Source organism: Microtus oregoni, unplaced genomic scaffold (genome assembly GCF_018167655.1).
Source record: "Microtus oregoni isolate MIOR12 unplaced genomic scaffold, Mior012 000035F_ref0000213, whole genome shotgun sequence".
NCBI classification, from domain to species: Eukaryota; Metazoa; Chordata; class Mammalia; order Rodentia; family Cricetidae; genus Microtus; species Microtus oregoni.
In genome coordinates, this window is record NW_024543094.1 from 12,679,624 (window position 1) to 12,751,712 (window position 72,089).

The following is a 72,089-nucleotide window of genomic DNA, read 5'->3' on the forward strand; positions in this document are numbered from 1 at the left end:
TAACAGATTGTGTGATGGCCGCTCTTGTCAACTTGACCATATGTGGAATAAACTACAATACAGAAATGGAAGGCACAACTCTGAGAGATTTTCTGCTTGGTTTTAAGTGGGTGACTCCATTTCTTTTTTTTTTTAATTTTTATTGAAAAAAAATTTCTGCCTCCTCCCAGCCTCCCATTTCCCTCCCCCTCCTCCCGCCCCTCTCCCCCTCCCCCCACTCCTCTCCCTCTTCCTCTCCAGTCTGAAGAGCAGTCAGGGTTCCCTGCCCTGTGGAAAGTCCAAGGTCCTCCCCCCTCCATCCAGTTCTAGGAAGGTGAACATCCAAACTGGCTAGGCTCCCACAAAACCAGAACATGAAGTAGGAACAAAATCCCATGCCATTGTCCTTGGTGACTCCATTTCTAGTCCAGACTTCTGATGTAGGAGGACACAGACCTTTAATCTGGATCTTGAGGTAACAAAAACATTTCTTCAAAATGGTCCACACGTTCTCTGGGCTTTTCATTCACAGCTAGCTGTTGCTGGATTAGCTAGACTGTAGCCTGTAAGCCTGTAAGTAATTCCAATAAACTCCTTCTCTCTCTCTCTCTCTCTCTCTCTCTCTCTCTCTCTCTCTCTCATCCTGACTAATAGACTGTTAACTATTATTTATAGTCAATTCTTTATGTCTTGAAGAGTATTCTAATGTTGAAACACATCTATCTGAAATCTTGTAGAATACCTAAAGTGTGTGCAGGTTCCCTGAGAGGCCAGAAGAGGTTGTCAGATCCCTTGGAGCTGGACTTATAAATGCATGTTAGATGCTCTTTGTTACCCCAGCAGACGCCATCCACCAGACTCCTTCCTAGAACTTTGTAGCAAAACAATAGCTATAGCCTTGCTTTTCCCATCCAGATCTCCTGTGTATCCCATACAATGGGTGTTTCTTTGTGTTATTTCTTGGCTTATGATTGTCAAGATACCTTTCCCTTCACCCTTCAGAACTGTAACACATTAGCGAAACATTTCCCCTCTGCGCCGCAACACCTCCATTGGGGAAATCTTCCTCCTAAGAGCTGCAACACATCTAATGGGGAAGTCTTTCCCTCCTCAGAGTTGTGACACTAATTCTGAACCTGAATTCTGAACCCGATAGAAGGGAAATGGTTAATAGCTTTGAATGCACTGTCACAGGAGACAACTTTCTGAACGAAATACTAGTAGCACAGGCATTAAGATCAACAATTAATAAAAAGGACCTCGGGAAACTGAGAAGCTTCTGCATGGCAAACGACACCATTACTTTGACAAAGCAGCAATCTAGAGATTGGGAAAAGAATTTTTTTTTTACCAACTTCACATCCAGTAGAGGACTAATATCCAAAATATGTAAAGAAAATTAGACATCTAAAACCCCCAAATAATTAAATTAAAAACAGGGTACAGATCAAAACAGAGAATTCTCAGTAGAAAAAAATGCAAATGGTTGTTAAACAGTTAAGGTTGTTAAACAGTTCAACATCCTCAGCCATCAGAGAAATAAAAGTCAATCAAAGCTACTGGGAGATAGCAATAACACAAGTGACAGTTCATGCTGGCGAGGATATAGATAAAGGGAAATACTTCTCCATTGCTGGAGGGAGTGCAAACTTGTACAGTTGCTATGGAAGTCAATATGCAGGTTTTTCCAAAAATTAGGAGTCACTCCACTACAAGACCCAGCATATACCCCAAGGACACTATATCCTACCGCAAAGACACTTGCTCAATTATGTTCATTGTGATTTTATTCATAATAGCTGAAACTGGAAACAATCTGGATGTCCCTGGATAAAGAGAGAATTTAAAAATGTGTTACATTTATACAGTGGAGTATTACTCAGTTGTTAATAAAAAGACATCATGAAATTTGTAGGCAAATGAATTTAACTAGAAAAAAAATCATCCTGAGTGTGGTAAGTCAGACCCAGAAAGACAAATATTGTATGTATTCACTTGTAAATGATTACTAGCAGTTAAATAAATAATAACCCAGCTACAATCTGAAGACCCAGAGAGGTTAGGTACAGAGGGGGGCTCTAGGGGCGAATACATGGATCTCCCTGGGAAAGGGAAATAGGATAAAATTTTCTGGTGGACTGGGGGCCAATGGGAATAAGAACAGGAGTGATTGGGTGTGCAGAGGAGATGGGTTGGAGGTAGCAAATGTGAGGAGAGAAAGGCGGATGTTTTTCTCTGCATATGTATGTTAGAATCATTCAGTCACACTAATGAACATATTCAGCACTTCACCGTTCCTGTTTTCCTCAAAAGAAGAACAAAAACTCTGATTCTGGGCCCACTTAGGAATTTAAGAGAGAGGAGAAAGAGGTAGTTGTGGAGGTGGGATCTAGCGTTAGGGTGAGATCTTTGGTAGTGAACTCTAAGATGAAATTACATCATTGGTCCACAGCTGTTCTTCAGCTTCTTATCTGGTGATGGAATCTCTGCATATGATTCTCCCATGCGGAGCCATCAGGCGTGTGGTCCTAATCAGAGCTGTATCCTGTCACCATCATGTCTTTCAGCCTCCCCAAACTCTAAACTAAATAAAAATAGAGAAACTCTTTTACACCGTTCTACAGAAGGTATATTTAGTACAATTGTTAACCAAAATATAAGAAGGTTCCTATGGTCTCTTATGAAATAAATTAAGATAAGTAGCAATTCAAAGAGTAGCCGGCCATTTCTGCACAGTCATAGTAACAGGAAGAATACAGAAGAACTTTTAGGGGAGGTAGGAATATTGTGTGCCTTGGTTGCGTTGCATGGCAGGTAATATGGGATACTAATTTATTAAAACAAACAAAAACCCACGAAAGCAAACGAAGGCAGGATAGTACCGCCGCAGGTATCATCGAGTCAGAACGTATTCTGAAACTCGGGTAATTGCACAGTTCCAGAAGTCCTGGTAAGAATGGCATTTGTGTGTTTGGAAGAGGTGCACGCAGTGCATGTCCGATCGTTGGGCGCAGTCTGGGGCTGGCGAGAAACTCCTCCCCGGGCCGAAGAGTGAGCGGTTGCTTTCAGACCCAAAAGACCCAGTATGGAGTCTTAGTGATGATGTCCTGCGCTGCCCACTGTGACTTAGCTACTTAGCTCCCATATGTCCTTGTCACCGGCCGCCTCTCCTAGATCAGACTTTCTCCGCAACTCTCAAAGACCCCGATGGGACTGATCGACTCGCAGAACCCAAACTGTATCAAAAGTGTCAAATTCCTAACAGAGAGCTCTCCCTAAGTGAGTGACCGAGTTAAACCCTACTTAGTTGCGAGCTACCTAGAAAGCTGACTGCAGCTTTCTTGAGCAGATTATGATTCCCCTCCCCACTGCGCTACCTCCCCACCCCCGCCGTGCCACTTTCTCCGCTAAGAGGGTGGCATTTAGGAAACCTACCACTGTTCGTCCTCAATGGAACTTGCGGCGCCAGAAGGGGCTAGGGAGAATCTAGATGATGCTTAGCTGCTGGGAATTTGACATCAGAATCCCCTTGGTCGCCCCTTGATTGCGTGACTGGGCTATATGTGCGCCGCCTCGTGGCGCTACCGGAGCAACCAGCAGCAAGGGTAAAGTTGCCGGGCCTACAGTACCTATGAAAGTGTGAAACTGAACTCTATGATCCGGCTACAAAATTCACATATTCTAAATATTAATCTTCTTAGAGCATCAGCAATAGTTATCGAAATATTTCCCAAAAATCCTATTTTAATTTTTACAGGATATACTTTTATGAACAAATACTTGAACCATTTGTGTGTGTGTGTGTGTGTGTGTGTGTGTGTGTGTGTTATTTTGGTTTGATTCCTATGAAATCGGTTCCTATGAAACTCAGATGGCGAGTTATGAAGTCCAGCCTAGCACCAAATTTTATAGTTCATCCTGTCTATGCCGCCTGACTATCGGGATTTCAGTGTGTGTCACACCCAGCTTATTTCTGCTTTGTTTTGGGTTTTGTGTGTATTGAGATAGTCTCTCCTGTAACTCACAGACTGCCCTTGAACATGCCATGTAGCTGAGGATGACTTTTAACTCCTGATCTTCCACTCTCTGCCTTCCAAGTGCTAGAAATACGGGTGAGTGACACCAAGCCTGGACTGCTGTTATTGTAATGAGATTCTTCTTGACTGTTCTCCAAACTTCATGAGTATCATGACCTTTTCTATATAGGAAACGCAAAAATATCTTTATTACCTTTGAAAAATTAATATTAGAGTATTTTATGCTGAGTAGATGTTTAATTATGCTATAACATTAATTAATATGAGAAACAGTTATCTATATATACACCTATGTTTACCTAAATTGTTCTAATATAATAAAAACTCGGGAGGCAGAAATTCAGATAAAGATCTGTCTGATATCAAGGCACATCAGAGAGTCAATTGGCTGACCCTCTATTTGTTTTTTTTTTTTTCCATCTACGAGCTCCAGAAATTCCCAATTTTCTTTCCCCATCCCTCGCTATCAGGCCTCCTAATTCCTCCAATGACTCTATGGCTCATCCCAGTCAGCCAATTTCAGACTCTGTCCTTTAATTCAAGGTGGCTTTATTGGCAGTGTGGAATGACCGAGAGAATAATTCTTCTGCAAAATACATGTGTCATTTTCAATTGGAAATCAAATATTCATAGTCACAGTAGGATGTATCTGGTGTGGTGGGTTACCCTCCAGAGAAGACCATTCAGATAATTTATAGCCATTTGAAAGTCTCTGTTCAAGCCACTCAAGTACTCTAGACCCAAGTATAATGCAGAGCATTTAGAGTAAGGGAATTTTAAAGACAAAAACTATATCCTATTCTTTTGCTTGGCAGCTTCAGGGGGAGGCTTGCACAAGCAGACGGTTTAACAGAAGCCAAGATAAGTTAGCCATGGCATTAACTTTGGCTGCCCAGAATGGATCTGGATAATTTTCCACAGGACTTCCCATTAAGATCGAAATCTAGTTTAACCTAAAATGGTCTCAGCAAGAACTCAAGATGGAGAAACCTCTGCTCTATTTCCATGGCACACTGCTATCTCTAGTTTTGAATGACATATTTAATTTTCGTTGTACACATGTCTACATGTATGTGGGTGTGTGGAAGGCAGAGCATGGCCTTGGTTGTTATTTTAAGATACCATTCGTTTTTCTGTTTTTCATTTTGTTTTGCTTTGTTTTCCTTGACATGATCTCTCACCAGTCTGGAACCTGCCAAGTGGGCTAGGAGGGCATGGATACACCTGTCTTTGCCTCCCCAACACTAAATTTACAAGTGTGTGTGTTACCATAGCTGTCTTTTTAAGTGTGGGTTTTGGGGTCAAACTCAGGTCTTCATGCTTTCAAGGACAGCACTGGTCTGGCTGAGCCATCACTCCAGTCCTAATTTATTTTATTTCTGTATTTTCTTTATAAGTCAACTTCTTCATAATTCCTTCTGTTTAAGAGTAACTTTATTTTGTCTTATCAGTATGTCATATAAAGTTTATAACCACCTAATAAACTTGCACAAAAGAATAAGTCTACAAATTCATTTGCTATTGCCTTGGAATATTTGGTTGGTTTAGAACTGATTCAGTGACCCTATTGACACTGAGACTATGATCATGATATAAATGTCTAGGTTATTTTTGTTCTTGTTGTCTATTTGTTTCTGTGTTAAGAGATGTAAATTAAATAATAATGAGATGATAATATTAGTAGTACAGGAAAATTTCAGAAAACTGACAACAGTGAATGCTGGAAGACTCTGCAATGGATGTCCTCATTCATTTCTAGTGGGGGTGCATAATGGTACAGCCACCTTGGAAGATAATTTGATGATTTCATTTTTTAACTTAACTCTTTATTGATTCTTTTGGAATTTCACATCATGCACCCCAATCCTGCTCATGTACCAGTCCCTCCATACCTGCCCCAACCCTGCAGTAAGCCCCCAAGAAACCCCCTAAAAATTAATTAAAACAAAATAAACAACAACCCTACCTTGGTCCTCTGTCTTTGCAACACCTCTTCATTTGATCTAGTGGTATTGAGTGATGCAGTGTGTCAAACACTATACCCTTTTTTTTCTGACCAATACCACTCACAAAATGTTCATTGTGATGAGCCAGTGGTCTGGTTCAGGGCCTCTGGCACATCATCCTCACTGGATCCTCACTGAAACTCCTCTCAGGTCGGATGCTGTTGCTGTGAGTCATAAAGATCCTACGTTACTGTTCCTGAGGACAAGGCCCTTCACAAACTCCAGTAGGTCATAGATTGGGAAGATGTTAATATGGGCCAACCAAAGGCCCAGAATTCATGTCTTGGTTGGACTGGGCCTCTGGGACTTCCCCTGTCAGGTGAGGGACAGAGCCAGCTCTCTTAGGCCAATGCCCTAGGGACCAGCTCTCCTATGTGGGGCAAGAGCAGCTCTTTGCTGCAGTGTCCAACTAGGGGCACAGCCAGCTATCTCAGGGCAAGTGAGGGTGGTCCGGCTCAGCACAGCCTTCAGAATTCAACACACATATTTCATATGAACCTGTGAAGTAACACAGGCCACAGGCGTCGTCACAGACACCAGTGGCAACAGGACCACAGATGCAGACATGGCTATTTTCAACAGGTTGGGTCCAGACATCCTCATGGCCCCAGTAGGTCCACAGGCCACCCTGATTGGTATGACCCATCAAGACCCTCAGACATCAAAATGGCCTCAGGCTGCTGTCCAGACTCCAGACATCAGCACAGCCCCTGGTGGCAGCGGGAGCCACAGACCCAGACATGACCAGCAATAGCATCCTGGCCCAGATAACACCCTGTTGTCGCGTGGCAGTGCAGGCCACCCAGACCAGCATGACCCTAGCGGCAAGACAGACCTTAGACACTAACATGGCCACAGACAGTCCCTGGCCATCTATGTGACCTTTGGTGACACCATGGGCCACAACATCAATGCAAACCCTGGCTGTGGGAGGTCAATAAAATGTCTAGTTTTTATATGTTATTTAATTTCTTTAAAGAAATTTCACATTCCCCATTATAATATATATTTTCATTTATTAATAAGATTATAACAGTTTATTTTAACAACACATTTCATAGGATTTTACTTTGTTATCAATTCATATTTTGTTAGATTTATTAATAGATAAGTAGCTATAAGTGATTTATAGCTTTTTGATAATTTTTCCCTTTTCTTTAACAGACTTCAAATATATAGGTATAGTGGCATGCCTTTTATCTCAGCTTTCTAGAGGAATGAGGGGTGAGCATGGTGTATTTAATGAGAAACTATCTCAAAAAATTCTTAATTGAGATATTTATTAACGAAATATATAACTTCAGCTGTTTCCTTGGAACTCAGTAGATAATTTTTTTTTAATTTACCTTCACATTCTTCTGGACCGTCTCTGAACACAGCACACTTTTCTCTCTGATTTCGTTAACATATTCTTTGGGCAAAAGATATTGCCCACACTTAACAATTCTTAAAACACTGTGCTGGTCAAATACAATATTTCAAATAATTTTTGAAAATTTATAGAATTTGTCTCATCATTGCTATAGATTTTAACATAAATTTGATAACACAATTTAAAATCTTAGAGATATTTTATATTTAATGAGTCTTACTTGTTTACCTATAAACACATACAATCATGTTTCACAGATCAATTTTTAAAACTAAGAAAATTTGCTGAGTATTGAGTTTATACTGATGTGAATTAATATTTCTTGCCGTAGCTCGATAAGGCAACTGCTGAAACCCTTGAACGTCTAGATCTCTATCTTGGATAAAATACATAGAATTCCCTTTTACCTAGCATAAAATGATCAAAAACAAATGACATATTTCCCAAGCAAAGACATGTTTGGCTTTCTTCTGTCTTCATGTCTGTGTCATGATGACTCCTTTAGATGAGTTCCCTTCTTACCCACCTTCCAACCTCCCAATCTTCCCACATGGAAATCTTATCTCCATGCTCTTGGAGCCCTGGTTCCTGGGCTGGTGAAGGAAGCCCTGGGACTCTTGGTCACCCTTGCCAGATGTGCCTCACCTCCAAACTAAGAGCGGGATAATTGCAGAGTACTTTCTTCTTTCTCAAAGAATTTGAGGAATATTGGCTTATCAATAATTTATCACTGTTAATTCCCCAAATGTTAAAATTTCTTCTGACGCCTACCCAAAAATGTCTACTAAGTGATAGTCATCATCTCATGCCTTCAGTGAAAATCTTCTAGACAAATCGGGGTGGTATCAGTAGGAGTCAGAAGGAAATAAACCATTGAAGTCACAGAAATAGAAGCCGGCAAGAATCTTTAGGGCAAGACTTGGTGAACTGGCAAAGTGTTTAAAGGCTTGCTGCTCTTAGACTCAGATTTGGCTTTCAACACCAACATGGTGACTCACAACCATTGGTAACTCCAGTTCCAGGTGATCTGTTGCCCTCAGTGAACAAGAATATTCATGAGGAACACATACATGTAGGATACTCATATGTAAAATAAAAATAAATGAATCTTTCAAAATGTAAGAGTCATTGGGATAAACATCTTGATGCTGTCTTTCAGACTTCTCACACAGCTCTGCGGACTTAGCTCTAGCTTACTGTGAATTGACAAGACAAGAATGTTTGATAAGAAATGATGTGTTCAATAACCAGTATCCAAGACTTGTCTCATATCATGATACATAAACGGATCTTCCGGTGGAAATTGGACAAGGGTCTCCATGTTAATATTCATCAGTAAATGGATGATTGGGATGTCCATTAAAACTGCAATTAGAAAAAAAAGAATGCCTAATATAAGAAATTGATTCTTCCTAGTTTTAAAGAAAGATAAATTCAAATGTTGGTCAGTAATAAAGGTTAGTTTAAGTTGTACTATTTACTGCTAACAAGTTCATTTTCTTTTTACTATCAAACACAGTGTTGCATATTGTACTGGCTAGTTTTATGTCAACTTGACACAAGCAAGAGTCATCTGAGAGGAAAGAACCTTAACTGAGAAAATGTCTTCATAATATCCAGCTACCAGAAAATCAATAGAAAAATTTTAATTAGTGATTGATGTGGGAGATCACAGTCCATTGTGGTTGGTACCATCCCTGGGCTGGTGGTCCTGGGTTTTATAATAAAGCAGACTGAGCAAACATGTAGAGCAAGCCAGTAAGCAGCACCCATCCATGGCTGCTGCATCAGCTCCAGCCTCCAGGTTTGTGCCCTGCTTGAGTTCCTACCTCCACTGCTTTTGATAGAGAACTGTTTTATGAAAGTGTAAGTAAAATAAAAACTATCTTTCCCATGTTGCTTTTATCATGCTGTTTCTTCATAGCAGTGGTAACCCTAACACATGATTTATAAGTAAAGTTTATAAATGGAAAACATTTCAATTTTTTAGACTGGGTCTCACATATCCCAGGCTGTCCTCAAACTCACCATATAGCTGACAATGATTGGGAGCTTCTGACCCTCCTGCCGCTATCTCCCAGTGTTGTGGCTATATTTGTGTACCACCATGCCCAGATTAACAATATCAAGACCCTTATTCTAGATGCATGCTTTGTAATTTGGTAATTTGAATACTTTACTAGTGACACAAATATAATTAACAAATATCATTCTTTTATTTTTTAAGCATAAAGTACAGCAATAACACCTCTATGTTTACCATTCTCTCTATCTTTGTACTATTTCTCATAATTCTTAACTTTTTTTCTATACACAGAATAAGATTATTAACCCTGAGGTATGTGGGATCTGATGTATAAGCTCAGGTATTTAACTCAGGTAGATGGTAAAGTATATGTGCCATGACACAGCTGTAGAAAACAGAAGCCTACACAGAACTCCAGTTTGAACAAAGGCCTTGTATTATCCAGAAAGTTCTGTGGCTTGAGATGGGCAGAAGGCACACGTGAAAGTAAAGTTGACCCTGGTTCCACCATGGAACAGATCCCTAGAGACAATCTGTAAGAACTCCCCAAGCAACTCATCCCCAGCTCACGTTAGCTTTTGTCTTCTGCATATCGAGGTAACATTTAATACATTACGCTTCTACTCAACAAACTGAAGCAATATATTGATCAAAGGTACTTACTAATCTGCAGAATTGTATCTTAAATTTTTGTTCAAACCATCTAGGACTTTCATGTCCTCTGAAGTTAACTGGAATTCAAAAACCTATCACAGAAGTAGAATTTTTATTACTTTTATGTTACATATTGCAAGTCTGGGAAACCCAATTATACTCAAAAGAGTGGTACAGAGACAATATTAAAAACACAGGAGACATGTTCCAAATCTCCTGATATCATTCACAACATTTACACTATTAAGAAATAACAGGCGGAAAAGAAATAAAGCAATATTCTTACATAAGAAATTGAACCACCCAACTAGAAACCAAGGAAAACTAGGAAAGAGAGATGGTGTTATTGAGACATATCAACTTAGAATATTGAATAAAAGACTAAAAACTGAATTTTAATGCTATGGGACAATGGTCTTTCATTCTGTCACTTGTATTATTTTTAATAAAATGCTGGTTGGCCAGTAACCAGGCAGGCATTATAGGCAGGATGACCAGGAAGTAGAGGAGGGACAATGAGAATGCTGTGAAGACGGAAGTGCAGTCTGCAGTCATAACCCAGACCCAGAAGAAGCAAGATGTGACTGCTTCACCGAAAAATGTACCAAGCCACGTGGCTAACACACACAAGACTTACGGGCTAATATAAGTTATAAGAGTTAATAAGAAGCCTGAGATACTAGGCCAATCAGTTTATAATTAATGTAGACCTCTGTGTGATTTCTTTGGGCCTTAATGACTGCAGGAACCCAGCAGGACAGAAAACTCAGTCAACATTTTAACAAAAGAATTTACTAAAATGTATGGACAGAGACTCCTATATCCCATTAAAAATGAGAATAAGTTTCATATAGTTTAATTTATAAATTGTCAAATGGTGATGAAGTCATCAGCAAATAGCATAGGAACTGGCTTCCAAAGGTCTTATCTAAATTAAAGATCAAAATTTTCACCACTAGCTCCCAGTGTATTCAGAGTAATGATTTTATGAATCTATAGTACTACTGTAAAGTGTGATAGAAGACAAGAGAAAATCAGTATCTGAACAGCTGATAAAGCTCTTAAAGGTAGGGTGGACTGAGCTGATGCAGAGTAAGCCAAACAAGCCCTTTCCTCCCTCAAGTTGCTTTTGGTCACGGTTTTAAGCCAGCAAAGGAAAACTAACTAGGACATCCTGTTCACCCAGTGTCAGCTGTGTACAAGAGGGACTCTGTGCCAAAGTAAAAAGTGACGACTCACACCCAAGATTGTCCTCTGACAGCCAGACACATATCAGAGTATATCCATATGCACAACACACACACACACATGCACCTTCATGGGGGTGCATAGGGTGATAGAGAAAGATTCTTAAATGACCTTAGAGATGAAAGGAAATAAAAGAAATTTCTAGACTACTCCACCCCCACAAAAATTGTGATGTGTAATGAAGTATAGCCTAAACTAGTTACCTAAAGAATAAATAGAAAACCAATGAAGGAGAACAGTTCTGCAACAGCCCAGTCAATAGAAAACAGTCACTGTATTGCAAATGAGAAAACTCAATCCAGAGCAGCAAGATGGTACAGGAAGTAAATACCCTTGTGGCACATGCCTGAAGACCTGAATTCAGTCCCTGAAATCTATAGTGGAAAGAAAAGCTAACTACTGAAAAGCTGTCACCTGACTTCCACATATACATCATGGCACATGCATGCATGAACACACAGACACGCCGAGACATACATACATGCCTATAAATACATATATATACATATATGGATAAATATAATTTTAAAAGAGCCTAACATGCACAAAGATGTTCTGAAAGATCACAAAAGACCCACGTTAAGGATATGTGCTGACTAGTCTATGTCAACTTGCCATAAGCTAGAGTTATCTGAAAGCAGGGAACTTCAATTAAGAAAATGTCTCCATAATATCCAAATGTAATGTATTTTCTTAATTATTGATTGATGGGAGATGCCTGGCACATTGTGGTGAAGCCATCCCTGTGCCGGTGGCCCTGGATTTTATAAGAAAGCAGTTTGAACAACCACGAGGAGCAAGCCAGTAAGCACTGCCCATCCATGGCCTCAACATCAGTCATAGCTTCCAGGTTCCTCTTCTGGTTGAGTTCTTATCTCAACTTCCTTTGATGGTGAACTGTGATGTGGAAACAAAGCCAAATAAACCTTTTCCTACTCAAGTTACTTTTGGTCATGATGCTTCATGACAGCAATAGTAACCCTAACTAAGACAGGATATTTCACAAATGCTTCAAGGCCTACATCACCTGCATCATCTCTTTGATCCTCTTCTCTTTGAAACTTTTGGCCAGGGTCACAATTCCACGCTGCAACAGGTAACGAATGGCAACCAAGGCTGGTGTTTGCTTGTATTTCTTTGCCATGGTACAAAGAACTGGATCTTCTAAAAGAACTGGGCTGCTTTGGTCCACCCTGGAAGGGAAGGTAAAATGCTAAACTACAGGAGTTCAAATTATCTTAAGGATAGGAGGCCTCCAAAGCTGTTATATACTCTAAAGCATAGATATGCAATTATTCTCCTTAGGGCAGTAGAGTCAATATCACCTCAGGTCTTCCCAGAAATTTAAATGCCAACCTCTCTAAGTAGGCTGAGAGTTAGATCTAGAAAGTTGTTAAAGGACTAAATCTATTTCAACAATGATATTTGAGATTCTCTGTTGTTTTTGATACCTACCATAATGGGTCTCGTGAACTTCCCAATGTACAGTAGGCAACCAGAGCGATGTCCTTGGACTTACAATACTCCAACATTTTGCTCTGGTTGAGATAAATATGGCACTCTACCTGATAGAAAACAATCAGATTGCAAGAAACTTTACATTAACACAAAAGAAAATGATCAAAATGAAAGAACGTGAAATTTTAAAAAGTATAATGTGAAATTTGAAGCAAATAATAACATTAAGTAGCAATCAATTTAACAAAATAGATTTAATTACTCTTTCTTACAGAAAATTTTTTAAAATATGTATCTGAGAAAAAATAATTCTATGGATGAGTTCTTGGATGCTAAATAATCTGTTCCACTTCATGATGGCATGGATAAGGATTCTTGATGACATGTTTTATGACAAAAGAACCAGGTTCATAGGATCCATATGAATGTAGGAAACTCATAAGTCCATCATAATACAGAGAGAAAAAAAGGGTAAACAAATCCATTTGCTCATGCTGACTTTCACTGTGATGATTCTTTCAGAACATTGGTAGTCAAGTGCAAACTCTTAGTCTCATATAAAATTGACTTTTATCTTGATGTGTAAAACATTTTATAGAAAATATCATGTAAGAATCCTAAAAGGGGCAGGTGAAATGGTGTAATAGGTTAAAGCACTTGCCTGCAAACCTGATGACTTGATTTCAGTTCCTGTGACCCAGATGGTGCAAAATGAGAACCAAGCAATTCCTATAATCCTCAGACTTACACATATGTGCTGGCGTGTGTGTGTGTTTGTGTGTTTGTGTGTGTGTGTGTGTGTGTGTGTGTGTGTGTGTGTGTGTGTGTGTAAACAGTTGAATTGCTGTCAGAAAGCAGGAAGGAGTAGACTTCTTCTCTGATAGATGTGTGTGGTCAGCAAAAGGTCAGCTCATAGTTCTCTGCCCATAATTCCCATCATGATTTCACCATAACCAAGTAAGATATATCATGAATCTAAATGAATTTGATAGCTTCCTGATAACTTCCTTGTAGCTATGACTTGGTTACTATACCTAAAATCAGAGGTTGTCAGGACCAAGGGCACAACGATCTAATATTCATATTATCAGCATCCATATTTTACTTTTGCTCCATCATTCTTTATTGCCCACACTGTCTTTCCAGGACCTTTTATTCTGTGCACCATTCCCTCTGCAGCATCTTTCTTTTTCCAATTGCTTCTCATAGATGGAGAAGAAGTTGGTCTTCTTCTCAATGGCCACACTATAGCTCCTGTCTCCTTTGGTTGCCTTTCCTTGTTCTAATTATTATATCCTATTAGGCCTAAATTAGCCTCAATGTTCCACTGTCTTTCTCATAATTTTAAATAATATGCTCTTATGTCCTCTCAGAGAGACTGTACTTTTAAATTTTCCATCCCATGAGGTAAAAGTAATAAGGCTAACAACAAATGGATATGAGTCAGTGGTGCAGGTAGAACAAATTAAGGCATACTAGGGCAAGGAGTGGAAAGAGCTCACCTGGTTGCATACAGGCTTGTACTTGAGCCCTGGCTTGTTCAGGATTATCTCCAGCTGCCTGCGGTTAAAGTTGGACACCCCAATGGACTTGGCTAGTCCTGCATCCTTACACTTCTCCATGGCCTGTAGTGGAAGAGATAGTGAAGGATAAATTGCACAGTTCTTCAAAGAATTGGTATTAAAGAGGATGCTCCAATCAATGCTGGCTTTGACTATCTAAAGATGGAGAATTTGTAAAGAAAATAAGGAGCAGAGGAAGAGAAATTTTTTAAAAAAAAATCCTGAGTCCTTAAGAAATAGGTGACGTGAGAAGCCACGCCAGCTTCTTGAAAACAAGCATAATTCCAATCACCCCTATTCTCCTTATCAGCTTATTCCAGCCAACACCACTAGCAGAAGCCTACCAGGCCATCAGAGGCCAGGCCATCAGAGGCCAGGCCACCATCCTGAAAACCAGGTAAGCCACCAACCCAACCAACTCTCACTTATCCCACCCAGCATGATCCCAAGTGCTCCTCTTTTCCTTGTCATCTGATCTTGACCACAACTCTGGCTGAAACATTCCATTGTCCAGAGGCCAGGTCAGCATCCTGAAACCCATGTAAAACCTCCTTCCACACACCCCGGCATCCTCAACTTAACTCCAACCACCCCACCTCTCCTCATCACCACTTCCTTACCCTCACCCCTAAGCTGAAGACTTCTACTCACCAGATGACAGACAACACCCTGTGTACCAGGTAATATTGCCTCCTCCCCTACCTGTGCTCAGCCACCATAACTTTAACTGCCCCTCCTCTCCTTATCATCATATCCTGGCACACATCTCTGGTGGAAGCTTTTCATCCTATCAGAGGCCAAACCAGAATCCTGATCCCAAGAGGTAAGGCCAGCATCCTGAACCCAAAAGACCAGTCTTACTTACTACCTGAAAAAAAAAACAGGCAGAAGTCTCCTACCCTACCAGAAGCCAGGCGAGCATCTGAATCTGAGAGGACCCCTGGTTAGATCAAAAGTCACAGACATACCTAGCCAAAGCACTAGCCCCAAACTTGGGCAGCAATCCCCTGCTGGAACAGAAGCCATCCAGGACATCAAGAATTTCAGCCTCCAGTATGGGTGGAGACCCTCTAATCAACCACAGTCTATGGGATCCAGAAGACCAGAAAGGAAATAGAAACTAAGGAAGAAAACATCCATCCAACAAAGACATATTGAGAAATCATCAACTAGACCTATAATTACTCCAAATCTAGATGCCTAAAAGTGTAAGAACACAATGAACAAAAACCAGGGCAATATATTACCACCAGAGCCCAGTCATCCCACTACAGCAAGCCATGAATATTCTAACACAGTCAAAGCACAGGGAAACAATCTTAACGTCAACTAGATGTGATGATAGAAGTCCTTTAATCGTAGATGAAAAATTCCGTTAAAGAGCTCAAAGAAAAAACGACAACCAAAATGTTAGAGGAAATCAACAGATCCCTTAAAGAATGGCAAGAATACTAAGAAGAAACAAGTAGTTGGGGAAAACAATTCAAGACTCAAGACATTAAAATTGAAATACAAACAATAAAGAAAATACAGAGTGAATAGAGAAAATGAAAAATTAGGGTAAGTGATGAAAATACAGATGCAAGCATCACAACAGAATTCAAGAGATAAAAAAGAGAATGTCAGACAGTGATGATACAATAGAAGAAATAGTGTCCTTAGTCAAAGAAAATGGTAGAGCTAAAAGATTCCTAACACTAAACATCCAGGAAATCTGGGACACCATGAAAAACCCAAATGTAAGAACAATAGTAATAGAAGAAGGAAAAGAATTCCACCTCAAAACCTGGAAAATAGAAACAACATCATAAAAGAAAAAATTTCCTAACCTAAAGAAGGACGTGCTATAAAGGTACAAAAATGTTACTGAGCACCAAACAGATTGGATCAGAAAAGAAATTTCCTTTGTCACACAATAATCAAAAGTCTCAATATACAGAACCAAGAAAGAATATTAAAAACTGCAATGGAAAAAGGCCAAGTAACATATAAAGGCAGACATATAATAATTACACCTAGCTTCTTAACTGAGACTCTAAAAGCCAGAAGGGCCTGGACAGTCTTGCAGACTCAGAGAAACCAACAATGCCATCCCAGACAAATATAGCCAGCAAAGCTTTCAATTGGTATAAATTGAGAAAACAAGATATTTCATGACAAAGTTAAATTTAAACAATATCTATCCACAAATCCAGTCCTTCAAAAAGTACTAGAAGAAAAACTCCAGCCCAAAGAAATTAACTACACTCATATAAACATAAGCAACTGATGATCTCACTACAAAATACTCAAAGAAGAGAAGCGTACTACTACTACTACTACAAAGAAGAAGAAGACTAACAACAACATTATAGGAACAAACAATCAATAGTCATTAATATCTCTCAATATCAATGGACTCAATTCAACAATAAAAAGACACAGGCTAATAGAATGGATACAAACTAGAATTCATAATTCTGCATACAAGAAATACACCTCAACATCAAAGATAAACATTATCTCATAGTAAAATGTTGAAAAAATCATTCAGTCAAATGGACCTTACAAGCACTCAAGTATAGCTATCCTACTACCTAACAAAACAGACTTCAAACCAAAAAAAACTGAAAAAGCAGAAAAAGACTCGTCAAGGAAAAGGCTACCAAGATGATGACTGAATTCTGAACATCAATGCCCCAGAAGGGTATTGGAAGGGTACCCATATCTGTAAAGAAACATTACTAAAACTTAAATCACTCATAGAACCTTACACAGCAATACTGGGAGACTTCAACACTCTACTTTCACCAATGGTCAGGTCATCCTGGCAGGAACTAAACAGAGAAATTACAGTCCTAAGTAATAGGACATAAATGGACCTAACAATTATCTACAGAACATGTCACCCAAACAGATAATACTATACCTTCTTTTTAGCACTTCATAGAACCTTGTACAAAATTGACCACACACTTGATCACAAAGTCTCAACAGATACATGAAGATTAAAACAATCCTATGTATCCTATTAGAATACCATGTATTAAAATCAGATTGCAAAAGAAACAGAAACAACATAAAACCTACAGACTCATGGAAACTGAACAAGTCTTTACTGAATTAACATTTACTTTATTAAATTTACTGAATTTTTATGCAAGGAAAAAAGAAAGAAATTAAAGACTTCCTAGAATTTAATTAAAATGAATACACAATAAAACCAAACCTATGGTATACAATGAAAGTAAAACTAAGAGGAAAATTCAAAGCACTAAGTGCTTACATTAAAAAAAATTCAAGAATCCTCATACTGTTAACTTAACAACACACTTGAAAGATCTAGAACAAAAAGAAGTAGATACACCCAAAAGAAGCAGATGGCAAGAAATAAACTTAAGGCTAAAATCAATAAAATTCAAAAAATAGAACAATACGAAGAATCAATAAAACAAAGAGTTGATTCTTTGAGAAAATCAACAAGAAAGATAAATCTTTTTCCAAACTAACTAAAAGACAGAGAGAAAATCCAAATTAAAATCATAAACAAAAAAGGGGACATAATAACAAACACTGAGGAAATTCAAAGAAACAGTCATATTTCAAAAACCTGTACTACACAAAAGTGGAAAATGTAAAAGAAATGGACAATTTTCTTGGTAGATACCACTTACTAAAGTTAAATCATAAACAATTCAAATAGACCTATATTTCCCAAAAGAATACAAGCAATCTTTGAAAGTCTTCCAACAAAAAAAAAAAAAAAAAAAAAAAAAAAAAAGGCCCGGGGCCACAGGGCCAGTGGTTTTGGCACAGAATTCTACCAGACCTTCAAAGAAGAGCTAATAACAATGCTCTTCAAATAATTGCACAAAATAGAAACAAAAGGAACATTGCCAAGCTCATTTTATGAGAACACAGTCACCCTGAAACCCAAATCACAGAAAGACTCAACAAAAATGAAGTTACAGACCAATCTCACTGAAAAAATATAGAAAAATGCTCAATAAAGTGCTTACAAACATAATCCAAGGACAAATAAAAAAAATCATCAATCATGATCTAGTGGGCTTCATCCCAGATATACAGGGATGGTTCAACTTACAAAAATCTATCAGTAATCCACGATATAAACAAACAGAAAAAAAAAAAACAAGATAATCATTTCATTAGATACAGAAAAAGTCTCCAACAAAAATCAACACCCTTTCATGATAAAAGACTTGTAGAGATCTGGGATACAAGGAACATACTTAACATGATAAAAGCAAAATACAACAATTCTGTAATCAAGGCCTAATTAAATGGATAGAAACTCAGGGAAATGCCACTAGAATCAGAAACAAGACAAAGCTATCAGCTCTCTCCATATCTATTTAGTATAGTACTTGGAGTTCTAGCTACACAACTGAAGGAGATCAAGAGAATACAAATTGGAAAGTAAGAAGTCAAAGTACTATTATTTGCAGATGATATGCTAACATACAAAAGCAACAATAAGAATTCTACCAGGGAACTCATACAACTAATAAACATCTTTAGTGAAATGACTGGATGCAATATTAACTCAAAAAAAATGGTAGCACTCCAATAGACAAATGATCAATGGGTTAAAAAAGAAATCAGGAAAACAACATGCTTCACACAAACTACAAATAATATAAAATATCTTGGTGGAACTCTAACCATGTAAGTGAAAGATCTATACGACAAGAATTTCAAATCTTTGAAGAAAGAAATTGGAGAAGATATCGGAAGACGGAAAGATCTCCCATTTTCATGAATCAGTAGGGTAAACAGAAAAATGGCCAACTTATCAATAACAATCTACAAATTCCATCCTATCCCCATTAAAATTCCAACACAATTCTTTACAGACCTTGAAAGAGCAATACTCAGCTTCATCTGGAATAAGAAAAAACTCAGGAGAGCTAGAATAATCATAAACAATAAAAGAACTTCCATTTGCATGCAAATGGATGGAAATAGAAAACACTATCCTGAGTGAGGTAAGCCAGACCCAAAAAGAGGAACATGGGATGTACTCACTCATATTTGGTTTCTAGCCATAAACCAAGGACATTGAGCCTATAATTAGTGATCCTAGAGAAGCTAAATAAGGAGAACCCAAAGAAAAACATATAGGCATCCTCCTGAATATTAACCTTCAGCAAGAGAGGAAAGGAGACATAGACAGAGACCCACATTGGAGCACAGGACTGAAATCTCAAGGTCCAAATCAGGAACAGAAGGAGAGAAAGCACGAGCAAGAAACTCAGGACCGCGAGGGGTGCACCCACACACTGAGACAATGGGGATGTTCTATTGGGAATCCACCAAGACCAGCTGGCCTGGGTTTGGAAAAGCCTGGGATAAAACCGGACTCTCTGAACATAGCGGACAATGAGGACTACTGCGAACTCAAGAACAATGGCAATGGGTTTCTGATCCTACTGCACGCACTGGCTTTGTGGGAGCCTAGGCAGTTTGGATGCTCAACTTACTAGACCTGGATGGAGGTGGGGGTTCCTTGGACTTCCCACAGGACAGGGAACCCTGATTGCTTTTCGGGCTGGGGGGGGGGACTTAATTGGGGGAGGGGGAGGGAAATGGGAGGCGGTGGCGGGGAAGAGACAGAAATCTTTAATAAATAAATAAATTTAAAAAAAAACATAATTGACAAAATAAGAAAAAAAAGAACTTCCAGAGATTTACCTGATTTCAATCTCTGCTACAGGGCCATAATAATGAAATATGCATGGTACTGTCATAAAAACTGATAGGTGGATCAATGAAATCAAATTGAAGACCCTGAATATATATATATTCACACACCAATGGGCACCTGATTTTCAACAAAGAAGCCAAAATAATACAATGGAAATAGAAAACATCTTCAAACAAATGGTACTTGCATAACTGGATATTCAAATCTAAAAGTATGCAAAAAGATCAATCTATTTCACCCTGTACAAAACTCAAGTCCAAATGAAACAAAGACCTCAACATAAACCCAAATACACTGAACCTGATGTAAGAGAAAAATGGGGAATACCTTGAACACATTGCCAGAGGAAACAAGTTCCTGAATAGAACAGCAATAGAGCAAACTCTGAGATGCACAATTAATAAGTGGAATGTCATAAAACTAAAAAGCCTCTGTAAGGCAAAGGACACTGTCAATAGGACAAAACAGCAGCCTACAGAATGGGAAAAGATCTTCACCATACCAACATCTGACAGGAGACTGATTTCCAAAAAACTAGACATCAAAAAATAAATAATTCAAATTTTAAAATGTGTTATAGATCTAAACAGAGAATTCTCAACAGAAGAATCCCAAATGACTGTGAAATACTTAAGGAGATGTTCAACATCCTTAGCCATCAGAGAAATGCAGATAAAAATCACTGTGAGATTCCACCTTACACCTGTCAGCATGGCTAAGATCAAAAGCACAAGCAACATCTCATGCTGGAAAGAACATGGAGGAAAGCAAACACTCCTCTATTGCTGGTGGGAGTACAAACAGATACAGCCACTTTGGAAAGCAATATGGTTATTTCTCAGAAAATTGGGAATCAATCTACCACAAGACCCAGCATACCACCCTTGAGCATATACCCAAAGGATGCTCAATCATACTACAAGGACACTTGTTCAACTGTGTTCATAGCAGCTTTATTCACAATAGCCAGAACCTGGAACCAACCTAGATGTTCCTCAACCAAGGAATGGATAAAGAAAATGTGGTACATTTACACAACAGAGTACTACTTAAATGTTAAAATCAATGACAAAATGAAATTTGAGGGCTAATGGATGGAATTAGAAAAAAAAATCATTCTGAATGAGGTAACCTAGACCAGAAAGACAAATATAGTTTTATACTCACTTTTAAGTTGATATTATCCATAAAATAAAGGATCCATGCTACAATTCACAGACCCAGGGTGGCTAAGTAACAAGGAGGGCTCAAGGGGATACTTGGATCTCCCTGGGAAGAAGAAATCCAAGAGATTTCTTGGATGAACTGGGGACAGATAGGGATAAGAATACAAGGGATCAGGCAGAGGTTGGGGGGAAATATTAAAAGAATGAACTTAAAGGGGTCATTTCAGGGTCAGATAGAAACCTGGTGCAAGGGAAACTCCCAGGAATGTACAAAGATGACCCCAGGTAAGACTCTAGCATAAGGGGGTATAGAGCCTGAAATGACCACCTCCTATGACCAGACAAGACTACCAGTGGAGGGATTGGGACACCAACCCAGGCACATAACCGTAGACCCTAAGTCTGCTCTACCTAAGGGTTGTGCAAGAGTGACACAGACTGTGGGACTGGCAAATCAATGACAGCTTTAGTCTGAAATTCATGCCAGCAGAGTGAGAGTGAGCCACCCCTGACACTGCTTGGAACACCATGACTTAGAGGCTGAATGACCCAGATTGCTAGGATAGACCTAAACATAATAAGAGAAAAAGAAAGTCAATATAATGATGTCTAATGGTATTCTCTTATACTCATAGATTAGTGCCTAATCCAATACTCATCAGAAAGGCCTCACCCAGTAACTGGTGAGAACAGATGCAGAGACCCACAGTCAAATATTATGCTGGGCTTGGGGAATCCTGCTGAAGAGATGGAGCCAGCGGGGTCAAGGATATTATAAGAAAACCCACAGAATCAACTAACCTGGGCTCATAGGAGCTCAAAGAGACTGAACCCAGAACCAGGGAATCTGCATGGAACTGACCTACACCCTCTGCATATGCATGATAGTTGTGTAGCTTGGTTGTCTTCTGGGACTCCTAACAGTGGGAGCAAGGGGTTTCTCTGACTCTTTTGCTGGCTTTTTGGGCCCTGTTCCTCATATTGGGTAGCCTTGCCCAATCTTAATACAAGGTTGGGTGGTAAATTTTATTACAACTTGATATGTCACGTTTTACCAATGTCCACGGGAGGCCTGCCCGGATGGAGGGAATTGGAGGGGAGGTAAATGGAAGGGACTGGAAGGAGAGAAGGGAAGGGAAAATGAGGCCGAGTTGCTCAATATATATATATATATATATATATATATATATATATATATATATATATATATACATACATACATACGTAAGAAATGGGTGACATTCCAACAGTTTTTGGAAAGAGATTCCTAAACCCCTGCCCTCCATTCTTCTCCATTCTTATTATTTTCCAATAATGAATTCCTCTGCTAATTCCATCCAACCATTCTTATAAAAGCTACAAATTCCTAGACTGAGCCAGGTACATTCTATTCTCACAGGTGAAGGTAATATCTGAGTCAAACTCTCACTATATTCCCTCTGTATTCTCCTCTCTAAGAACTCACCTCCCATGTGTCACAGAGATTCACCGGGTCCACCAACAGATTTCCATGTTCATCTCTTGGAAATTGCTCATCTGAAGGCTGAAATAGAATCATCCATTTTAAAGACTTCACCACAGTCATGTTACCACATTTGGTCATACTGCCAAGTCTCTCAGAGTCTGGGTCATGAAACCTTCCCAAATAAGCAGAACATTATTTTAGATACATTCAGAGTGACAAAGGATGAAACTTTAAAGACTGGCATCCTCTAATCTTTATATTTTTTTATGCTTAAATAGTGCTCTTCTTCAAAGTCCTAATGGTGTCTTGTATTACTTTTGTTATTATTTCAGACCCTATATTTCCCTATAGGAAAATGCCTCTATCTTTTTGGTGAATCTAGTAATTATATGAACTTGATCTCTGGCAATAACGGATTATGATTTGAGCAAAACAATTCACTATCACAGTGGACAGAATATTGTATAAGGGCATGCACAATTAAACTGGGCCATCAGTCAGACTTTCTTTTCAGGATTAACATGGGTTAGAAAGCCAGAGTAACTCTCAAGTTTTACCAATCATGAATTTTGAATTGCCACGAGACCATATCTTCTACCAATAGCAATGACAATCCCCAACTAAATAGATAAGATGTAGAAATAAGGAATGGAGAAAATATGTCTGATGCTGATGCTATTCATACCTTTAAATGTAGTCATGGCATGGACATCCCAGTTATGTAACGTAATAGTCTCCATTACACAAACTAGCCTAAGTTTTCCATGTAATTTCATAGCAAGAAATCTGTACGACACTGTTATTAATGCCTAAATGCCATCTACAAAACCCCACCACCATGAAATATCAAGACAAATAATCCCCAATCGCCAACTCTCCAAGGGCAGGTAGTATAAGAACCAGATGCACTGCTTGGCTTTCTGCTGCCATTATAAACAGCTGGGAAGGAAAGGGTTTATTTAATGCCTTACACTTCCAGAACACAGTCCATCATTGAGGGCAGGGACTCGAGCAGAAACTGAAGCAGAAAACATGGAGGAATGCTGCTCCAGGGTTCACTCCCTTCCTCATTCATCAGCTAGCTTCTTTCCATAGGCCAGGTCCATCTGCAGAGGGATGGCACTTTCCACAGTGGGGTGGGCCAACTCACATCAGTCCATAGTCAAGATACTTCCTCAAAGACATGACCTCAGGCAAATCTGTTCTGAGCAATTCCTTAACTGAGACTCCCTCAGATGACTTTGGGCCCTGTCAAGTTGAGAGCTAAAACTAACCAGGACACCAACACAGACTGAGTACCACCAGATCTGCTTTCAAAGTGCAATTACGAAAGATGTTGGAACCTCGTTGTGAAGCATATGTGTGGCAGTTTTATTAATCTCCATGTAATCTGCATGTAAACACCTTCAAAAGATTAAGGGGAACTGAGGAGATGGTCCAATGGGTAAAATACTGGACTTGAAAGCCTATGGACCTGAGGTTGACATTCAGAACCGATGTGAAACAGCAAACAGAAAACAAAATTTAAAGCCAGGTGTGGTTGTACATGTTTTCGGTCCTAGGACTGGGAGGTGGAAACAGGTAGTTTTCCTGGGGCTAATTGTCCAGTCAGTCTAGACTGTTCAGAATTCTAGGCCAATGAAAGACCTTGTTTCAGATATGTTGTGAATGGCATCTAAAGAACACCAGTGACTGATTTCTGTCTTTCATATGAATAAGCACACACATGTGCACTAACAGATACGTGAACACACATGCACACACACAAAAAAAATCACAAGGACTAAAACCAGAACTATGCATTGGATATGGGTATTGGGGTTTTTTCCCCCACATTCTAATGCAGAAGACTACTAATTTATTTTCTTCCACAGGCAGGAAACACTGTTTCAAGGCTCAAAAAAACCCTATGAAATGGAACTTGGGGATTATTGTTTAGGATTTCCATCAGAATAATCCATACATCCACCCAAGAATAAAAATCATGAATTGTTACATAACTGTTAGTTATACGGGCACCACTAGTGAAATAATGGTAGGCACAGTGATTGCTCACCTGCAAAGCCATTGGGAAATGAATAATATACAGATCGACATAGTCCAACTGAGTTTTCTTCAGTGACGCTTCCAAGCAAGATCGAACCAATTCTGGTCTATGGAAAGTGCTCCAAAGCTACCAAAGTTAAAGAACGAAATTTTAAACTCAGAGTTCATTCACTTTTGCTCAATCACTTTATTTAACAAGGAGACATGTTCCTAAAGCTGGAAACACCCTCCCTGCTTTTCTTTTTCTTCATTGGTTTTTCACATACAAACTCCATTGTGTGTATAGTCCAGTGCCTGCCACTGAGCTATGTAACATGAACATCATTGCATGCTTGGCTGTTACCAGTTTATCTACTGAACATGGAATGGAATATTTAAAGAGAAAGGTTGTTTTCTCTAATAATAATGTTGAGTTTACAAAGTAACACTTAAGATTGGTCTAAATCACTCATCCGTTCAACCACACAGGAAGCGCTAGTACTCATCCAATATACATAACTGTAGGTTGTAGGAAAACCATTTTGTGGGCATGTTAGTGTGTGATGAACTTAACTGAATACACTTTAACTATGCCTTTTGTGAACAAAATCTCCCAAAAAGAAGTTGTGTCTGCAGAGACTGACTGGCCGACTGGAACTTAGGTATGTGGTGAGGCTGGAATGCTGCGGGTCCAGAGGCGAATTATCTTATCTTGGACTAGTCATCTGGAACAGTCATTGCTTGTGCATCTCTGTGTCAGAACTAAGATCTTGTGACTAATGGATAAAAACAACTGAGACTAAACTAACTTCTCAGGCTACTAACTTCCACCAATCCAAAAGCTAAGAATGTCATCAACAGCATGTTAAACCTATAAAAAAAATCTCTCTCCTCTCACTCTACCTGTCTCTCTGGTGGACCCACCAATGGATTTTAAATGTACAGTTCTTTATGATTTTCTTTGTTCTATAAAAATAAAAACACTACACGATACTACTTTCATGTTGGAAAATAGAATTTGAGGTTAGGTAAATCTGTGTTCCTAAGCCATCTTTACTCAAAATGGCTCCAAAATAAACTATCTTTTATTTACTTTAACATGAGAGCTATGGTTCTTAAGACCCTATAGCCTGAATAACATAGACTTTACTATCCTTTTGTGTAAAATCTGTCCTCATAGAACACTATTTACTAGCCTGGGACAAATGCCTCTACCAGCCCATGAAATGTTTCAAGCAAGTACCTCTTTCTTTCCCTCCTCAGCAATGAAGCTAAGTGTGCTCTGAGCTCATTGGTGATGAGAAAATGTTTTGCTTTGTTTTTCATTGGTTATCTCTCTAATTAACTGGAATCAGAGCACCACAGAATGCCAGTAAAGGCACCCCAGAGTAGCACAACTTACAGTCCCCTGGTTTTGTTGAATCTCAAGTTCTACTTCAATTCCTCAGCAATGATCACTGTTAAGTCATGGTCTAGCTCTAGCTCTGTTTCATTCTACATTTCATGATGAACCACACTGTTTTGACCTGAGGTTCAGCACAGTATACTTACATGAAAGTCATAAAGTTTAACTCAACAAAGAAATAATTATCCATTTTTATCCTATCTTTAATACATCACTGTGTGAATAAAATTTTATACCAATAAGTAACGATGTATGAAACATGTATTATCCAAAGACACATTGTTCCGTCAGTTGAGCCACTTTAAATATGTCTACAAACATCCCATGCACAAAATACCTTTGATGTATAGAATATATCTTCTCTCTTCACAGTGCCATCTGCAATCTTGCTTCTAATGGCTTGTCCTGCTTCCTCTTCTATTCCATACAAATAAGCAGAATCAAAATGCCGGAACCCAGCATCTATAGCTATTTTGGTAGCCTTGATAAGTTCATCCTTAGGAACCTAAAAGAGAAAGCAAAAATAGTATCTGTGTAACGAAAGACATCTCAAACACAAACAATGGCTTTCCAGTGAATCAACTTCTCTTTCTTGGAGTTGCTCACAATGTGTGGGGATAAGTCAATTCCAATTTTCCTGGATCTCTTCCAATCAGCCTCAGAGCAGAACATTCGCCAAATCTGCTCAGTCTAGAGCAATCAGCACAAACTGCCCTTGAAATCCTGAAAAATATCTCCTAATTCAATGATTTGATCAAAGGACTCAGAGGTTTAATTGAGGAAGCATAGAAAGATAGAAAAACTTACAGGAATGGGATACAGCCTCTCCCTTGGAGTCTGGTTGAAGCCTTTTACCAGCAGAGAATCAAGAATTCCAGCACAGTTAGCAATGTGTGCTCTGATGGCTATAATATTATAGCATTCCTTTCATATTCAAATATTTTGTATTAAATAGCAATAAGCTTGACATAGGTCCTGGCGTGTCTTTGCCTTGTAGACATTGCTTATTTTCTCAAATATTTTCTGGGCATCTCAAATAAGACTGTTAATGTTGTATACAGTAAAGATGTCCAGTTTCATGGATCCCTGTGAAATAGTTTTACTTTTACAATTATGATCCTGCCATGTGTCATTCAGAAACCACTCCATGAATTCATTTAGATATATCTTATGAATGCTTTAAAGATAATTACTTCACTTAAATGGTATATATGAAGAGTATGAAAAAGGGTGGCATTACCTTAAAAAGTCCACACCTACATTTGGGTGTATCTTTTTCTTGCGATTAATATCCTATTCTTAAATCTCTGTTTTAAGGTGTGCTTTAGGACTAGGCAAATGGCTCATTTGGTAAAATGTTTGTTACACGAGATGAGTTTCTGAGGTCAATCCCCCAAACTCATGTAAAATCATGGGGTGTAGATGAACATACTTGTAATCTCAGAGCTGAAGAAGCAAGGCAGATCTGCCACGCCAACTCAGTCTGCTTGCAGAGCTCCAGGCCAATGACAGATATTGCCTCAAAAAAAATGTCCATAGAGCACCAGAAGAACACCCAAGGTTGATCTCTGACCTCCTCGTGCGTACACCCATGTGTGTAAAAACATAGTCATATACTTGCTCACATACACACATGCACACACACATACATTCGTGTATTGTTGAAAACAAAAATCAAAGAAACTATTCTATATAAGAACTTAAGAATTTTTTCAATGAAATTACAAATGTCAAATAATGTCTTATTACCTTTTCTCTCCTCTCTCTCTCTCTCTCTCTCTCTCTCTCACTCTCTCTGTTTCTTTCTCTTTTTCTAAAGCAATTATTTTTAATTCTATAAAACCTACAAAATTCATTCTGCAATTGCACCTACATCAACAAATACAAGTGGGCAATGATATTTGATGGTTGTGGGGGCCCACAGATATGAGTCCTGTTCCACCTTGACTAAATGTCTTAGAGTTTGAGTTTATTTTTACCTTCAGTGTAGTTACAAACAAGGTGGCCTGACCTAGGATGTGGTTACTTGGTGGTTTGAACATTAAGATGGCCCATAAAGGTGAATCTGCTCCACCCTGACCTAAGGTCAGAGAATTCAAGCCTATTCCTGTTACTTCGCTTCTAAAATAGGAGGTTTGACATAAGGAGTGGCTGCCTGCAAGATACTAAGGAGTATTTGCTGCATATCCTGTCCAAAATATCAGAATGCAAATAATACTGCTATGAACATAGCAGTATTATTTGTAATAGCCAGAACCTGGAAACAACCTAGATGCCCTTCAATGGAAGAATGGATGAAGAAAGTATGGAATATATACACACTAGAGTACTACGCTGCAGTAAAAAACAATGACTTCTCGAATTTTGCATGCAAATGGATGGAAATAGAAAACACTATCCTGAGTGAGGTGTCCCAGACCCAAAAAGATGAACATGGGATGTACTCACTCATAATTGGTTTCTAGCCATAAATAAGGACCACGGAGTCTACAAGAGGTGAACCTAAAGAAGCTAAGTAAGAAGGTGAACCCAAGGAAAAACATATAGTTGTCCTCTTGGCTAAGGGAAGTAGACCAAATTTCCGGGGAGAAAATGGGATCTTGGGGATGGGGTGGGATGGGGGTAAAGGGAGATGGGGAGAGAAAAGGTAGAAGGGAAGGAGGGGGGACCTGGGAAACAGGAGAATTGGGATAAAGGAAAGGTGGATAGGGGAGCACGGAACCACAATTCTTAGTTAAGGGAGCCAGTTTAGGGTGGGCAAGAGACTTGACCCTAGAGGGGCTCCCTAGTGCCCAAGATGAGGTTCCCAGTTAGTTCCTTGGGCAGCTGAGGATTGGGAACCTGAAATGACCCTATCCTAGAGCAATACTGACGAATATCTTGCATATCATCATAGAATCTTCATCTGGTGATGGATAGAGATAGAGACAGAGACCCACACAGGAGCACTGGACTGAGCTCCCAAGGTCCCAAGGAGGAGCAGAAGGAGGGAGAACATGAGCAAAGAATTCGGGACCACGAGGCATGCATCCACCCACTGAGACAGTGGAGCTGATCTATTGGGAGCTCACCAAGGCCAGCTGGACTGTGACCAAAAAAGCATGGGATAAAACCGGACTCTCTGAACATGGCGAACAATGAGGGCTGATGAGACACCAAGGACAATGGCAGGGGGTTTTGATCCTACTTAATGTGCTGGCTTTGTGGGAGCCTAGCCAGTTTGGATGTTCACCTTCCTAGATATGGACGGAGGGGGGAGGACCTAGGACTTACCACAGGGCAGGGAACCCGGACTGCTCTGTGGACTGGAGAGGGAGGGGGGGGGGAAGGAGTGGGGGGAGGGGGAGAAGGGTGGGAGGAGGGGGAGAAGGGTGGGAGGAGCAGAAGGGAAATGGGAGGCTGGGAGGAGGTGGAAACTTGTTTTTTGTTTATGTTTTTTTTCTTCTTTTCGCAATAAAAAAATTAAAAAAAAATATCAGAATGCTTAACTTGGGAAAGGGTGACCTGATATCTCAAGAATTGAAACAAGTAACTGTTCTGCTTTTTTTATAAGGTTATATAATCATATGGCAAACAAATGTGAGTGGATATAGTATTCATTTTTCACTGAGTTGCACCCCGGTACTATTCTATGTCTCTGTATTTCTTTTGTATCTCTCTCTATTCTGCCTAACATTTCTAATCCACATGCCCCTACCGTGGAATGTACAAACTCATCAAAGCTAGACCCCAACAAATGGTAGTGCATTACATTCTATCACAAGACTCTTTCATGTAGAATAAATTCTAAGAGGACAGTGAAATAACCATAGTTGAAAAAGTACAAAATAATGAACTGCTCATAAAATATCACATATTGAAATCAACTTGATATGGATGATTAATGAAATGTCCCTTTACTAAGAAAGCCCAAACCTTTGAGTCATTGTCAACATTCTTTGTCTGCTGATTCAGAGCTAAAAAATAAATAAAGAAGAGAGAACAGCATTCTTTCAATATTTTGCTTCCACAATGTTGGACAGAGGCCATTTGGCCCTGAAATAATCATACAGAAACCATATTAATGAAATCACTGTTTGGGCCATTTATTCTAGCTTCGTATTGCCTAATTCTTACATATTACTTTAACCCATTTCCATTAATCTGTGTATTGCCATGTGACTGTGGCTTACTGGCTAAAGTTCCGGAATCTATCTCCAGCAGGGCTACATGGCCTCTTTCTGACTCCATCTTCTTTTTCCTAGCATTTTGATTATTTTTCCCCACCTAGTTCTGTTTCCTGATAGCTCTGCTATAAGCCCAAAGCAGCTTCTTTGTTAACCAATGATATTCACAACATACAGAAGGGAATCCCACATCACCTCCCCTTTTCTGTTTAAATTAAAAAGGAATGTTTTAACTTTAACATAGTAAAATTACATATAACAAAACAGGTATCAAGCAATAATTACAGTTACAATATCTATATCTACCTTACTTTTATCATAACTAAGAAAACTAACTATAAATTTTTCAACTCCATCAAAGACTACAGAAAGATATATTATTAACTAAGTAAACAGGAAGTGTATTGTAAGCAACTTCCAAAACTCTAGAAATGACAGGGACTTTTTGCTGCCTAGACAGTCACCCAAAGTCCTTCTGTACTGTTAGGGCATCCATCTTCAGCCTGTTGGCCCATAGTATTTGGCAGACTTTTCCATGAAACAGAAAATTTCAATCACAGTTCTGCCTATATTGGAAGTTTTCAGTCAATTTCTTCTGTGTCCTACAAAATGTCTGGCATACTCTTTCATGAAGCAGGAACCCTGAAGGATGGTCTCACCTTTAGGCAAGTTCAGCAGTCATTTCTCTGTGGGTCCTGCATGTCCAGTTCATCAAGCAGTCCAGGCAAGAACAGTTTCTTGCTCAAACGGCTAACCAACTCCATGAGGAGTCTCTATAATGCCCATCTTTCTCTTGAAGTAGATTGGAGCTGCCAGGAGCAGATGTTTCTAATTGTCATGATAAGTCCTCAATTCTTAAAACATTTTAAATACCATATTCTATAGTCTTTGAAAGGTTTGAAGAATGCCTATCTATCTGAACTATATCTCTGTATATCTAGACAATCTAACTAACATGACTACAATTTTGACTATTATTGATGATTATCTATTAACCTATATTTCTTAATTATACACAATATTTTTAAATGAGCTGTACAAACACAATACCATAATCAAGAGCAGAAATATACATAACACAACATTGACCTTAAATTTGTATCCATAAAGCAAGATCAATACTAATGCAAATCTCTATAGCATTTTCCTTTAAATGTAAACAAATATTTGTAGACAATATCTGGGAATATGGGCATAGTTTTTCTCCATACTGCTTTCTGCTATTTATTGGGCAAAGTAAATTTTTGAGAGGTGTTCAAAGTGACCTTTCTGGGGGTCTTGGTCCATTAAACCTCACTAGTCTGGAAGGATTCCAAAGGTTCTCACCCTCAGTGGAAACAAAAGAAGAACCTCTTTTCTGGCTACCTACCGTGGAATGTACAAACTCATTGAGGCTAGACCCCAACAAATTGTAGTGTATTAAATTCTAACCCAAGACTCTTTCATGTAGAATAAATTTCAAGAGGACCATGAAATAACCATAGTTGAACAAGTACAAAATAACAAACTGCTCATAAACTCATCATACATTGAAATCAACTTGATATTCATGATTAATGAAATGTCCCTTTACTGAGAAAGCCCAAACCTTTGAGTCATGGTCAACATTCTCTGTCTGTTGATTCAGAGCTAGAGAAAAAATAAAATAAAGGAGAGAGAACAACAGTCTGTCAATGTTTTTCTTTCACAGTCTGTTGAAAAATTATCTCATGAATGACTTGCACAAACAAGAATGTAAAAGAACCATCTTGTTTTGCTAAAAGATGCATGAAGATACATTTTCAAACTACAGTTTCATGATGAAGTGGGGTGAGCAATCATGTCCAATTTACCTTTTGCATTAGATCATTAATGGAGTCGGAAAAAATGAGATAGGTTAGAACTTGACCACAATTCTTTTACTTATCAAATTCACACAGCTTACAAAACAGGATTAGCTAGATACAGAATAATAGTATGTCATTTATTAATTTGACCTGCACATATATTTGTACAATTCATAGAAATGTTACTATATCTCATTAACACCTGAGTCTAGTCTCCCTTCACCCATGTCAGACGACTTACAACTGCCTATAACTCCAGTTCCATGGAATTCCACACCTTCTTCTGGCCTTGACGTCTCATATCTGTACCCCCACACATACATACATACATACATACATGTGTATATACATACATGAATTGAAATTAAAATAAATCTCTCAAAATACCAGAAATGATGACATTAATTTAAATGATATCATTTATGTGGAACTCAAAATGTTGTATTTAATACAAATAAAAGGAAATAATAATGCTATGAGTTATTAAAACAGACATACGAACCCCCTAATAGCACATAAAAATATCTATTTACATAAGTATTTGTTCTGGTTCTATTGTGAGAGAAAACATTCTTATGAATATAACACACATCATCTTAACTATATAAAATTGTTTATAGTATTTTTTTGTTTTCAATATGGCAGCTGGCACCATGAACTTCACCATTTTTTATTTGAAAATGAGATAAAAATTCAGTACTTTAGATATTGCTGTATAAGCACAGCTTACATATATGCATCATAATTTTTTAAAAATGACTTATAAAGAATATAATCAAAATGAGCTTGTTTTTACTGATACATGGATTTGATTCATCTTCACCAACAATAAAGATAATATGAATGAAGATAAGCTTTAAAATTTTTCTTAATTTTCTTGTTTGTGCATGTGCGTTTGTGTGTGTGTGTGTGTGTGTGTGTGTGTGTGTGTGTGTGTGTGTGTATGTGTTGGACATCTGGAGCTCTAGAAAGACATATGAAAGTCAGTTCTCTCCTTACACCATATGAATTCTAGGGATCAATCAAACTGCTGTCATCAAAGACCCCACACAATTTTCCAGGAATTGTTTTCTCTAATGTAGTTAATCTTCCTAAAATATTATAATGTTCTTCTTTGACACTTTTCCATTTAAAATGTTTTCATCTTATGTGTGTGAATGTTTTGTCTGAATGGATATCCATGCCTCACTTGTTTACTTCCAGCAAAGCAAGAAAAGGTTGTTGGATGCCCTGGAACTGGAGTTAGATAATTTTAAGTACAGTGTGGGTGCTTGGGACGCAACTCCTCTGCAAGAGTAGCCAGTGCTCTTAAACACTGAATGATTCTTCTACCTCCCAGAGTTGTCCCTTTGGGCTCTCTTAAGCCTATCCCTATCCTTCTCTAAGTTGTACTGATCTCTACAAATTTATTGAAACCACAGCTGTTGTAATATGTTTGCTCCTTACCTCTCTCTCAAGCTATGCATGTTATGAAGTAAAAATTCCTACCTAAAGAGGTAAAAATATCCCTGCCATTATGTCTTCTGCGGGAGAAAACTGCCACTCAAGCTTTAAGTGCTGTCCCTGACACTCACTGAAAAACCAGAGGATGAAACCAGAATGTAAGCATTTTCCCATGAGAACCTCCTGTGGTTTTTTGATTCAAATGTCATAAACAGGAACAAGGAACAAGAATTTAGATTTGCTTTGTTAAAGTATAGTACACCCATATAATGTTTTATTTATTTCTTTATTTGTTTGGTAAATGTTTCTAGAGTGACAGTAGAAAACAAATCTTATTTCATCACAGGTCTGGAATTTCTGCTGCGGTCCTCATTCCCTGCTGCTCAGCAAAACACAATAAGCTCATCATTTTTTCATAAGCAACATCTCTAGTAAAGTCTATCAAAATATTTTATCTGGATCATATCTATCAGAAAAGGCAATTACTTAAATCACAGAAATAATCCACGTCACTAAGCCCAATACAATCAAACTCAAAGCACAATAGGAGCACTCATAGCTGCTTTCCACTTATTGCCAAACAGGCAGAAACTTAAGGAAAAGCAGAGTCGAAAATAAACAGTACTGTCCACATAACTCTCCAAGGAACAGTAGCAACACTGCCTTCCCTATTATACGTGGATAAATCTAATCTGGAGATTCTAGAGGTCTACTTCAAACAGGAGCAAACCTGAAAGTACCTTTCAACCTCCACACATCCTTGATTATTTTTTATGAAAACCCTTATACCCAAGACACAAATGTTACCTTATCAGGCACAGTGGTTCCAAACCCCAGTATAGGAATGAAGTGACCATCATTCAGAGCCACACGCAGAGGCACAGAACTCATAGCTTGTCAATCAGGCAACTAAGCAGGTCTTGAGTCTTCTGCTTGCACAGGGTACAGTCCAGCCAAATGTGAAAGCTCCTTAAATATCTAGTGGAAAGTTAAACAGTGGCATGTAGGAGGAGCTGCTTAAAGCAATAGTCCACAGGAAAGAGAGCTAAAGGCTGCTTGCACTTGTATGAATGTGAACTCTAATAAATTACTGCAGAGTGAAAATGAAGGCATGAATTTCTTCTAGAAGAAAAGAGTCTGTTGATTATCCACACTGACTTCTTTAAATTGGAAAAATGAAACTGGTGGATAGTAACTGATCAATCACATGTTACCTACAACTGCTGCTGGGAGCTCAATTTCTCTTGAAAAGGGTATCTCTTCTTTATTTTGTAAACAGTAAGATTCTCATTGTAACTTTTCAATACAGAGACATGATATCTTGATCATACTGCCTTGTCCACAATGCCTTTTGTTCTCTCTTTGACTCCCTAAACAGCCCCCCTTCTACTCTACGTCTTTCTGAAAATCTAGACACCATCTATGGGGAACACATGAGCTATTTGCCTTCCTAAGTTGTGATTCTTATGTTTATCGAGATCATTTTCACCTAGCTTCATCCACTCTCATGCAAATAAGATATTTTCCTCCTTATAACTTAACAAAAGTCCACTTTATATGTAAGCCACATTTTCCTTATCCATTCATCCTCGGATTGGCACCTAGACTGATTCTATATATTGGTCACTTTGCAAAGTACCTTTAAAAACACAGGTCTGTAGATATTGCTATTATTCTCACTTTGATTCATTTGCATACACTTCAGGAGCAGCATATCTAGAACAAAATGAAGTTTATGTTTTAGTTTTCTAAAGCTACTCATACTGATTTCCATACTGGCTGAAGTAACTGACATTCTTACCAGCATTATAGAAGGACCCCACCACCACTCTTCCTCAACAGCGTTCATTGGTCTTTATTTTCTGGATTCAGTCATCTCATTGGTGACAGAATCTCTAGCTTGGCCTTGCATAATCTTGATTGCCATAAACAGTGAACATTTTTTATACTCTTATTAGTCATCCTAGAGCTCTTTACTTTCTTCATTGATGGTTGAATGGTTTATTATTTAGATTGTTCAGTACTTTAAATGTTCTGGATGATCACACTTTGGAAGACGAATAGCTGGTAAAGGTCCACTTGTATTCCATAGACTGTTCCTTCACTTTGATAATTGTTTCCTATTTCTACTGCTTGTATTTTTCCATATTTTCTATATGCTATGCTGAGATTTGCATAGCAGTTAGGAAGGATATCTTTTCTATTTTTTGTAAGTACCTGCTAAGTAATCAGCCTTCTCTTCGAGACTTCACTCTCTATAGAGAAGAGAAAACAAATTAAAGAAACAGTACAGAAATTTAAAAAATCAGATAGCTGAGTTTGCCTTGTTTCATCCATGTGATGATGATGACACACACAACTGAGTGGAGCACCCTCAGAGGTGATACTGGTACAGCCACCCTTCTCTTGGTGGTGTGGAATGGCAGGATTGCTTGCTACACTAGTAATTATATTGTCATTGGAACAGATGAAAAGGCAAACGCAACTAACACTGCTTAAACTAAAGGGGGGGATTCAAACATGGCCATCTTGCACTATGTAGTGTAGATTGGAGTGTCTCCTTGAGGTATGGGCTGTGCTACATGATTATAGAGGTTCCTCCCAAGCCTCCAAGAGACTAGATAATGTACTGCAACCCCTGAAAGTAACAAATACAGGATGAGATTGTAAACAAGTTATGATGTCAGCTGTGCAGCCCTTGCTCTGGGCAATAAGACAAGTAACTGAGCTAGCAGTCGATAAAAAGTAATAAGAGAGGAAGTCCAATGAAAAAAAGACAAGTGGATGCATGGGTTATCTGTATGAACAATGAAAGGTCCTGACATAATATCCTGAGTACAAATCTAAGCTGTGATAATGAAAGGAGTGATCAAAGAAGTGAGTAACATAAGACAGGATTATAGCAGCCTTTAACATATCACAGAGGTGGTTTCCAACTTGGTAAATGAGACAAAAGCTAAAGGATTCACTAGGGTCTGGAGAATATAATCACTGCTACTGGTCAGGCTTCAATAGAATCTTTGTTTCTCAAGCTATTGAAAGTCGCACCCACCCTTATTTGAGGAGCTATTGATAGCTGATGGCTGGTTAGGGAGGGAGTGTCAGTTTGCATTAAGTGTGTGGCACCTGGTAAGTGAGTCATGCTGAATATATGAGCGGCACAAACTGAACTTCTTTTGAAATTAAAAATAAAAAGAATACATGAGGTTGGTAGGGTTCATTGGATCTAGGTGGAGTTAGGGGAAGTGGAGGAGTAAAATATGATCACAATATAATAATTATTGTGACACTCCATGTATTGTGTTAAAAGAAAGAAAATTGAGCATAGTTGCTCACACCTTTAATTCAGTACTCAGGAAGTAGAAGCAGACAGAACTCTGTGAATTTGAGACCAGCCTGGTCTACAAAAGTTCTAGAACAGTTAAGACTTTGTAGAGGGGCACTGTTACAAAAATAAGAAGGAAAGAAGAAGAAAGGAAGAAAGGAAGGAAGGAGGTAGGGAGGGAGGGAGGGAGGGAAGGAAGGAAGGAAGGAAGGAAAAAGGGAAGGAGGGAAGAAAGGAAGGAAGGAAAGAAAAAAGGAAGGAGGGAAGAAAGGAAGGAAGGAAGGAAGAAAGAAAGAAAGAAAGAAAGAAAGGAAGGAAGGAAAGGAGAAAAGAAGGAAATAGCAACTAACATTCCCACTCTGCTACCATTCTTCCAACTCCTCAATTTACTTCAAATAATTGTCAAGAATATGGAATGTCAAGATTATAATCTTTCTTACAAACTAATAAACTAGTTAGATATGTTTTGTACATGGTGGCAGAAACCCTGAAACTCCTGGGTTAGGGATAAGTGAGAATTTGTTGCTCAAAAGTAAGGTCACTTTTACATCATTTACTGAATTTCTAGGTTTCAGAGCATGAAGTGAAATAATTCAATGGCACATGAACATTCAGTAGGTTGAGTAAAACGAGTAATGGGAACCCATATTATTTACAATGAACAGTAAGCTTGGCTGCCTCTTTAACAAGGAGATTAGTTGTTTACTTTATTAGACATGATTCCCATTTCCTTGCAGGGAGATGCTGTCTTTATACATCAAGATTGTTCAATATACAAACTTGTTGAATAAATATAGAATGAAGCAGAGTCAGTCCCTTCACTTGTCATGTGTAAAAACAATGTAGAAATCCTAGCAGTGGATACTCATATGTTCCTACCCCTAGGCACAGAACACATGTCAATTGTTAGTGCTAGAAGAACATGTGACAGTCTCTTCTACATGTTTATCCCTTTATTAGCTGATAACACTCCAGTGAAAGATGACACATCCAAAATTATTTTGGTAGCACAACTAATCTTAAGAGGTTTCTGGTTTGGGTGTTTGTTTGTTTTTTGCTTGGTTGTTTGATTGGTTGGTTAGTTTGTTACTTGGTTAGTTAGTTAGTTAGTTGTTTGGTTGTTTGTTTGGTCAAGTGGTGTTGGTTGGTTGGTTGGTATGGTTGTTTTTTTAGGACACTATGTTGGATGGATAGGGAAAGGAATGGATCTGGGAAGAGCTGAGGATAAATATGCATTGCCTGAGATTTCTGTCCCGCCTGGTCCTGAAACTGTTCAGTCCCAATGAAATACTCAGAGGTCTACATTAATCATAAACTGGTTGGCCTATTAGCTCAGGTCTCTTATTAACTCTTACAGCCTACATTAACCCAGAATTATTGTCTGTGTCAGCAACGTGGGGTGGTACCTTTGATGAGCAAGGCTTTCTCATGTTGCTTCTTCTGCATCTGGGTTAGGACTGCAGATCAGCCTTTTCTCTTCCAAGAATTCTGCTGTTTCTGCCTGGCTACTGGCCAATCAGCATTTTATTAAACCAGTACAACCTACAAAACTTTACAGGGTACAAGACCATTGTCCCATAGCAAGTGTGAACACAATGCACACAAAATTCTCAAAGAACTGATTTTTTTAAATTTATTTATTTATTAAGGATTTCTGCCTCCTCCCCGCAACCGCTTCCCATTTCCCTCCCCCTCCCCCAATTAAGTCCACCTCCCTCATCTGCTCGAAGAGCAATCAGGGTTCCCTGACCTGTGGGAAGCCCAAGGACTGCCCACCTCTATCCAGGTCTCTTAAGGTGAGCATCCAAACTGCCTAGGCTCCGAAGAAAGTATGGAATATATACATATTAGAGTATTACTCAGCAGTAAAAAACAAGGACTTCTTGAATTTTGCATACAAATGGATGGAAATAGAAAACACTATCCTGAGTGAGGTAAGCCAGACCCAAAAAGAGGAACACGGGATGTACTCACTCATATTTGGTTTCTAGCCATAAATAAAGGACATTGAGCTTATAATTCATGTTCCTAGAGAAGCTAAATAAGAAGGTGAATCCAAAGACAAAGGCATCCTCATGAATATTAACCTTCATCAAAGAACTGATTTTAAGAAAAAATAAAGATAAGAAACAGAATAAATAAGTGAATAGAAAACAATGAAGAAAACAGAAAAACAAAAACAAAAATAAACAAAACATCAAAAAGTAAAATTTAAAAGAAAAGTAAAAGAGATTACAAAGAATTAGTTCCCAAAAGATACTTAATTAATTTCTTTTTATCTTATTTTTGCTTTTTAATTATGTGTATGTCTTGGGGGGCAGGTAAGTGCACATAAATACGTATGCCCAAAGAGGCCAAAAGATGGACTTAGGTGTCCTGGAGGCAGAGTTACATGCAATTGTGTAGTGCCAACATGTGTGCTGTGAAGCACATCGCAAGAACAGTATACCCTCTTACCCGCTGAGCCTTCTCCAGTACACCTCCTCCCCATTCCACCCTCTCCATTTTTCATTGAATACTTTAGGTTTAATTTGTTAGTAGGCTACTCTTTCCTGTAGACTTTCATATTCAAAATGTTCTTTCTACTCTATATCTCTCTATCCCTCTTTTTCTCTCTCTCCTTCTCTCTCTCTCTCTCTCACTTCTCTTCCCCTATACCATTTATCTAAACAAAACTCCCCACTTAAAAATATTTATATGTAAACTTAGTCTAAATTTTCCTAATTTATTATAAAGCAGTACCTGGAGGAAAAACAGATATTCAACAAAATTTTGCTAGGTAATAAAAAAAAGGAATGCATGCCACTGCCAAACCTGCTTTGATAACTAAGAAATCAAGTAAGTTAGTAAGACCTATTCTTTACAACTAGAAAAGTGTTCTAAAATTCTTGAATAAAGTTTAATAATTTATAAACATTACATTTAAATGTATATTATCCATGTGTTGAAATTGATTTTAATTTTTAAAATAACAATCCAGTCATGAAATTACATAAAAGTCAAGAAAGATACATCGAATATTTCTTTTTATTTCATAAATTCTCTGTAATTTGTGTGGTTTTTTTAAGATCAGGAAAAACACTTGAGATTTTTGTAACACTTGACAAGCACCTGGAGCAAGAATCCTGCTTCTCAACCACTCCACCAAATACAGATACATATTGTCTGGAGGGAGGAGAGTCTCTGTAATGTTTAACAGCTCATGCTCAATATTCTTCTAAAAATGGATAATAAGGGTGATCCACCGCACTGGAAGAGAAAAAAAAAAACACTGGTTGTTCACGAGTCACACTTTTGATAGACAAAATGAGGACAGTTATGACTTGAGAAGCCAGAAAAACTTCTGTGGACCCTGTCTTGCTAAATGCAAGGGAATACATCAGCAATTAAGGTTGTGAATCAAGTGATTTAATTATGGAATTTTATTATTATTGTCTGTGTGCCAAGACATGATTGTGGAGGTCAAAGGACACCTTTGATGTAGCTTGGTAAAGGACTGTCCCAGAGGAAGTATCAATGAACACTGAGAGGAGGAAGCTGAAAGAGAATGATGTTTTCCCTAGGACTTATTCATATCACCTTTGAGAGTTCATCTTCCACACAGATTATTCAAAGTACATGTTATACTGCTTTAGCATGAACAAAGTTAGAATAGGTTTTAGTGGAAACAAAATTAAAATAGTCTTGATGCATAGCTGTACATTCATTATTGTTGAATTCTCTTTTATTTCTCTTGATTATAATACACATTAATGAGAAAGTATTTTCATGGGCCTCTGATATCATGAGCCATAATCTGTTCTCTGAGTATAATGGGCAGGTGAACCCTGAAGACATTTATTTTGGCCGAAGGTCATAGTGTATTCTTTAATATCAATTCACAGTGATGCAACTTTGACCATTTGGGTGGACAAGGTCACATGTATTCTGTGTTTCAGTTGAACTCACTGTGTATCAAGGATGACCTTAAACTTCTCATCCTCCTTTTTCTATCTCCCAGGGGCTGAGAATAATGGTTTAGGCTTTCATGTCTATTTTTATGTGTTGCTTAAGAAGTGATGAACCAACCAATCTACAGTCCCAGATTGGCCAGTTTTGAAATGGGGTTGTCTTGGGTCTCACTGCATATCATGAAATTCAGAAGGAATTTCTTTCTTCTGAGGTCCATAGGGATGCCTTCCTTTGTTGCAAACCTATTCTGAAAATCAGGTGAGTCTTCTGCAATGACACTATATTAAAATACTTTCGTGTGTTGTTTCAGCTCACTGAAAAGCTGGCTCTGGAAGCAGAGTTGCCACTTTCTGCATTTAAGACCCAAATTATTTTGTCTCGATGTATCCTCCAAGGCCCCTTGTCTAGGGTTGGGATCCCCCCCCTGCCCATGAAAAAACTCTGACAGGGAATGAAGAAAGCAGTGAAACAGCTAAATAGTGAAAACATCATGCTTTTGAGAACAGCGAAAGGTTTCCATAATGTAAATTGCCTGCCATTGGAAAAAGAAGCTGGAAGTTCAGCCATGGGAACTGCCTCATCTTCCCCTGTGACCTGCATATAATAATATACTGGCTTGCTGTGTGAACTCTGTTCCCATAGCACTTTGTTTACTCCCAAGAGGAGAATGCCTTCCACCTGCCAAGGAATGTCAAGGGTAAGATGTGTCTCCTCCCCTTATTAGCTGTGCAGCTTTGTGTGCTCAAAGACATTATTCAAACAACCCCCTCCAGTCAAGAGATCTCCAGTCTCTTTAGCACTTCTAGTGATAAGAAATAATCTGAATGTTTTCCATCATTTCTCTCTCCCTCCTTGGAACTCTGAGCTTTCCATAATAAAGAAAACTTCACAGAATGCCAGTAAAGACATTCTTGAGCAGCAGATCCTAGAGTCCCTGGTTCTGTTGAATCTAGTATTTGACTTCAATTCCTCACCACCAGTCACTGGTAGATCTCCATATTCCCAGGTCTCTGCTGGGTGTTATAAACACCCATTTGGATAATGTTATCTTTTTCTTTAGGGTTTGTTCTACTTGGAATCCTCCATCCTAGGGGCTCACTCTTCTCTGCTCAGGACTGTCATTAGGAACTGCCTCAACTTCCCCAGTTGGATTTTGCTGGATGTTTTTATGCATCTAGTTTAGTAATGCAACCTTTCTGCTGTCATGTGCCCTTTTACCTAGAAGCCTCACCTAAGTAGGCCCTGTTCTCTGTTCGAGGCCCTCACTATTGAGAACTTAGGCTGATTGTTTTAAAGTTGCTGTCTCAGTCAACTTCTGTATACTTTGAGTATGAAATTTAATTATGTTTCCAACCTATCTATCTATATATCTATCTATCACTACTTACTATTATGTAAGTATTATATATATACTTACATAATATATATATAATACATATATATATTTGAATGAGTGCATTCATTCAAAAGCAAATGCTTAGCTACACTGATCATTACCTGGATCCTCTAGAACATCTTCATGGTTCACCTTCATGATACAAAAAGAAAATTACCCATAAAACAGTCTAAAGGCATTACTTACAATGAAAATTTAGAATATCGAAAATTTCTGTTGAGGCCATCAATCACTTTCATGTCTTCTGGGGTTAATTCAAAATCAAACACCTAGAATGAAAGACAGATTCAGAAAAAATAAAAATAATCAATAAATAAATAAGGCATTGAAGTGTTCCTCTACCTAAAAATATAAGGGTGAGAGCAACAAGGGTGACTTTAAGAGAAGAATTTTATTCACCATTGGCCTCCAGATGGCCCAGGTCTCAGAACTTTGGGCTAAATATGGCAGGACCCTCCTTTCCCATTTCTTTCCTACTTTGATCCACTTCACAAAAGAAAGACTCATCAACCCCTAATCTTAAGAAAGGCAGAGAAAAATGACTCCCAAATTAATTTTCAAATATAGATGAAATATTAGAATTAGTCTCACCAAAATTTGTTGAAATTCTTTTCCTTTGCTACCCTGGAGTTTGATCTAGCTCTGAATAGACCCTCTCCCCAAGTCACAGAACATAATCTAACTTCTCTCCAAGACGTGACTGTGTAGAAGAATATCTTCCCCTGATTCAACCATATCACTTTACCATCTCATGTTCTCAAACATTATCATACATTATTCTTTTTATGAAAAAACTTTTCTGATATTATGTATAATTTATATTTATTTATATTATGTAAATTTATATATTTGTATAATCATCTATATCTATTAAATGTATCTGTGATGGTTAAAGTTAATAGTCAACTTGACAGAATCTAGAGCCATCAGTGAGATGCATCATAGAGCATGCCTGTGAGGAATCACCTTGGTTGTGCTAATTGATATGAGAAGACCCATCTTGATTGTGGGTAGGATCATTCCCTGAGCAGGGGATCTTGGACTGCACAAAGCAGAGAAGAAATGAGCATGCATTCAACTGTCTCTACATTTGACTGTGTAGGCAATATAACCAGCTCCCTAAAACTCCTGCCACTATAATTTCCCTGCGATGGTAGACAGAACCCTTGAGGTGTGATTCAGAATAAACCCTTTATTCCTAAATTGCTTCTGCCAGAATATTTTATCACATCAGTAGTAAAAGAAACCAAGACACTGTCCATCCATCTGTCCACCAAAGTCCTTCTGAAAAATACATTCTTTAAGTAATATGGCTGCCATATTGCAGGTGATCATGCTTACTGACACTTTGTTCCACCACTGATGTCCAGTGGTAGAAGGAGAGAAACAATTCCCACAAGTTATCCTCTGGTTACCCACTGTGTGCTGGTGAGTGTGTCCTCACACAGACATACAGAAACTAAATATAGGGTAATTGTTTAACCTTATGGGATTTTAAACAAAACAAATGAAAAACCACTGACTAGATAGTGCACATAAGAAAGCAGTTAAGGAATAACTTTAATAATTGATTTCTTCATGTAGTCAATGTCTAAATATATCTAGCTTTTTTCTTCATAGAGAAAAACCAATGATTAAAGGGGAAATGGCCATATATAACATCCCATACCTCAGAAAGCACACCAGTATATAACTAAATAATTGTAAGTTAATGGAAAACACACAGGGAACCATGGCCAGAACTATGGAAGTTTTTTTAAAAAAAAAAAAGCAAAAATGTATTGGAATGGTGCAGTGAGTTAACCAACCAACAATCATATTTGGATTTAATCTTTTTCTAAAAAAAGATTCATTTATTTATTTATATAGTATCCTGCCTGTAGGCCAGAAGAGGGCACCAGATCTCATTATGGGTGGTTGTGATCCACCACGTGGTTGCTGGGAATTGAACTCAGAACCTCTGGAAGAGCAGTCAGTGCTCTTAACTACTGAGCCATCTCTCCAGTCCTTGGATTTAATCTTGATCCAAATTGTAGTCCTTAATACAAACAGGGATTTGAAAAGCATAGAATACAAAGAATAGAAATGAAGGTATTTAAAGTTCTCTGCCTCCTGAAAGGAATCCCCCAACCAACTGAAGTAATGGAGATGCAATACAGCTTGTTAAAGAAATTGTAAAAGTCAAAACTAGTATGGAGGAAACCAGGCTTTTGCCCATGGCATTCTCTGCAGCCCTTTCAAGCTGCTGTCTGTAGCACATGGCAGCAATGCATGGGAGCAAATAAATAGAAAGTATTCCCATGTGAGGGAAATTGCTCCTCCCCCCTTCTCCTTCTGGAGAAATGGCCCTGGGTCTTTACCTCGAAGTTCTCTTTGATTCTCTTCTCATTGAAGCTCTTGGCTAAAGCTACCACACCCCTCTGTAGCTGGTAGCGCAGGGCAACCTGGCCTGGAGTTTGGCTGTGTTTCTTGGCAATGGTCTTTAAGATGGGTTCCTCCAGAAGGTATGGGCTATCACTGCTTACCCTGAAAAAAATTCAGACATAAACTCACAGAGATAACAAATCTGGAATATGTTGCCCCCTTACCTATATTCCCAGACCTTTGAGAAGTACAATATAGTATAATTAAAGCAGAATTTTGTAAGTATTCACAGAGATTTATTTTTTATTGTAGGAATAGTAAACAACTAAGTTACCCATTAATAGATGGGAAGATAAATACTGTGTACGATAGTTATACATATAATAGAATATAACAGAAATACAGATACTCCCTTTCATTCTCAGAGGGTCTGGGAATAGCACGGATCCCAATATATACTATAAATATGTATATATATGAAATGATACTTTTCCAACTTATATTTGATGAATAAGTGAGTCTTATGTTTGATGGTATACAAAGCTAGCATGAACTTCCTTTTTCTTCTTGACAATTTCAGAATAGAAGATTCATGCTTTTCATATATTTTAAAAATCTCATTGTATAAATTTTCTCTTTCATTAAGCTGAGAACTTGCCCATTATCAAATGAAGTAAGTGCCTCTTTTTGCCCTATCCAGGTTTCAAGCACTCCTATTCTCATGCTTTTGAACCTTTATTAAGTAAAATAAGGGTTCATTAAACACAAGCCCTGCCATGCTATGATGGTTGTCCTGATAAACCAAACAACAAACAAGTGACTAGCTAACATGGCATAGATTTAGTGAGAACACACTGAAAAAGCATAATCCTTGTCCCAGACAGCACGTGATTTCATCAAGTAACTTAGAATAATATGCAATTTCAAATTAAGAATTGCATATTTCTAGAATTTTTCCATTGATCGTTTCAAGCTACCATTAATTGATAACTAAAAGTATGAAAAGGAAAGAAAAAAAGAAAGGAAGGAAGGAAGAGAGAAAAAGAAAAAGACAGAAAGCCAGAAAGACAGACAGATTGAGGAGGGAGAGGAAGTAAGGAAAGAATTCAGAATTGCTATAAAATTTCATGAGCTCAGGTAATTGTGCTGACACAGGCCAAAAAAAAGCACCGACATGTGAATTCCAGACAGGCACAAGAGCAGAAGTCTGCAATCCTAGCACTTGGGAGACTGAAGCAGGAGGTCCCCATCCATAAGTTTGAAGACAGCCTGCTCTACATACCATGATCCTAATTCAATCCATTCCCCTCACCCATAAGCACAGCATTCCTACAGAACAGGCAAAACTTCTCTAGAGCAAAAAAGCGTGCAAAAATTAATAGTTTGAGAAGTGGTAAAAAAGTGTCAGAAGTAATAAGAACTTAAAGGCATACAAAAAGCTATTTATTATTATCATTGATTAACTTCTGTTTCATTTTGCTTTACTTAAGAAAATCAAGCTTTTACATTAAAGGCTACACTCTATTAAAATCTCAGGACCAGAGACAATGTCTTTGACAGTCATCAAAATGTTTTCTTTCTTATGCTCTGTCTTAGTTATGGTTTCTATTGCTATGATAAAGCATCATGACAAACACAGCCTAGGAAGAAGAGGGATTATCTCATCTTACACTTCCCCATCACAGTCTATCCTCAAAGTGGTTCACAGCAGGAGCTAAAGCAGAGGCCATGGAGGAAGGTGGCCACTGCCTTACTCAACTTGCTCTCTTATACAGCACATGACCTTAATGGTGGCCACACCCACAGTGGGCTGAGTCCTCACACATCAATTATTAATAAAGACAATACTATACAGACTTGCCAATTGGCCAATCTTATGGAGAAAATTTTTTTAGTTATGATTTCCTCCTCTTACCAAGTTAACTAAAAGAAAAAAGAAAAGAAGAAAAATAATAAAGAAAAAGAGAAAAGAAAGAAAGGAAAAAGAAAAAATCAACCACTGTGGGCAGAACTCAGAATTCAGTACTAAATGTAATACCAGTACAATTTTTCAAAGCCTAGTTATAATGTCTTCTTCCTACCAGATAAGTCTAGGCATGTGTCAAGTGTCAAGTTAACAAAAAAAGAAAGAAAGAAAGAAAGAAAGAAAGAAAGAAAGAAAGAAAGGGAAAAAATCAACCAGTGTGGGCATATGCAAATCTACTGTCTCTGAGTCTACAAACAGAACTCAGAATTCACTGATAAATGTAATAGCAGTACTATTTTCATAAGCCTATGGAATTTTTAACATATCAATGCACATACAACTATAAGTTCATGAATTCAGCTGCATATATCCCTTGAAAAATCTCTTGTAACATGTTAGATACTCTGCAAGTCAATATCACCACTTGGAAAGACATCATGTTTTCTTCTGGGAATTCTCTTTTGGGTTTCTGTATAACATTAGCTGATATTATGAGGGAAGATGGTTCTAAGTCCCTCCTAAATTAAACATTAAATATTGCAGAAATAAGGAAGTTTCTAGAAAGGATATGAATGTGGGCTTTACATTCCACCCACTTGTTAAAATGGCCTTGGGAAAATATATGTAGTCTCATCTTTATAAACTGGCCCTTAAAATCTATTTTTAGAACTATGCTTATTAGTGCTGCAAACAGGTAGAATTATAAAGCAAGAATAAAAGACCACTAGAGAACCTAAAGTTCAACCCTGGTGCATAAGAACTGCTGTGCTATTAAATTGTTTCTTCGTAGTTGAACTTTTCCACAAGGTTAAAAGTTAATGTTTGTCAACATGGAATAATTGACATAAGGAAATAAAGTCCAATGGTTTCCTTACCAGTTTGGGTCTCTGTGAGATCCCAGGGCACTGTAGGCAACTAGAACAATGTCTTTAGACTTGCAGAACTCCAGGAGTTTGCTCTGGTTGAGATATGGGTGACATTCTACCTGTAAATTTCCAAAACAAAATGGTATTAGAATGTATGAGCCAACAATGTCATGCAGTTTTGAAAAGTGCCTTAAGGGCAGATCTACTTCTATACTGACTTAAGTATAATATGTTTCAAATTTTCCCTGAAATACTTTCTTCTGTCCTTTTATTAGTATTTTAAGATTAAAATCTCCCTTTTGCCCTCTGTAGAGGGAAGAAGGGCAGCCTTGTAGAAGGACCCAGTGTTCGGGGGAACAAAGGAGGGGAGAATGATAAACAAGAGTGGCTGCACTGGATGTGGAAACGTCGTGCCTTTTATCCTTCAGGGACTCACATGACTTTGGGCTTCTGTTATCAAGGCTTTTGCTCTGATCCTCAATGTATAAGAAATTCAAAAGCAACCTACCAAACTATCACAGTGGTCAGTGACTAGTTTCCCCTATCATGTGGGGAACTTTAACAGAATAAAATGCTTGATTTCTTTCATAAACAGATCAAAGGAGAAAAGAGAGTGAGAACAGAGAACAGGGAGAAGGGAAATGGAGGAGTGAGGATGGAAAGGGGATATGAATACAAGAGAGCGATCCTCTGATTTCAAGAAAAACTTCATAGACATACCACCCAGTGGCAATGTTTGGCCATTTTACCTCCCTAATTTGAATCAATTTACTCTAAAAATCAACAAAAACTATGTATGGGGTGGGGGACTAGCAGATTAGTGGTGTGCATGCCTTTAATCGAGCACCCAGGAGAGAGAGGCAGCCAGATCTCTGTGAGTTCAAGGCCAGTCTGGACTATAGAGCAAGTTCCAAGACAGGCTCCAAAGCCACACACACACACACACACACACACACACACACACACACATCCTTGTCTTAAGTAAGCAAAGAACTCTCAACAAAGGAATCTAAAATGGTTGAAAGGCACTTAAGGAAATGCTCAACATTCTTAGCCTTTAGAGAAACACAAATCCAAATAACTCTGAGATACCATCTTATACCCATAATAATAGCCAAGACCAAAAACATTGATGACAGCTTATGCTTAAGAGGTTGTGGGGTAGAGGAAACACTCCTGAATTGGTGCGAATTCAAACTTGTACAGCTTTTTTGGAAATCAGTATGGTGATTTCTCAGAAAATTAGGAAACAACCTACCTCAAGACCCAGCAATATCACTTTTACGTATATACCCAAAAAATGCTCCATAAGGACATGTCCACAACTATGTCCATAGAAACATTATTTGTCATACCCAGACCCTGAAACAATCTAAATGTCCCTCAATCAAAGAATTAATAAAGAAAATGTGGTACATTTACATAGTGAAGTACTATACAGCAGGAAAAAAATAATGACATCTTGAAATTTGCAGGCAAATGAATGAAACTAGAAAACATCATACTGATTGAGGTAAACCCAGACCCAGAAAGACGAGTATAATATGTACTCACTCATAAGTAACTTTTAGACATAAAACAAAGAAAACCTACAATTTACAACCTCAGAGAACCTAAACAATGAGGACTGTAAGAAAAACATGCATGGGGGCTGGAGAGATGGCTCAGAGGTTAAGAGCACTAGCTATTCTTCCAGAGGTCTTGAGTTCAATTCCCAGCAACCATATGGTGGCTCACAACCATCTGTAATGAGATGTGACACCCTCTTCTGGCCTGCATGGATACATGCAGACAGAACACTGTATATATAATAAACAAATAAAGCTTTTTAAAAAAGAAAAACATACATGGATATAATCTACATTGGTAGTAGAAAAAGACAAGATCTCCTGAGTAAATTGGGAGTGTAGGGATTATTGGGAGGGCAGAAAGGGAAGTGGGAAAGAAAGGAGGGAAGCAGAGAAAATATATAGCTCAATAAAAACAATAAAAAACTTGTTTTAAACAAATAAATATCTTACAAGATATAGTAACAAACACTTAGCTACTTGAAAGAGTAAGGCAGAAAGACTAAAATCTCAAGGCCAACCAGATCATTCAGAGAGAGGCTACCTCAAAGTAATTTATTACAGACCGCAAGCTAAAACATAGTGTTGGAGCATTTGCCTACTATGAGTGAGGCCTCTGGTTCAATCCCAAGTACCACGAAAATAAAAAGACATGATTATACTTTGACACTCAAGATGTTTAGTGATACCAATCTTTGCTGAAAGTGTAGGTGTTCAAACCGTGTTCAAGCACTGTTAATTGTTTTAAACTATGTATTTTGAAAATATGGGCTAAAACTATGTGATGCCTGCCTCAATACTTCAAATAGTATGTATAAGACAAATTTGTACAGAAGAGAAATTATTGCTTGAGTGTGTTGATGAGCACAAGTGACGGAAGTTGTAGTCACACGATTCTCAGCACATCTGTGGCTCTAAATTCTGCAAAGGTTAAAAGTCTTTGAAAGTTATTAAAAAAATATTTTCATTCTATACTTAGGAAAGAAACCAATACGGATTATCTAGAGTGCCATGAGAACAGTACAGCAGCAAGACAATTTTGCTGTGCTTCAATTCAATCAGGTTTTATTAAGGATTTTATATGATTTCAGTACAGCACACATTGTATTACTGAACAGTGGTATTCCTTCTAAGAGTTGTGATTTCAATCAATCAAACAACCTTCCCCAGTCTTGTTCTTCCCTTTCTTGTCAACCTGAGCCACAACTGACATTTCCTGTCTCCGTGAAAATAGCTATAACCTAAATAGCTTGTTTGCAAAAGAGATTTGGGGAGTACCAAGTAAGAAAGAAGTTTGTGAAGAACAGAAGGTAAGGTGCAGCCCAGGTGAACTAGAGCTCACCTGATTGCAAGTGGGCTTGTATTTTAGGCCTGGTTTGTTCAGAATCAATTCCAGCTGTTTGCGGTTGAAATTGGACACCCCGATAGACTTGGTTAAACCTAAGTCTTTACACTTCTCCAATGCCTGGGGAGGAAGAAGTATGTAGTTAATCCTATTTGTACTCTGCCCTTGGAGATTCTCCTTGAGCTTATTTGAACACTTACATAATAATTTCCGTTGCTTATATAATAACTTCAGTTACTTACATAATTTTGGTTAAAATTTCAAAACAATTTTGACACTTGAATAAGCCTTGCCTAAGGCACTCACCTGCAATGAATACACATTTGTCATTCATTTACATGCCCATTGAGAACAGCAAGTACATATAAGTCTCCCCTTACCTTCCCCACCCTCGTCAGTGGCATCTGTTGTGATGCCAGGATTATAATGGTTCTTCAATAAATGTCATCATAGTCAAAGACAAAGAATTCTAGGATCTTGTGCTAGGTAAAATGTATTGTTACATTTTCCCTTTAATGTTGAAAATCTGTATACAGGATAGGTTATGTAGTGGCAAGATTCATTCTCTATCACAGCCTGCTCTGTGCTAAGGCAAATTACACTTCTCGAAAGGCGTGTTTATCTGTCCTGGAAGAGTATTATAACCGTCTTGAGTCTCTCAGTTAATAGCCTATATATGGCTTATATTGTTAGTGGGATCTAAAAGGCAAAGAAATGTCTACCTCAAATCATAGCTGAGATTAAAAATTAAACTCAGCCCCTCTCAACTCTTCCTCTATAGATGAGATTACAGAAAGACATAAAAGGGATAGTGGTGGCTGTTGCTGCTGTGGTTTATTCTTCTCTCATGTATTATTATATCTCAACCACAGCTCCCCCACCATCACCACCCTTTCCATTCCTCCTCCTCATCTCCTCTCTCCCCCATATCCACTCCTCATCTGTTTCCCTATAGAAATGTTCAGGCCTCCCAGAGATATCAGCTGAACACAGAATAGTAAGGTATTATAAGACTAGGCATTGTAATATGCCTTAGATTTGTCATATAAGGACACAGAATCCATCTCTTCTAATTCTTTATTAATTGCATCTTCTCTTACCACACAGTGCTTATTGTCTACAGCAGTACATACCTCCCATGTATCACGAATGTCCACTACATCTAAAATAATTTTTCCACTGGCATCCTTTGGCAGAAGTTCCTCTCCAGGCTAGAATGTAGAGAGAAAAAAGTTAACAAAACTTTTTCTAATAGTCAATGTCTATTGGAAAGTGAGCTTACTCATCCAACATTCACTCTGTGTGTGAGAGTGTGTGCACATACGTGTATGCACATGTGTCCTTAAGGCGGACTCTGGAGAAAGAAAAGTGAAATTATCTAATAGATTATACTGGAATATTTTCTCTTTCATTGCCAACACAACTAGGGAATAAAAATCCCAAACTGACCTTCACAGCAAACGGTGCATGAATAATGCAGAGATCTACATAATCCAGCCCAAGTTTCTTCAGTGATCTCTCCAGGCACTGACGAACCAACTCTGGTCTAAGGAAAGTCGTCCAAATCTACAGTTTTCAAACAGAATTACACACTGTGGTGAAATGATTGAGATGTCCTATGGTAGTCTCAGCAAAGCTAAGAACAACTGGGGCTAAGTTTTTTTTTGTATTTTTATTTAAATTTTTATACAATTTGTATCATGGTTTCCCCCTCATCCAACTTTTCCCGGATCCTACCCGTAACCCTACCTAATTTTGTACTGTTCATCATAGATCACATCCTCAATAGAATACTAAGATTTACTTGAGTGATGACAATGTGAGGAGAATGAGCAGAATCTAGAAAGCAACTAATTTAAGTGTTTCAAGAACTAGAAGTTTTGGTCTCAAAAGAGTCAAGAAATGATGAGTTGGATGTGGGACAAATAGAGAGAAGATATAGAAGATAAATAGCAAAACATTAAATCATGGGACTGAGCAACATCTTGTAGAAAACCCCACCTCATTTGAGGTAGCCAGATGGAATTTCCCAGTTAAAAGTCCATCCATGGCAGAGTGATGTATCCTTTTGGGTGAGGCTTCCAAGAAACTGAACAAACAGCAGTAAAGTAGACATAGGATTTACTGTTCTTAGCAAATCCAGAACCAATTCTAAGAGATCCCATCTAAAAACAAGCTGTCATGAGTGTAACATAGGTAGGAGACATCTGTAGAGACCTCAGCTCAGATGGAATCACACTGGATGACTGCCTTTCCACCTGAGGAAACATTAAAAATATCAGTCCATTTAGTGCAGATTTCAGAAAAGGATTTTCCCTTTCATGAACAATATTTTCAACCTCACTTAGGAATCTACTGAGGGCCCAGAGAGGCCAGATTATCCAACAGAACTGCATCCTTACTTTATATCTGACAATGTCTGATATTCAGAGATACTGAGTCACTGCCACATTGAATACAGTTTGAAGCAAAACAAAATTTTTCTTATTTAATCTTTTATTTATCTTTGTGTGTGTGTGTGTGTATGTGTGTATGAGAGAGAGAGAGAGAGAGAGAGAGAGAGAGAGAGAGAGAGAGACCACCAATGTGTGTGCATGGGTTCCACACATGTCAAGGTAAGACATCAAGAATCATTTCTCTTCTATTATGTACTAGCCAGGGATAAAAGATTACCAGGCATGGCAGCCTGCATCTTTTCTACTGCGTCATTCTGTTGACCCTGTGCTTCATTTGTCTATAATGTGTCTTTGCAATAAAGATAGGATTCAATCTGAAACCCAGGGGGTGCTGTCTCCTTCCCCAGTAACATATGTGAGTTGTTACTGGCTTTCAGCCATTCTGGCCACACGTGCTCACCTTGGTGGTGTAGAATAAATCCTCCCTCTTCACAGTTCCATCAGCCATCTTGTCTCTGAGGGCCTGTCCAACTTCTTCCTCATTTTGGTAGAAGTATGCAGCATCTATGTGACGGAAACCTACATCAATGGCTATTTTGGTGGCCTCATTAGCCTTGCTCTTTGGAATCTATACAAGAGTAGAAAAATTTGGAGATGTGACCAATTCAGGAAAAAAAAGACATTTATGTCTTCATCACATTTTTTTTCCGAGTTGCTGCCAGCACTATGGTTGATTGTGTTTGATGATACAGACTTGATAATAGATTTACCTGGAGATTTACCTATAGATTTATCTGGAGATACAAACTACAAAAGAATTAACTTCTAAATCATGACTGATTGAATTAGTGATGTGGAATTCTTATCAAGCATGTCAATGAAAGTTTCATTCAATAAAGATTAGTTGGAAGGAACTAGCTAGCAGGAAAGCAGCATACTGGGAGAAAAATTCTAAGTCCCTCAGTATATTAGACAGGTGTACATATACATAGGTATTTGTGAGGTGATGAATGAAAATTAGTTCCTATTTCCCATCGTTCTCAAATTTGTCCAAATAAGTTCAATCATTCCCAACAGAGGTGATTGTTATTTATCCCATGATATGAAAAGGCTACAGCATGAGGAAGGAAAAGAGGAGGAGAGGCAGCAGCAACAGCAGAAGGAGACAGTGGAGGAAGAGAAGGAGGAGGAGGAGGAGGAGGAGGAGGAGGAGGAGGAGGAGGAGGAGAAGAAGAAGAAGAAGAAGAAGAAGAAGAAGAAGAAGAAGAAGAAGAAGAAGAAAGTTGTCCCACTGGAAGCTCATCTATAGGGAGAGAGAGCTAAATAAGGAACTCGAATTTACTGCCTCAGCTTCCCCATTTAGTTCTTGCTAGATGCAGTGAACATCCAATCTGATGATATTAACTCTTTCTGCTGCTATTTGTTCAGTTACTAGGCACGCTCATCCAAAGGGATACTTCACTCTGCCCAGGATGTACTTTTAACTGGAAAATTCCATCTGATTGCCTCAATGGGGTTCCCACAGTTAGTTTCTACTAGATGTTTTTCAGCCCCTGATTTAATGTTTTGCTATCTATATTCTGCTTCTCTCTGATTGCCCCTCATAATTTATTCTTTTACATTTTTGCATATATTTAATAAATCACTCATTCAAAACCAAAAGTATAGCCATCATAGATGATACTCCAAAACAGTAAAATGTGTATTAGTCCTTTTTAGTTTAAATATTAGTTCATTGATTTTAATACTTATCCTGACAAAAATTGATCCACTAATTTTACATGCAGGAAGTTTACATGAGTCTGCCCTTGGTCTGCATCAGAACTAGGAAGACTAAGGGTAGGTAGGATGCTAAATTCATATCCATGAAAACCACAGTGAGAGTATCTAGATGTAGCAGATGCCCAGAGAGCTGAGAACTACTCTTCTGACCAGTTATTGTTACCAGGACAAGGACCACACCTTAATAAGCTGCCGCTGGGGGACAAAGTCAGGATAATAATATTTACAAAATTTCCTCAAATTTCAATCAGTGAATAATTTAATGATTTAATCAGATATCCTGTGTTTGTTTTACCCCCTGAGCACTTAGCTAGACAAACAATACCACAAAGCATAAAATGGCGCAGGCTTTTGTTCCAGCAGTGACCTCATATGGAAGTCATTTATTGACTAAGAATCACGTTCAGAATAAAAACTCCTACTAGATTGTAAAAAAAAAAAGCTTCTGTTTGTTCCTTTCTATTTCTCAATGGCATGTATTACTTTTACTTTTACAAGTAAAAGCATTATGGAAGAATGATTTCATTCTGTTCCCTAAGATACAATTCTATCTTTAACAAAAGTAATAAATGTCAGTTAAAACAAACTTGTTCTGTTCAATACTAATACTTTGTCATTCTTTCACCAACATTGAATATATTGATCCCTGTCATTTGGAGACAATCCTTCCCAAGCCACCCAATGCTTCTATTACCTGTGACTAGCATTTAACACTTTCAGTTCACTACAATGACTTATTGGATAGGTACATATTGAGTTTTATAAGAAGTGTGATCCAATTCCCATTGTTACTTTATATTTTTCAAGCCTTCAACACTAACTTATGAATGGAATTATTATGGATTCTCAGAGACATTTTTTAAAAGTTGGACTTATATTGTAAATGTTTATCTTTATGCTCATAGATTAGTGCATCTCTTAGTCTTCATCAAAGAAGCTTCTTTTTGCCATAGACAATAACTAATACCAGGATCCACAACTGTTTGTATCCAGAGAACAGGTGTCCATGATGGGCTCACCCATAAATGGGACTTCTATTGCTCGTCCTTTCTTCAAGAGGCTCAGGGAACATCATGGAAGAAGAGGGAAGAAAGAGTGTAAGAACCAGAGATTATGAAACAGAAAACTGCTGTTCAACAGTGTCTTCTGGATGGGATGGAACAGCTTGCATTCATGAGCTGATAGCAGCTGTGGTTGTCTGCAGAAACCCTCCATAATATCAGTCCAGTCAACACTGCAGCATGGACAGAGGATAGATAGACATGGCCTTGCCCCTGCCCCAGAAAAAAAAACTGCTACTGACAGTTAATGACTTCTGAGAAATAGAAAATCCACTTACTTCAAGCATGTGGCCACACGTAGGTTGGCCATGTTCTGAAGGACAGCTGCATATTCAAGTACATATAGTCAGTATTAATGATTTTAGTGAGGAAGAAGAAGAAGAAGAAGAAGAAGAAGAAGAAGAAGAAGAAGAAGAAGAAGAAGAAGAAGAAGAAGAGAAGAATGAAGTTGGGAAAGAGAAGTGAGAGTCTGAGAGTAGTTGGAGATATGGAATGATGGAATGAGTGGTGCAGAAGATCAAAACATGTTGTGTACCTGTATAGAATTTTAAAACCTATTCAAATAGTTGAAATTCGTTAATACATCTTCTTCCAAAAATCTCACAGCAAAGCTGCAGTCCACGTTCCTTCTTTATCCATTTTTCTCCTGTAACCATTGCCCATAGGAATTTCCTTTTTTTATTGATTTTATTGAGCTCTACATTTTTCTCTGCTCCCCTCCCTGCCTCTTCCCTCCCCCCATTCAACCCTCCCCAAAGGTCCTTATGCTCCCAATTTACCCAGGAGAGCTTGTCTTTTTCTAACCAAGAGTAGAAAGCAGAAGAAGCCTGAGCTTTAGATGACAAAAAATTAAAAATTAGTAAGAATACTTATATCAAGGATTTAATATACTTATAGATGTAAGGACTTAAATATATAGCAAGCATTGAGATTTGTCAGGAAACAATGTTAATAACAATAATGACACATAATCCGCCTATAAAATCTTTAACCTTCAAATCTCCAGACCTAATATCTTGGCATCTCACCAAGTACCACTACTCATCCCCATACACGAACATAAGTAAATTGTAAGCAGGGAAAGGGAAGCCCGGGTGACTCATTCATCAGGTGCAGGTCTCCTGCCTTCTGAACGCACTTCCAGGATAGCTGATATCTAATGCTTTGGTTCCCGAGAGGCCCACTTACTCCATCTGAAGCAAACGTGCCAAATCCAAGCACTGGCATTAAGTTCCCATCATTTAGCTTCACTGAACGATTATGTTTGAGATCCATGGTGTCCACAGCCCGACAATTCTGACTCTTGTCTTTCCTTCCTCAGTAACCTGAGCCGAATAAAAGGCAAGACTCCAGCACTACTTATTTCTATCAAGAAAGGCGGGGACAAAGGCTCCAAGGTTGGAGTGAGTCCATGGCACTTCTTATAATCCTTTCATGTCTCTACAACAAACACACCCAGAAAGCTTATGTATAAAAAGATGTTGGATTTTCAGCTCCTAAACAGAAAAGCTGGCTGTGACAATCTGCCCCTGATAATTACACCAGACATACTTTATAAGATGCAAAACTCTCATCAGGGTGTTCATTTCTAAACATGAATTCCGATACAGAACCTTTATTAATTTCCTCACCCTGTATTTGTTTTATAAATCTTAACAAAAATACTTTATAATTTTTCTCAAACAAAGCTTGTTATCTGCACCCAAGCACACAGACAACAAAACTCCTTTGGAATATTACTTTCAATTTAGTTACCTAATTTTCTTCTTCCATGTGTTAAGGTTTCACTTAAAATTCAGATTCTCTCTATTTTGCTTCTTTAATAAGTTCTATCCAAGAAAACCTAGATTTATATCACAGATGAATCTCGGGAATGTTGCCTTTGTTTAAACAGCTGTTTACTTCTGTAATAGCCTGTTCTCCTCCAGCTCAGTCACTACCAACCTTAGGAATTCTGCTTATTACGCTCAGCATATGTGTTTGAGTCACAGGTTCTTCTTGACTCCAACAGCCTCATTAGATAAGATTCATAGTGCTTTCCTGTGTCACCTGACATTGTTCTAATATGTATTAATGCAGCTCAATAAACGTGTTGGCAAATTACACTCTAAATTAATTCAGAAAGTCAGCTATCGTTAGAAAACCCTAAGTAGCATTTTGCTCACTATCGCGGATATCACACTTCCTCATTTGAAATACTACAACTGGTATTCCAATAGCCCTATAATTTATATTGTAATTTACAGTTCATCCTCATCTCTTCACAGGGTCAGATTTTATTTATCCTTTTATTGTATATTATCCCTCTTAAAAATATTCCCTAAAGATGGGCCTCTCCTCTGATATAAATAATCCCAATCAGACCAAATCAGACCAAATCAAAAGATATCCAGGTTTAATTGGACATCTGCACTCTAGGGTGTCCCCAAGGGGGAAAACAGAAAGCCAACAGGAACACCAAAGAGGAAGAGGGAAGACCACATATTTTTCTCTGGGGAGCAGTTTATATAACCTCTGGGAGTGATTTTAACCTTTCATAGGGAGAGGTCAAGGTTTGGACTGAGGCAGCTCTCAGGGGAGGTGACTTCCAAAGATGGATGCCAGGGGCTAGGATGAGGCCCCAACTTAACATTACAATCCCAGCATTTTATCAACTATAAATTTAATAAGTATACAACTTGGGTTTTTTTTTGTTTATTTCAACTATTAGACCAAACAGAAATAAGGCGGCTTTCTATAAAAGGATTTGGTCCTAATATATCTTTGACCATAGAGAAGTAGTGGCCAAGGAAGAAAAGACTCGCCCTAGACACAAAGAAAAACTGAGTAGTCAAGTTGGCCCATCCTAACAATTGATAGAAACAGGATTCATCTTCCTTACAGGTAATTATAATGTTCTTTCTGCGTGAACACGATGCTATCACATTAGATGGATGAAGAGTTGATGTCTACATAGCTTCTATTTTTCACTTTCAACTTGGAGGTTAGGAAAAACACTAACCAAATGAAGCAAGAAACCAGAGAAACAGAGACACTCTGCGTTTTCCTGTGAGAACTCTTGATAAATGACTAAATGGTAGGAAGGATCCCACTGAAATCACACCAATAACCAGGAGAAACTTGTCATGCTGAAGCATTGTCCTGTGCTGTTGCCTCATAGGAAAGGATCGGGTCAAAAGAGGCTTCTGCGGTACTCAGTGCCTGGAAGATGGTGACACACAACTCATAATTTTACTCAGTTATACAGCTGGGTAGAGTTTAAGAAATTACTGACTGCTGAGAAGTCTCTGACCAGGTGGTCATTCCAGGTGTTCCTTTCATGCCGCTATTTTCCTTATGATGCTTATTACTACATGAAATGTTCTTGTTTTAAGCTCATTTTAATTTATTATAAGAATTTAAACTATGCTTAATAAATATTAAAACTCAAACAAAAGTTGGGTTAAAAGTCTCAGAAAGACAAGTGTTAGGTGTTTTCTCTCACTGTGGTTCTAGATTTTTTATGCAGATATATGAAGTTGTGTACATGTATTTCTACATGTGTATTCTAAACATACAATAAATATACATACAGATGCCTAAGTAACTGAACCATAGATTTTTTTAAATCAGACTAAGAGATACAACTTTCCCTTGAGTAATCAAGTAAGTCTAGATTTTTTTTTTTTTAGAAAAGTGAATTCCTTCCATTCTATGAGCTTCCTAGAGACTCTCATGGCCAGGCATGACATTCCTGTGAAGGAAAGCTGGCAGTCCAGGCAAGCATTTTAGCCACATCTGCTAACAAACACAGAAGTTTATTGAATGATAATGTCGATGTTGAACAGGACAACTAAGCTATTCTAAGAGGGAAAGAGAGCTCTACAGAGGAATGCTAAACACTTTTTCATGTCAGAGTGAGTCAGGAGTATTCAGGAGTTTATTTACTCATGTAGTTTTACAGAAGCTAAGAAACTGTTGGATACTAATAAGATTAAAATTTTGTAGTTGATTTGAATACAACCAATAGTGCACAGGTATCTCTTTAAGGAAAGAGAAAAAAAAAAACACTACTTGGTGTCATTTAACCAAGAGCAGGCCCAAACTGGAACTCTCTGCTTTCCATTCCCTGTGCCTTTCAACCCCCTGTCCATCTGTTGTCTGAGTCTAACTCTGTGCCTGTCTGAAGGCCATCTTGTGACTCTGTCCCTGTCACGTTATCTTTGTCTGTGTCTGTGTGTCTGTCTGTGTCTATTCATCACATGGGGAAGAAATGAAGGACGACCAGAAATATTTAATGAAGTTTTAAAAAGAATTAAATCACTGACTCCCATTGCCCACAAGTGACCCAGATAATAGACAGTACTCAAACATCATTGTTTACCAAACAAAATCTACATGTTGTGCTCAATGTTTATGGTTGATATTTATTTTAGAAGATTGCTTTCAACCTGTATTTTTGTTTTCTTTCAGCAAATGAATCTCAGAACACATGAATTACTCTGTGAAAGGGGAATGTGAAAGTACAAAATTTAAGATTACAACTAAACAGTAGCTTAGGTTATAAAGTAAAAGTTGATTATCTGAGAAATACAATACAAGTAAGGTTGGTTCTCACATTAGTCTCTTAAAGACAGAATAAGCAAACAGTGTAAGTGCACAGGGCTAACAGTCATTAAGCCTTAAGAGACCTCGAGATTTATTATTAACCAAAGTTAAATAACAAATTAACCAAGTGAGGTCAAGAAAATTTCTAGTCTCTTAGATTGTAAAAAAAAAAAAAATTGTTTCAGAATATTCCATTGCTACAGTTAATAATCTCAGAGACAAATACTGAATGTTATTTTTCATTGGTGATTACATTCTATATTAAACCATTTCCATATGTGTCTGTATCTATCTGTGGAATTATATTGAAATAAAACATTCAAGAAGACAAAGGAAACTTATTAGAGAAAGAGCAATGGAAACAAGGAGAAAGGGAGTTTGAGGAAATAGTCTCAATATAAAATATGTGCATGCTGCAGAGCTTAACATAGTTAAAAATAGATTTAAACCAAATAGAAGAAGAGAAATAGCTTTCCCTTAGATAATAAAAACCCTGAGTATCCAGTTTTTTCTTTGCTCAATATGTTTACCTTGTACTGTAAGAAGTGTCTTTCACCTATATGTTCTATTTAAAGTACACCTTGCTGCCCTTCTCCTTCCTCTTTCTTTCTCCCTTCTCTGAACAAGTGCTGAATTCTCCAGTCCACTTACCCTGTTGTTTAATCTAACCCCAATAAAACCATCTTCAGATTCTCCCCTTTGAGGCCTCATAAATTCTCTCATTAATACTATCAAGAACTTACAAAACTATGCTTTATTTCCATAGTGCTAAGGATAATAGTGACAAGGGCATGTTATTGTCAGGCCCTAAAATCTCTTCAGACTCCCCAAACCACCTAAAGGTCTCTGGTCATTGACCTAAACCTGTAGTCACCTTGTATTCCATGAGTAAACACCTTTATGACAAAGAGGTAAACCCAACAACAAGTAATAGCAAGCCTCCCCCCAAATGAGGGCAGTTTTCTGTGCTGATAACTCACTGTAGATCAGGAATAGCCACAATGAACAGCATTCAACAAGTGATAACAATGATAATTCCTTCAAAAGCCTTGCTGAACCAAAACTAATGTAATAATCAAACAGCCACACTTTGATCAAAACTGCTTAAAACATCTACCTCTGACCAATTGCCCCAGCTCTTTCTCTGTTTAAACCTAAAGCTTATGTCAGTACCCAGAAGACAGATTTGGGGTCACTAGGCTGCTTTATCTATTGCTCTCCCCAGTGTCAGTATAGTTAAAAAACCTATATCCTTTGCTTTGTGCTATAATTAATCTTTCACTGATGAATTGTGGTAGACTTTTGGATATCCCACAGCCAGGGTTTGCCCTTGTCTTAGGTTCTGGGTAATAATAATGCTATGAGTAAACCATTACCCTAAAGGACGGGAGAGAGTAATAATGGAGGATGGAGATCAGACTGGGATAATCCGTTAACTAACTAGAGATAAGAAGAGAACAGACTCTCGCACACATGCCTGAATGTGTTAAAACCTTCTTTCAAATTCTATCAGGACTCATAAGTGTCAGGAAGACCCTCACAGAAATCAAGAATCCACAGGTACTTGACCCTACAAATGATCTTCATATTCTAAGTCTATTCATTTTGTCCTGTGTTCTGCAATTGTCCTACTGCCAGTTGTAGGCTGCTGCCTCTGGGGTCAACAGACAAACCTTGGCCAAGAGGTTTTTTTGTGTCCTCACTGAAACATGTGTTAAGGAACTGCTTGTTCTTAATGTGTCTCCTGGTAAGCTCTCTTTTATTCTGCCAAATTTCCAGGCCCACAGCAAATTTAAGATGCATAGAAGAAAATATTTTTATTTCCCCTGTGTCTCCAAGAAGGTTCATGTCATTCCTGGGTGTCAGGACCCTAGAACTGATCTCTGAACAGGTCCCCATTGAATAGGATGTTCTGCTGATCACAGATGCTGAAGGTGCTGTTTATCACACAGTTGTTGCTGAAAATTGTTGGTTATTTATAATTAGTACTATTTTCATTTTCTGTATGTGGGTGTTTTGTCTATATTGTATATCTGTGTGCCACATGCATGCCTGGTACCTGAGAAGACCAGAAGAGGGAATCAGACATATTGTCCTAGAGTTAGAGATGTAATATGAGGGTGCTGGGAATTGAACCAGTGTCCTCTGTAAGAGCAGCCAGGAGTGTATGCACAGGTGCTTTCTTCTCATTTTGTTTGGTTGTGTACAGAGTCTTGACACAGTAGCCAGTCTGTTCTCTAATTCATGATCCTATTGCCTCATCAGACTGAGTGCTGAAATTGTAGGTATAACAATACCATAACCATTATAACAATGTATTTATATTTAATTTGTTTTATCCTTTCTTTCTAGAAAAATCTTCAGAAAGAAAAAGGGATGATTTCCTACAATGATGATAAGTATTTTTAACCTCCTATGCTGTCTATGAAGCAAAGATGACATGCTCAAATGGGCCCTTGAATATGTTATCTAGAAAGCAGTGAGAAAATTGCTACAATGGGACAGAATCCAAACTCACAAACAAGTACTGTACTAGTAACTTTTCCCGTGTTTAAATTATGGTTGATTTCACCTTACTTTGAGAGTTGTTCAGAAAAATCAGATTCATAGGTCAAGCAAAAAGAACTTTGTCAGGTATAATCCCAGAAGTCATGGATTGAAGGAGGACCATCCCACAAGCTTCAATCTTGGCCTCTCTTGTCTCAAAACAACAAAAGAAACAGGAAGGAAGGGAGGGAGGGAGGGAGGGAGGGAGGGAGGGAGGGAGGGAGGGAGGGAGAAAGGAAGGAAGGAAGGAAGGAAGGAAGGAAGGAAGGAAGACGGGGAAGGGAAGGGAAAGGAAGGGAGAGAGGGAAAAAGGAAGGGAAAGAAAGTCAGACTGAATAGAACTCATCAGTTAAGAGTATTGTTGCACAATCATGAGGACCAGAGTCTAGATCCCAGCACTCCTAAAACTAGTCACGTGTCCTGTGCACACCTACCTGTAAATCAATGTCCATAGGGGGCAGAGACAGAGTTTCTAGAGCTCTCTGTCTTCCAGATTAGCAGAAGGGGATGTGGAGAAAAACTGGAAGGAATAGAGGGAAGGAAAATAATAACCAGGATATTTTGTATAAAAAACATCTATCTTAATTAAGAAAAAAAAATTACAGGGCCTGGCATGATGGTTCTGCAGGTAAAGGTGCTTCTAGGCACCCCAAAGTCCTGAATTCTGTCCCTGGGATTTACGTAGTGGAAGAGGGCAACTAAGTCTGAAACCTCCGCACGTCAGGACCACCTTCATGCACTCACGCACACATAAGTAAATGACAAAACTGATTCCAAAATTACAAGACGAGAAAGACACTGACCCCTTCATCCATCCAGTTACAGTCCACAGAGGTATTGTCAGGATAAATGGCAACTGGTCTTCACAGGAGACTCCTCCAAATCTGTTTATGATACAGTATTTCAGAGGTTACATCTCAATTTACTGGCCATTTGCTCTTTAATTACCTTCATCTGAAAGAAAACCAACAGCTCTGGGAAAGCAGCAAATGCAGGTAAGGAGCAATTACAGCTCAGAGCAAGGCTGTCAGGGAACTAGAAACTCTTATATTTACATTTTAAAGGCTTAGCAACTCTCACAACCTAAAGAAAATAACCCTGGGTTGTAATTATTCTGTCACAGGGGCTAGCTTTTTTTTATTCTTTGTTGTCTTGGTTTCTATTTTGTTTTATTTGGAAAGTGCAGGAAATTGAACCCAAAATGGTAGGCCAGGGATCAGTTACTAAACTATACTTCCAACCTTCTAATTCTTCCTGTGATAAGATATATATATATACAATGGACTGGGGAGGGATGCACAAACACAGGTTTTCATCCAGAAAGGCTATAAGGAAAGGGAGGTAAAATTCTGGAGTCCACTTTCACTTGCTTGCTGCACAGGTCTTGTTTCTGTTTTGTTTTGTTTTGCTATGCCTTGTCTTGTTATTTGCTGCTTGATATATTAGTTACTTACTTGTCTATTATTGTGATAAAAACACCCTAATAAAGGAAACAAATAGAAGAAAGAGGTGTTTTTGTTGTTATTTTTCTTACAGTTAAAGAGGGTTAGAGTCTCCGATGGCAGCAGAAGCAGGGAGCTGATGGGAGGTCTTGCTAGTCAGAGGTTATAGTCTACCATGGTCTTGCACTTTTCTCTCAACTCCACAACAGGAAGGACGCCCTCCCCAGAGAGGATTCTTGCTCTCTACCTGTCCTTATTTGGAGGATGTCTCTAGGCTCCATGCCTGACTCATCTCAAGGATGATCCTTTGTCAGAGCCACATTTTTGTGGTGACTTCTGCCACAATCCTAGCTGCTGCAGGTGACACATTGTAGGATAGGAAGCATGAGGATTAGAAAATGTTAAGTAGGGGGAACAAAGATAAGAAAGAATCACAGAGACACAGGATAGTATCTGGGGGCTGCTCAGTCTCTCCTGCATACTGAGTTCTGGGTACTGAGTTTGCCCATGGTTAATTTTCCATACACTTTTATACCCCAATGCAAAAGGGGAGAAGAAGGCAAGACACTCCTTTAACATGACACAGAGAACAACTAGAACAGTTATTTGTTTCAGTACTTTGAGACATCAAGCCATTAATTTCTGAGAAAAGCATTCTGTTTAGGCAGTGAACCCAGCCTGGTCCAAGTGTCCAGAAGGAAGCCACTCCCTCAGTTAAAGAAGGAACAGAACTATGCTTGAATTCTCTGACCTTTGGTCAGGGAGGAGTGTATCTACCTCCAACAGCATGGAAAATACCAAGTAACCACACCCTAGGTCAGGGTGTTTAGTTACAGTTGCCTTCACCAACTTTGAGCAAGCTGAAACCCTCTGACCTTCAGACAAGGAGGAATAGGTTCACATTTTAGGGCCTCCACAACCCTTAATGTAGTTCCCTTTAAATGTCCTTCCTCTGCTGACCATATGGTAATTATGTAACAGGCTCTAGTTATTTTCATAGGCTGGTGCTGCACTGACCCAGCTATGACAGGAGTCTGCTGTTTAATCAGTGATTCCCCAGTTACTGTCCCCAATCCTTTATATTTCACATACTTTAGAATAAAGCTGAGTTGTCTCATTGAAATCACTTTCCTGAAGGCTATCTCCATTGTATCCACAGCCATCAGAGCTGTTATTCTTTTTTAAAAAATGCTGCAAGATCCCCGCGGCAGTAGGCAGCAGAAATGCTGTAGGTCCCAAATGGTGGTAGCGGGCCATGTGGTGGCAGGCAGTGGGCTCTGGGAGCAGCCAGTCCCAGGCAGAAATGGCTGCCAGTCCCAGAGTGGTGGCCTGAGCGGTGGTGGCAGACCATGTGGTGGCAGATAGTGGGCCCTGGGAGCAGCCAGTCCCAGGCAGAGACAGCTGCTGGTCCCAGAGCAGTGGTGGCGGGCCATGTGGCAGCAGGCAGTGGGCCCCAGGCAGAGACAGCTGCTGGTCCCCTAGCAATGGCTGGTTCCAGGCAGGGAGACACATGGCGGGTGGGCAGAAGATAGAAACATGGATAGACACGACATGCAGGGTGAGGTTGAATGTTTATTCAGGGGGTTATGGAGGAGGAAGGCTGAAGGGGGGGACAGAGAGAGAGGGAGAGAGAGAGAGAGAGAGAGAGAGAGAAGAGGAGAAAGAGACAGAGAAGGGGGTAAGCAGAGAAGTGGGGAGAGAGGCAGAAGCAAAGCTGCCTCTCCGAGAGGAAGATGGTATTCTTTTTTTTTTTCTTTTTTTTTTTTTTTTTTTTTTTAGGAAGATGGAAAAGACAGCGAGCTCAGGCCGGAAGCTGAAGATCAGCCTGCCTCAGCAGATGGGGAGGGGAATGGGTGTGGCTTGTCTCTTAAAGGGACCAAAACCATAACATTCCCAGGTCTTCCTTATAATAAAAAGCACGCATGTCAAGGAAGCAGAAAAGGAAGGGCCCAAGATGGCGGCAGGCAGGTCAGAGGTAATGGGAGTGGGCGTGGCTTGTCCCTTAAAGCGACAGGAAAGCACAACAAGAGCCCTGTTACTAACTTCTGCTCCCTTTACCTTGGTGACCTATGGTCAATGATCCCTGAAGAAGGAGACCCTCCAGGATGCTTGGGGCTTGTGGGTATTCTCCCTGACATCACCAGCAGGGGTAATGGTATTTTTTGTATGGCCATACTTCAGAGGACCTGCAAGTTTCTTTGGTCCTCCCTCTGATTTACTTTTGATTCTCTCATGGGGAATTCTGTCTCTCTCCAGCTAAAGCATGATGTTCACAATGTCGTAGCTACAGCCTGTTCCAGCTGTGCTCGCTTGGGTGCAGGCAGGGCAAAGCCTTTGTCTATCACGTGGGCAAGGGCAGTGTCTATCTCCCTACCGCGTGCTGCAAAGGCTGTGTCTCTGCCAACAAACAGAACAAGGGGTGGGACCACATAGCAGCTGCTGTGACCTTAGTTATAGCATAGGTCACTGGTTGCTACTGCTGAGGCATGGGTATGAGAAATCAAAAAATCAAAGGGAATTCTCTGCTTTTGACTCATTTATTTTGCTCCAAAACCTGTTATTTCTCTCTGCTCTCTCTTCCTAAACTATATAACTCTCCTCTCCCTAGGTTTGTTACATCACGGGAGTCAGGAATGGAGAGGCGCCTGCCCCTCCTGCAATGTCTAGAGCCGCCGCCCCTGTAGAATGTACACAGACACTTCCTGGGAAGAGTGCCTGCTGAATCCAGGGGCCAAGAAAGACAGATAAGACTGGAGGTAATGAGTTATCTCAGTTGTTCACACTCAGTCACAGATTGAACTCAGGTTCTACACTTTTCCCACTGCTGTCGCCTCTCTCCCCTCTCCCAGGAGCTACAATTCTATGGAAACCTAAAAGACCTACTAAAAATCTTTTCTCTACATCTTAAAATTATACTGTTAACTCCTACCTCAGGGATTATAAATTGACCATCAGCCATGGTTTAAAAGTTATATGATTCATAACAACATGTCTTTCCCATGGGAAACTTTTGTTTGTCTACTTCTCAAGAAAGATGTTGTAATGGTTTAGATAAAATGGCGCAGTTCCCAGAGGGGCAGCCGGGTCCCACCACCAGATGCCTCTCTGGGTCCCAGGTGGGTGGGAGGAGGTAGGTGAGAGACCTCGGCGAGTCAGTAATGCGGCTGGTACCAGGAGGAGCTGGAGCTGCAGTGGGCAAGAGATGGATAGACGTCATGCAGAGAAAGTGGGTATAGTATATTCAATGGATTGTAGAAGAAAAGGGAAGAGGGAGAGAGTAGGAGAAAGGAGAGAGAGAGAAACAGAGAGGGGGGAGATAGGAGAGGATGGGAGGCTGCAACCACCTCTTCCATAGAGACTGGGCCCAGAGAGAAGGAAGATCTGTTTGCCTCAGCCTCAGCAGAAGGGGGAAAGTGGGAGGGGCTTATCTCTTAAGGCAGTGTAAGTCAGTAGCAGGTCATAACATTCCCATCTCTTTCTTATAATAAAAAGGAGGGAAGTTAGGTACAACAGGTTAAAGGAATTGGGATGGTGGATTCTCAAGATTGCTTTCTGTTTATTTGTGGGCATCATCTTGTAGGGGGAGAACCTGAGAAAGCTGGGTGCTGTTCACATTCTGGGGTAGCTGGTCTCTTTGCTCCTGTCCAGTGTTTGTAGTATGGAAATATCTGGTGTCTCTTAGACCAGTTTAAAATATGAGACTTATTGCTTTGTTAGTCTAGAATGAGATTTAATGGGCAGACAATTATTTAACAGTAAACATAGATGCATTTAAGTTACATGTATGCACACACACACAATGAACAGGAATTATATGAAGTGGATGCTTTTGGTGGGCTCTACCAAAGGCATGCCACTGCACAAAACACACATGTAACAGAATCAGCATCAGGGGACCAGGCAGGAAATACCTCAGTAAAGATGGCAGGACTTGGTCACCTGACCTGCCCTCAGTTAAGATGTCAGTAAGATCACCTGACCTCATTCAAAATGGTGGCAGTCATGTGTTGCATGGAGAAGTTACACTTTTTGAGCTGCAGGAGTTTTAAATATAATAACAAGAGAGACCTAGAGGCATGATCCACCCTGTTGCCACACTGCCATGCCACAAGCCACAGGAAGCAAAGGCTGGAATTGAAAACAGCTGTCTGATGGATCCGATTAATCTTGTCAGTTTCTGCAGGACCAGCATTAGCAGTGGCAGGGATAGAATGGCAAGAATGGGAGCGAGAGGAAAAGAGTATTTTCAGACAGGTGGGGAAGAGGCTGCCCAGAGAAAAGAAAAAATGGAGTCATTGGGACATGGGCAGAGCATTTACAGGTCAGTGGCTGATAGTTTGAGGGTTTATATCTCATAGCTGAAAACGCAAAAACAGTGACCAAACTCCCCAAGGCCTGTAGAAGAATGTCTTCTCTCTATAGGCAGGGTGTTAATGAAGTCGACTGGCTCAGGTCCAGGCGATTCAAAGTCAGATGCTGGAGGCTGTCCTGGATGATCTCTCACAGTGGGGACCACTTACAAGTGGTTCAAAAGAAAAGACAAAGGAAAACAAAGAAAAAAAGCAAAATAAATAAATAAATATCCAAGGGACCCCAGTCGCAAAGCAAATGCACCCCTCAGCCTGTGCAGTGCTAGCTTGGAACAACTGCCCTGGGTAGTCCATCACAATTTTAGCTATGAGAAGCAACCAGAGATGAATGTCACTGAAGGGCTCAACCGCAGCCATGAAGGCTATGGTTGGGTATGATCCCCCTCGTTTCTAGGAATACCAGAGAATTTCTGGGAGTGTGAGAAATGGTTAAGCTGACTGAAAGGAGAAAACTTACCACCAAAGGCACTGGTGTCCACAGAGGTTGGTGCTCAGGCGCAGGCAGATCCTTGGTTCCAGAGCCCAGGGTTTCACGTGTCTTCAGCTGCCCCGCCCCCGCCCCCCCCCCCCCCCCCCCGTGGGAGGGAACGTGGAGAGAGCCTGGCCGAGTCACATATCAATGTTATTCTTTTTAAAGATATAAGGGTGGGAGACTGGTCCCATGAGGGATGATGGTCCAACAAGGGGCAGCCGGTCCCACGATGGGTAGTGGTGGGTGAGATACACCAAATGTAATGGTTTGGGTAAAACGCTGTGCTTCCCCAAGGGGTAACAGTGGTTAAGAACAGCAGCAGGTTGGAGACCATGGCAGCCCACAAGGGGCAAGATGGGCATGCCATGTAGAGAGAGTTTGGATATAATTTATTTAGTAAAAGGGAAGGAAAGGGGGGAGAGAGAGAGAGAAAGAAAGAGAGAGAGAGAGAGAGAGAGAGAGAGAGAGAGAAATGGATAGAAAGGGAGAAGGGGGGAGTAGAAGAAGCCATAGCCACCTCTTCAAAAGATAGATAGAGAAGAGGAGAAGAGGGAGTGTGTGCAGGCTGGAAGCAGAAAGAAGATTTCCTTGCCCTGGTGGGGGTGGGCAGGATATTCTCTTAAAGGGACAGGACGGACCATTACAGATATATAATTAGAAAGTTTGTCTTTTTTTTCGTTCTGGTGTGTCCAGCAAAAATTTAGATTTTGTGTGTGTGTGTGTTCTATTTTATTAAAAAGCTGTTTACTGTAATTGGGGTCTAGGTCTCCTACTCTCTAGACTCAATCATGTTTAAAAGTTCCTCCTATGCCCTGTGTCACATTAAGTCCCCTGGCACAGAAAGAAAAGTAAAACAGCCAAGAAATTAAACTTGGTTTGTATAAACATTCTACACCTCAAGATTCTAAGTTCATTGTATTGGATTAGGTTAAAAATCTGGTAAAACTATTTTTTAAAAGGTTTAGCTTAAAACTAGAAACATATGGTTGATAGTTAAAAATCTATACATAGGAAATCTCAAAGAGACCACGTGCCACGATCCCATTCTGGCATATAAGCAGCACCAGGCTTGCTGCCATCTCTAGGCAACCACGTGGCTGGTCACCATCTTTGCTAGGGTTGGAGGAAACAGATGCCATATGACTTCACCATCATATAATTAAAAGTGACCACCACATGGAGTGAGCCTACAAAGAAGAAACAGGTCTCTAAGATATTTAAATAAGGAAAGATTTTGGTGTGATAATTCCTGTCTTGTCCTAAAAACAAGGTCCAGATACTGAATATTAAATAATCTACACTATTAAGGTTTGATTTTTACCTCATGTGAGTTATGGTTGTACCCTGGGCCGGAGAGATGGCTCAATGTTTAAGAGCACTGGTTGCTCTTCCAGAGGTTCTGAGTTCAATACCCAGCAATCAAATGGTGTCTCACAATCATCCATAAGGAGATCTGGTGCCCTCTTCTGGCCTTCAAGCAGACATACAGGCAGAACACTAAATAAATAAATAAATAAATAAATAAATCTTTTTTTAAAAAAGTCAAAAAAGGTACCTTATTTTTGAAAGATCAGAAATGTTGTGGGTTTTACCTTCATTTTTTATAATTTCTACAGAATGATTATTATTTTCATTTATGATTATTTCATTTATGATTATTCCCCTATATATATATATATATATATATATATATATATATATATATATATATAGTTGGATACACACACACACACAATATACCCAGAGTTTTGACCTTAGACATTCGGGGCTATTGTTGCTGGGGCTTTAGGAAGATTGTGTTTAACTGTTTTATTTTACTAAATAAAAAAAAATTTCTCTTATATTGTTTTCTTTCCCCAAAACTTCTAATTGCATGCACCCCCACAATTGAGTCTAAATTTGGGGTTTATGTTTGATACCATAGTCAAGCTGAACAACATAACAAAGCTTGAAAATCCCCATCTGAATAATGCTGACTTCGGGAGCAGCTGTTAAGATAGAACAAGACCACAAGACCAAGACAACCCAGGAACTAAACGCTGTTGTTTCTCTTCTTTTTTTTTTTAATTTATTTATTTATTAAAGATTTCTGTCTCTTCCCCGCCACCGCCTCCCATTTCCCTCCCCCTCCCCCAGTTAGGTCCCCCCCCCCCCATCAGCCTGAAGAGCAATCAGGGTTCCATGCCCTGAGGGACAGGCAGGCCTTAAATGGTGTTGTCCAGAGCATAATATTTTACTTGGTGCAAAAATGTTCACATCTATAATTTTATGTGTTTGTTTTGATTTCGATTATAGACAGGATCTTATTCCACAATAGTTCAACTTGAGTAGTTATTTGCTGATGGTTACCGAGTAAGTGGGAAAAGAAGCTGCAAATGCCAGAGAGATGGTTCAGTGGTTAAGAGTGAGTACTGCGAAGCTCCGTGGAACCCTGTCATATATCACATCCTGCCCAAATACTTGGGGGACATAAGAGGTGCCTTGGCTTTGTAGATGCCAGCAGGGAGCTTCCCTGCTACCCTCAGTCCACCCTATCCCCAACCTGTCATTCCCTGCCAACTTCGTGGAACCCTGAGAAACACACCCTGTGCCAATACTAAGTGGACCTAAGAGCTTGGTCCAATACTGTGTGGACCTAAAAGATAGCCACAGCAAGGATTGGACCAAGAATCCAAGACACTGCTGGCCTCATTTGAAGGAAGAGATGGGTAGGAACCAATGCAAGAATTCCTCCAACATCCTAAAAAACAACATTGGTAACACCAGAACCCAGCAGACACACAACAGGAAGACTTGATCACCCTGACCCAGAAGACGTAGAAGAAAACGACTTTAAACATAACTTTATGAAAATAATGGAGACCTTTAAAGAGGAAGTGAAAAACTCCCTTAAAGAAATAGAGGAAAAGACAAACCAAAAGCTGGAAGAAATTAATAAATCCCTCAAAGAAACCCAAGAAAACCAAGAAAAAGCAAACAGATGAAGGAAACAGTTCAAGACTCGAAGATTGAAATAGAGGTAATAAAGAAAACACAAACTGAGGGAACTCGGGAAATGGAAAATCTGGATACAGAGACAAGTATAACCAACAGAATACAAGAGATA

The 72,089-nt window shown here is 38.9% G+C and overlaps 2 protein-coding genes across 2 annotated transcripts; both read right to left on the reverse strand.

Annotated features, from left to right (window-relative positions):
• Positions 1–7,057: 7,057 nt before the first annotated feature.
• Positions 7,058–34,475, reverse strand: LOC121432605 (3-alpha-hydroxysteroid dehydrogenase-like). Its single transcript, XM_041630679.1, has 9 exons — positions 34,353–34,475; positions 26,448–26,615; positions 24,737–24,853; positions 22,681–22,758; positions 14,283–14,405; positions 12,778–12,887; positions 12,350–12,515; positions 10,084–10,166; positions 7,058–8,759 (listed from the first exon to the last, which is right to left on the reverse strand). Exons 1-9 carry the CDS (start codon positions 34,434–34,436, stop codon positions 8,717–8,719), a joined length of 972 nt encoding a protein of 323 aa, XP_041486613.1. The 5' UTR covers positions 34,437–34,475; the 3' UTR covers positions 7,058–8,716.
• A 5,404-nt stretch (positions 34,476–39,879) lies between these two features.
• LOC121432658 (aldo-keto reductase family 1 member C15) lies at positions 39,880–56,891 on the reverse strand. Its single transcript, XM_041630774.1, has 9 exons — positions 56,754–56,891; positions 53,183–53,350; positions 51,776–51,892; positions 51,460–51,537; positions 50,324–50,446; positions 47,423–47,532; positions 44,578–44,743; positions 42,404–42,486; positions 39,880–40,119 (listed from the first exon to the last, which is right to left on the reverse strand). The coding sequence occupies exons 1-9, from the start codon at positions 56,838–56,840 to the stop codon at positions 40,077–40,079; spliced, it is 975 nt and encodes a 324-aa protein (XP_041486708.1). The 5' UTR covers positions 56,841–56,891; the 3' UTR covers positions 39,880–40,076.
• Positions 56,892–72,089: the final 15,198 nt, after the last annotated feature.

Coding starts and splice junctions, on each gene's coding strand:
- LOC121432605 (XM_041630679.1), bottom strand. CDS start 34,436: ATGAGTTCTGTGCCTCTGCGTGTGGCTCTGAATGATGGTCACTTCATT. Junction 14,406..22,680: donor ATCTCTGTGACACATGGGAG/GTGAGTTCTTAG, acceptor CTTCCACTACAG/GCCATGGAGAAGTGTAAGGA. Junction 10,167..12,349: donor GGATCAAAGAGATGATGCAG/GTGATGTAGGCC, acceptor CTTCTGTGATAG/GTTTTTGAATTCCAGTTAAC.
- LOC121432658 (XM_041630774.1), bottom strand. CDS start 56,840: ATGGATCTCAAACATAATCGTTCAGTGAAGCTAAATGATGGGAACTTA. Junction 51,538..51,775: donor ATGCACCGTTTGCTGTGAAG/GTCAGTTTGGGA, acceptor TCTACATTCTAG/CCTGGAGAGGAACTTCTGCC. Junction 40,120..42,403: donor CGATATTCTAAATTTTCATT/GTAAGTAATGCC, acceptor TTTCTCTTCCAG/TGCGGTGGATCACCCTTATT.